General features: G+C 44.3%; 2 long non-coding RNA genes across 3 annotated transcripts; one reads left to right on the forward strand and one right to left on the reverse strand.

The window, feature by feature from the left end:
- Positions 1 to 22,040: 22,040 nt before the first annotated feature.
- On the reverse strand, positions 22,041 to 42,010 carry LOC307211998. 2 transcript variants are annotated; one of them, XR_013836704.1, is made up of 5 exons: positions 41,985 to 42,010; positions 40,090 to 40,179; positions 35,152 to 35,302; positions 24,905 to 25,015; positions 22,041 to 22,147 (listed from the first exon to the last, which is right to left on the reverse strand). It is a non-coding gene; the product is annotated as an uncharacterized lncRNA (long non-coding RNA). The 2 variants fall into 2 exon arrangements; XR_013836705.1 differs by having other exon boundaries at positions 22,041 to 22,201.
- Positions 42,011 to 45,105: 3,095 nt separating this feature from the next.
- LOC307212003 lies at positions 45,106 to 56,114 on the forward strand. Its single transcript, XR_013836714.1, has 4 exons — positions 45,106 to 45,176; positions 45,584 to 45,665; positions 53,787 to 53,913; positions 55,964 to 56,114. It is a non-coding gene; the product is annotated as an uncharacterized lncRNA (long non-coding RNA).
- The last annotated feature ends 1,809 nt before the right edge of the window (positions 56,115 to 57,923 follow it).

Genomic DNA, 57,923 nt, shown 5'->3' on the forward strand with positions numbered 1-57,923 from the left:
GTGCTTTGAGTTACAAACTCCTGCCTTCAGAAAGAAAAAGATGCCTGGATAGCTCAGTTTGTTACAGGATGGTGCTGGTAATGGCAAGGTTGCAGGTTCGATCCCCGTATGGGACAGCTGCCTATTCCTGCACTGCAGGGGGTTGGACTAGATGATCCTCAGGGTCCCTTCCAACTCTACAATTCTATGACAATCAGCTGTTTGGTTGCTTGCAAAGCACCTCACACAGTGCTTCTGAGGTTCCAAGAAAATCTGAATTGCCACAGGTTGACCATCCTTGCCTTCGCTTAATGGAATGTATTATCCTGCTTTAATGTATGTGCTATGAAGATTTATTGCAAAATTTCCAAGTTAGAGCAAATTTGAAATGTTCAGTCTTCTGAAATTCTCTCACTTGGCTTCTCAATGCTGTGATCTTCAGATGAAGGGTGATATACAAATATAATTAATTCTGCTGCTGACACAATTCAAAGTGTCGGTGCTGACCTTTAAAGCCCTAAACGGCCTCGGCTCATTATACCTGAAGGAGTGTCTCCACCCCCAGCATCCAGCCCGGACACTGAGGTCCATTTCTGAGGGCCTTCTGGCGGTTCCCTCGCTGCGAGAAGTGAGGTTACAGGGAATCCAGGCAGAAGAGGGCCTTCTCGGTAGTGGCGCCCACCCTGTGGAACGCCCTCCCATCAGATGTCAAGGAAATAAACAACTATCTGATGTTTAGAAGACATCTGAAGGCAGCCCTGTTTAGGAAAGTTTTTAATATTTGGTGTTTCATTGTATTTTTAATATTCTGTTGGGAGCCGCCCAGAGTGGCTGGGGAAACCCAGCCAAATGAGTGGTGTATAAATAATATATGATGATGATGATGCAAAGAATGACTTCACCTGAAAGGGAAAGGCACTCAGCCTGACTTGTTCCCCCATTAGGCTTGTCCAGTCTTCCATGCTCCTTCCTTTTTATCACCTGCACATCCTTTGACCCCATAGAAGTAGAAATGATGCTATCCTTGACCAAGAGGAAGTTAGATTTGGGGCTCAATGAATAAAAAAAAATATTTCTTTCTATGGCTCCTGTGTTTGTGCTACCTCTGTTAGCAACAGTAGGGGGCTGTGGGATGACTTTCTCCATAAATTCATTTTAAAAAAAATAATATTTATTAACATTTCCAATAAAAACATACAAATACAAACAGCAACAATAAAAACAAAACAAACAAACAAAAAAAAAACAACAAGTATAATTTCAAACCTTAATTTTCTCAACCTATTTTCCCCGACTTCCTCATACCTCCCCGTTTTGTATTCTAATTTCATTATCCAATCAGCAAATCCATTCCCTTGTTTCCCAAAAGTTTTTTTATTAATTCCATTCCTTTTCTTAATCAAGGTCTCTGAAAACCACATTATTTTTAAACCCCTGTCAATCTAACATTCACTAATCTTATAATATTTATTAAGGTAGTCTTTAAATTTCTTCCAATCTTCTTCCACTGTCTCCTTCTCCTGGTCCCGGATTCTGCCCGTCATCTCTGCCAGTCCCATATAGTCTGTCATTTTCATCTGCCATTCTTCCAGAGTGGGTAGCTCTGGTGTCTTCCAATACTTGGCAATAAGGATTCTTGCTGCTGTTGTGGCATACAGAAACAAAGTTCTATCCTTCTTTAACACCACATGGCTAACCATACCCAGGAGAAAGGCCTCTGGTTTCTTCAAGAAGGTATATTTAAATACCTTTTTCATTTCATTATATATCATTTCCCAGAAAGCCTTGATCCTTGGGCACGTCCACCAGAGGTGAAAGAATGAACCTTCATTTTCTTTACACTTCCAACATTTATTATCTGATAAGTGGTAAATTTTAGCAAGCTTGACTGGGGTCATGTACCACCTATAAATCATTTTCATAATATTTTCTCTCAAGGTGTTGCACGCCGTGAATTTCATACCGGTGGTCCACAACTTTTCCCAGTCAGCAAACATAATATTGTGTCCAATATCTTGCGCCCACTTAATCGTAGCTGATTTAACCGTTTCATCTTGCGTGTTCCATTTCAACAGCAAGTTATACATTTTTGACAAATTCTTAGTATTGGATTCTAACAGTTCTGTTTCCAATTTTGACTTTTCCACCTGGAAACCAATTTTCCTATCCAGCTTGTAAACCTCCATTATTTGATAATAGTGAAGCCAATCTCGCACTTTGTCTTAGATTCTCAAAACTCTGCAATTTCCACTTATTACCCTCCTGTTCTAGGATTTCACAATATTTTGGCCATTTAGAGTCCGTATTAAGTTTTTTCAATGCCTTTGCCTCCATTGGTGACAGCCACCTTGGAGTTTTATTCTCCAACAAATCTTTATATTTAATCCAGACATTATACAATGTTTTCCTGACAATATGGTTTTTAAAGCCTTATGAACCTTAAGCTTGTCATACCACAAATATGCATGCCACCCAAAAAAGTTATTAAAACCTTCCAAATCTAAGGTGTCTGTGTTCTCAAGAAGCAGCCAATCCTTCAACCAGCAGAAAGCTGCTGATTCATAGTAAAGTTTCAAGTCTGGCAGGGCAAATCCCCCCCTTTCCTTTGCATCAGTTAAAATCTTAAATTTTATTCTGGGTTTTTTGCCCTGCCAGATAAATTTAGAGATATCTCGTTGCCATCTCTTAAAACACTCCATCTTATCAACAATTTGCAATGTTTGGAACAAAAATAACATTCTAGGCAATACATTCATCTTAATAGCTGCAATTCGACCAGACAAGGAAAGCTTCAAGTTTGACCAAATTTCTAGATCTTTTTTCACTTGATTCCAACATTTCTCATAATTATCTTTAAATAGATTCATGTTTTTAGCTGTCATATTAATCCCCAAATATTTTACACTCTTAACCACAGTTAAACCTGTTTCATTCTGAAACCTCTCCTTCTCCCCTACTGTTAAGTTTTTCTCTAATACCTTAGTCTTTGATTTGTTTAATTTAAATCCTGCCACTTGACCAAACTCTTGAATTAATTCCAAAACCCTTTTGGTGCTAGATTCTGGCTCTTGTAATGTAAGTACCAAGTCATCTGCAAATGCTCTCAATTTATATTGTCTCGCTCCGACCTGTACCCCTTTAACCAGTTGGTCTTTTTTGATCATGTTCAGCAAAACCTCCAGGACCGATATAAAAAGCAATGGGGAGATTGGGCACCCCTGTCGTGTCCCTTTTTCTATCTTAAATTCCTCCGTCACCACATTATTTACAATTAATTTAGCCTTCTGTTCAGAATATATTGCACCTATACCATTTTCAATCCCTTGGCCTACCCCCATCCCCTGGAGATTCTTCTTCATAAAACTCCAAGAAATATTGTCAAAGGCTTTCTCCGTGTCCACAAATATCAACACTACTTTAGTATTTATGTTCACTTCTAGCATTTCCAAAATGTCAATTATATTCCTTACATTATCAGACAAATGTCTTCTCGGGAGAAAGCCCGCTTGATCTCTATGAATCTCCTCCATCAGAACTTTTTTCAATCTCTTAGCCAAGATGTCAGCAAAGATTTTGTAATCCACATTTAATAACGAAATTGGGCGGTAGTTCTTAAGTTGGGTCTTTTCAGTCTCTGTCTTTGGTATAAGTGTAATGTAAGTCTCTTTCCACGTTTCTGGTGCTCTTTTCCCCTCAAGAATTTCGTTGCAGACTTCCTTCAAAGGTTGTATTAACCACTCTTTCAAAGCTTTATAGTATCTGGAAGTCAGCCCATCCAGTCCCGGAGATTTGCCCAACTGCATGTTTTGAATGGCACCTTCTATTTCCTGTTCGGTTATTTTCTGATTTAAGATTATTTTACCTTCATTGGAAATTTCTTTTAGTCCATTTTTTTCAAGGAATTGGTCTATGTCCGAATCTTTCTGCGGCCCTTGTGAATATAACTGCTTAAAATATCTCTGGAAGCAGTTTCTGATCTCGGTTGGGTTATAAATGTTCTTTCCATCCACTTACAGAGTTCTTCAAAGGTTGTATTAGCCATTCTTTTAAAGTCAGTCCGTCAGGTCCCGGAGATTTGCCCAGTTTCATGTTTTGAATGGCATCTTCTATTTCTTGTTCGGTTATTTTCTGATTCAGAAGCACTTTGTCTTGACATGAAATTTCCTTCATCCCATTTTTCTTCAAAAATTGTTCTATATCAATCTCTTTTTCTGGCCCTTGTGTATATAGTTGTTTAAAATATCTCTGGAAGCAGCTTCTAATTTCAGTTGGATTGTTTATGTTCTTTCCATCCACTTCTAAATTTGTCACTGTATTTAGTTTTTGTCTCTTCTTCAATTGCCAAGCCAACAATTTCCCGCATTTATCAGCGGATTCAAACGTTTTCTGTCTCATTTGTTTAATTTTCCATTCTATTTCTTGGTTCATCAGTTCCATGTATTGCATTTGGCATAATTTAATTTCTCTCAAGATCTCCTGAGACTTTGGTTTTGATCTCAATTTCTTTTCTCCTTCTTTAATTTTTTCTAATATCTTATCCTTTTTCTCGTTTTGGCTTTTCTTCTTTATTGCATTTTGTTGTATCAAGAAACCTCTCATAACCGCTTTGCTTGCGTCCCAGATTACTCTTTTTTCCACATTAGTCCTCATGTTAATTTCAAAATAGTCTCTTAATGTTTTTTGGGCCTTTTTACAAAATTCTTTATCTCTGAATAATGAGTCATTCATCCTCCATCTGAAAGTGCCAGCTGTTGTTTGATTCATCTCCATCTTCACGGCGTTATGGTCGGAGCAAGTCTTTGGGCAGATTTCCACTTTTTTTATCTTTGATGCCAGTCCTCTAGTAACCCATATTTGGTCAATTCTAGTCCAGGTCATTTTGGCTTCAGAAAAGAAGGTTTCTTCTCTTTCAAGAGGATTTTTTAATCTCCAAATATCAACTAAGTCCATATTGTCAGTCATTTCAAAAAATGTTTTTGGTAGCCTTCCGTCTTTAGAAATTACTTGTCTTTGTGCTTTGTCCATGTTTGTAGAGACAACTCCATTCATATCTCCCATCAAAATTATATTTGAGTCCATGTAGTCCAGCAAAATCTCATGCAACTTTTTAAAAAATTCAGATTTGCCTTCATTTGGTGCGTAGATTCCTAGAATCAAAAATTTCTGGCCTTGTACTTGGATTGCCAGATATCTTCCTTGTTCATCTTTAAATATTTGTTTCGGCATCAATCTATCCTTTGCATATATAACCACTCCTCTTTTTTTCACTCTGTCAGATGATATAAATTCATGTCCTAGTTTTTTATAGATAAGTAGTTTTCTATGTGTTCTTGTCACATGTGTCTCTTGCAGGCAAATCAAGTCCAATTGTTGTTTCTGTAGAATATGAAAAACGTTCTTCCTCTTCCGAGGAATATTAAGTCCATTACAGTTCCAGCTCAATAATCGCAGGGCCATGATGGGATTATTTACTTACTCCTCCTACTGCTCCCAATTGTTGCTCTTCTTCTGTTGGTGGCTGTAGTCCAAACGATAAATTTGCCAAGTCCAATATTCCTTTTCCTGGTATTGTTGGCTCTTCTCCAAGTTCTGCTTCCTTCACTAAGTCTTCTTCGTGATCTCTCAAGAATTTGTCTTTGTCACTCAGTGTCCTTAGTCTAACTTTCTTTCCTCTGTATTTGAAAGATAGGCCTTGGGGGAATTCCCACCTAAAGAAGATTCTGTTTTTTTTCAGTAGTACAACCAGCTCTTTGTAGTCCTCTCTTGCATCTAGAATGGGCTTTGGGATATCTTTGAAGATCTTCACGAAAGAATGCTCAATTTGCAGTGTATTTTGATAGTGCAAATTTAAAATTTTGTCTCTTTCCTCCTTTGATCCCAAAGTAATCAAGCAGTCTCTTGGCTTGTTCTTTTTTTGTCTTATTCCAAGTCTAAATGCACTGACAATCTTAACCTCCTCCCCCTGCAGGCCTTCTTGCCAAAAGTCATAAAATTCTTTTGTAATAAAATCCACCAGGTTATCCTGTTCACTTTCTGGGACAAATCTTAATCTTAAATTACAATCCCTCCTTTGAAGAACTATCATAGCAAAGGATAAATCATGGTCCGCCAGTTTCTTTACAACCGGTGGTATTTTCCCCTGAACTTCAGTTGCAATCTCCCTTGCCTCCTCAGCAATCTTTCGAGTAGTAGCTGATTCCTCTAGGAGTCTCCCAATATTCTGAGCATTAGCAGTAACTTGAGTTCCCAATTCTTTTAGACTGGAAGTATTCAGATCAAGTTTTTTTGAGATCTCAGCTACTTGCTTACTTGTATCAGTCCCTTGTTTCGTTAAAAATTCCAGAGATTCATTTATTTTTCCAAGAGCTTTCGCCAAAGCATCTTCTGCAGACATAGCTTTAGGTTTTGTTTGTGAGGCCGCAGCTGCTCCTATCACTGAGGCCCTTCTTGGCTGTGTAGTGCTGTAAGTTTTGCCGGATCTGAGGTTTTTCTCCTGAGTCTGATCTATCTTTCCTTTGCCATCTGCCATGCCACTATCAGCCAGGCCAAGGTCAGTCCCACACTGCTAGATTTGTTTTTACTAGTAAATTTCCAGTGGCTCAGCTTCTAGTTGCTTAGTTGTTTCTCACAATGTAACAAAGTCTCCTCTGGGGGGGGGGGGAATTCCCAACTTGCATTCACAGTTCACAGTTCTTACAACAGATATATTGTCTCAAAGTCCCCCCCGTCTCTTTAAAGGGGAAAAAGTCCCCAGTTCCAGCACTTTTTCCCTAAATAGTTACAAATATGTAACAGTCCAGGTAAAAGTCCTCAACACTGTATCTTTCCCATTATTTCAAGGCTCTCACTTTTGATAGCTCAAAGTTCTTTTTCCCTTCTTACAGGGCAGTCCGTTCCCAGGATACAAAAGACAATGGATAAAATTTAAATCTTTCCTTTCATGCAGGTTAAATAGTTCAATAAGAGTTCTCCCTCACCGCTCCTGCCCGCTAAGTGAGGGGGTATCTTGCTTTAAGGCAATGGATTTGTTATTCAAATGCACTCCTCAAAGGTTTCAGTTTAATTTTTTTTTTTTAAATGATATTTATTAAGTTTCACAAAATATAACAAACTTCAACACAACAGACAACAGACATCAGAAATACAAACGATATCAAAAAAAACATAGAAACAAAAAAAAACATACAGAAAATTCAACATAATAGTAAAAGAAGCATTAAAAGACAACTCTGGTTCATTCTAATGGTCTTCAAAACCTTATTTTCCTTGCTTCCTCCCGCCTTCCCTTCTTGTATTCCACTTTAAAAAATTTTTTTCAGCAAGCTCATTCAAATTCGTTTTATCCTTTATCTTTCCCTTTGTACACTTCCTTATCCTAATCACTGGATCCCCATCATTTCATTTACACTGCCCTTAGCACTCATAAATTTTACAATGATTTTGTAGATAAACTTTGAACTTCTTCCAGTCTTCTTCCACCAACTCTTCTCCTTGATCTCGGATTCTGCCGGTCATTTCTGCCAGTTCCATATAGTCTATTACTTGTATCTGCCATTCTTCCAAGGTGGGTAGATCCTGTGTCTTCCAGTGTTTTGCGATGAGTATTCTTGCTGCTGCAGTAGCATACATAAAAAAGGTTCTATCCTTCTTTGGCACCAATTGGCCGACCATGCCCAGGAGAAAGGCCTCTGGTTTCTTTAGGAAAGTGTATTTAAATATCTTTTTCATTTCATTATAAATCATCTCCCAGAAAGCCTTAATCCTTGGGCACGTCCACCAAAGGTGAAAAAATGTACCTTCAACCTCTTTACATTTCCAACATTTATTATCGGGCAAATGATAGATTTTTGCAAGCTTGACTGGGGTCATGTACCACCTATACATCATTTTCATAATATTCTCTCTTAAGGCATTACATGCCGTAAATTTCAAACCGGTGGTCCACAACCGTTCCCAGTCAGCAAACATAATGTTATGACCAATATCTTGTGCCCATTTTATCATAGCAGATTTAACCGTTTCATCCTCAGTATTCCATTTCAGCAGCAAGTTATACATTCTCGACAATACCTTAACCCTGGGTTCTAATAATTCAGTTTCCAGCTTCGATTTTTCCACCTGGAAGCCAATTTTCCTGTCCATATTATAGGCCTCTCATATTTGAAAATAATGTAACCAGTCACGCACCTTATCTTTAAGTTTCTCATAACTCTGCAATTTCCATTTATCTCCCTCCTGCTCCAAAATTTCACAATATTTTGGCCATTTAGATTCCATGTTAAGTTTTTTTAAGGCCTTAGCCTCCATTGGAGAAAGCCACCTTGGGGTTTTATTCTCCAAAAGATCTTTGTATCTGATCCAAACATTAAACAGCGCTTTCCTGACAATATGGTTTTTGAACGACCTTTGTACTTTATCCTTGCCATACCACAAATATGCATGCCATCCAAAAGCATTATCATACCCTTCCAAATCAAGAATGTCTGTGTTCTCAAGAAGTAGCCATTCCTTCAGCCAGCAAAAAGCTGCCGCCTCATAATATAGTTTAAAGTCCGGCAGGGCAAACCCCCCTCTCTCCTTCACGTCAGTAAGAATTTTATATTTAATTCTGGGCTTTTTGCCCTGCCAGACAAATCTAGAAATTTCTTTTTGCCACTTCTTGAAACAATCCATCTTGTCAATTATCTGTAGTGATTGGAACAAAAACAATAGTCTTGGCAATACATTCATTTTAATTACTGCTATTCTACCCAGTAAGGATAATTTTAAATTTGTCCATATTTCAAGATCTTTTTTCACTTCAGACCAACATTTTTCATAGTTATCCTTAAATAAATTAACATTCTTTGAAGTCATATTCACCCCTAGGTACTTTGTTTTTTTCACCACTGTTAAACCTGTTTCTCTCTGAAACCTGTCCTTCTCCATTTGTGTTAGGTTCTTCTCTAAAACCATAGTTTTTGATTTGTTGAGTTTAAACCCTGCCACTTGACCAAACTCTTGTATTAATTCCAAGGCTCTTCTAGTACTAGGGATTGGCTCCTGTAATGTCAAAACTAGGTCATCTGCATAGGCTTTTAATTTATAATGTTTCACTCCGACCTGTATACCCTGAATCTGTTGGTCCCTTCTAATCATGTTCAGCAATATCTCCAGGACTGAAATAAAAAGTATGGATGTGAGGGCGATCTGGCTGCGACATCTGTCACCCCATTGATCGCCAGGGTTGATTCGGCTGATCTGGCTGGCTAGGCGGGTGTCCCCTTCCTCCCTCACCGCTCCATGTGCGTCCCTCCCGAAGCTGCGCGCTCGGTGGAAGAGGACGACCATCCCAGATAGAAGGAGTGTACCGTTCTTCGGTCAAGGGTATACGATAGCTGCGCTCCCCTGCTAGAACCTCCAAACAAGCTCAAAGGTTTCAGTTTAATAGTCTCTTTGCTTTCTTCTCACTACAATGCGGTAAGGCAGACTTCCTTTTTGTGCCTTTCCCGTGGTGGCCAATCTTTTAAACTTTCAAGCAATTTAAGTCTTTAATTCTTTACTCTTTGAAGTCCAATTTAAGCTTTTAATCCTACTCACGAGTAGATGCTTTCAGGATCAATTTGCCGGAAGAAATCAGCGCTCTCTGATAATGGCGACAGGCTTGGTTGCAGCTCTCAGCACCACGCTCCCCCCGACACCGTTCCGGAGCCTTTAAAAAGGCTCTTTCGCAGTTCAGAGGGGTCGTAAAGGTACCCGCCGAGCCTCCTTGTTTACAGGCTTCTCCACCTGTAATTTTTAAGGGTCCCCGCTTCGCCGTAGCAGCAGGACCCAAACCCGTGGAGCAGACTTCTCCCGGAGCTCCGGGAAAAGTCCTCCATTAATCGCTGGCGCTGACCGGAAGTCCTTTCTCCATAAATTCAGCTTATGGCTCATGGGCAGGTATTTTCTAGCATCTGATTTATTTCCTTCACAGCCTCCCCACTTCACCTTTTAGTGAGATGAGTGTTTCATTGCAATGGAAGTAACTGAACACATCACCAAAGGCAGCCATTTTGTGCATGCCTGCTCCTGCAGTGGCCATTTTGTGACTACCGTATTTTTCGCTCCATAAGATGCACTTTTTTCTTCCTAAAAAGTAAGGGGAAATGTCTGTGCGTCTTATGGAGCGAATGCCTGGTCCCTGGAGCCGAATTGCCCAGGGGCAAAAAGCAGATCATGCTTTTGTTGTTGTTGTTGAAACAAAGCCACTGATCATTTGCCGATCAGGAAGAGAGATAAAGAACGCTAGAGATAAAGGAGGTTGCCTGGGAGGGGGGAGGTAAAGACAGCAAACTTGCAAAGGGGGAAAACAGGAAGACTAAAGCAATAAGGACAGAAATTAGAAGAAAAGGAGGAGCAAAAAACTGCTCCAGCTAAGGAAAAGATACTAAGGCAAACAAGAGGGAAGGGAGTGTTAAAAGGAAGCAGCTGATCGGTGGGATCAGGAGAGAGATAAGGTACACTAGTGGAGGCTGACTGGGAGGGGGGAGGTAAAAGCCCATGGATCCTCAGGATTTTTACATTGGGTCACCCAAAGTTCACCATCAGATCACATAGCATGTCCATGGCTACAGCCTGCACCAAAAAAACCACACATCCACTGTTTCCTGGGGCTGCAATGGTGCAAAAATGTGATTACAAAGCACGGATCCACATGGACTTCAGGATTTTTGCATTGGGTCACCCCAAATTCACCATCAGATCACATGGCTGTGGCCACAGCATGAACCACAAAAATCATACATCCGTGATATTTTATTAAGTTTTATCAAAGAAAAAGGTTACATGAAGAAAAACACAAAATATATAAACATACAAAAAACATCAGAATACAATAAAACCAACAATTAACACATGAGAAAAGAAAAAAAGAAAAAATTAAAACACTAAAAGAAAATTTAAAAAATTAAAAAAGAAAATCCCTCTTTAATTTCTTACCATTCATAAACGTATTTTCTTGACTTCCTCGCACCCCCCTTTCTTGTATTCCAATTTAAAATTAATTAGCAAATTCCTTCTTGTTGATTTTATCCTTAATTATCTTTCTTCTCATATTGTTTGTTCCTAATTTTCATCTAATATCTATCCCTTCTTTCATATTTATATTTTACCTTTTTCACTAGAACCCATTCATTTCATTTCAATGTCATCAACATTCAGAAATTTTACAATATTTTTGTAAGTAGGTTTTAAATTTCTTCCAATCTTCTTCCAACAACTCTTCTCCCTGATCTCGTATTCTGCCTGTTGTTGTTTTGAGGTTTGGCTCAACTTGTGTTAGGACTTTTACTTTTTGAAATATGGCAACTCTGTGGTTTGGGAATGTGTAGAGTTAGATATCAGAGGACATATAAAAAGCAAGAGATCCCATTTTTAAGGCATTTGTTTTATGTATTTATTCATTTACAACAGTTCATACCTTCCTTCACTAATTGGCTTTCTTTTAAAATAAATTTATAGGTAAGTGCCCCTTCTAGCTTAGAGACTGATTTGTTTGTACCCCTTTTAACCCCTTGTTTGCAGCCCTAATTTTAAGTGGCAAATGGTGTAATTTATTTACATTGTGTTGATACGAGAACTACATGTATCTAAACGCACCTTCAATTTTCTCCATAAATGAAATATATTTTTGAAGTATGACATGCTGAATAAGTATTTTTTGCCAGTTGCTATAGCTTGCTAGCTTTTTAGAGTAAAAGTCTGCGTTATCTGGATCGAGAGGGGTCACAGTCTTAGAATTCTGCATCATAGACATCAAACTACTTGCCAGGTTCTCTGTTGTTGGCCAAATATATTTAACTGGTTGTGTCTCATTGATACTTAGTGATTCTTGTAGATATTCCAAAAACACTCGAAATTGATAAAGTCCACTAGAAAGCCCTCTCAGGCAGGTTTCCTTTTCAAATCCATCGTCGGGAGAGCATTTGTCTTCTTTACCGATCTTTGGAATGTGGATATTAAATTCAGGCTGAAAATCTGTGCGAGGCTTACAGGCACCTTCCACAGCACACAGCTCTTGGTCCCATTCAGTAGCCTTTTGTTTGAGGGAAGCAGCCAAGTTTATGACAGTAGATGTTTCTGCAGTGGCATCAACAACAGACAACATTACAAGGAGGAACACAAAAGTGGTGATGTGGAGACCGCAGCCAGGTAGGAGACACATGGTCTTTCAGAATCTGCTGTTCCTCTTCAAGGACACCTTACACAAACTACACAGAAGGAAATAGAGCCACTGTAATTAAACAAACCTAGACAGCATCTTAAAAAGCAGAGACATCACCTTGACAACAAAGGTCCGTATAGTTAAAGCTATGATTTTCCTAGTAGTGATGTATGGAAGTGGGAGCTGGACCATAAAGAAGGCTGAATGCCAAAGAATTGATGCTTTTGAATTATAGTGCTGGAGGAGACTCTTGAGAGCCCCATGTACTGCAAGAAGATCAAACCAATCCATTCTGAAGGAAATCAGCCCTGAGTGTTCACTGGAAGGACAGATCCTGAAGCTGAGACTCCAATACTTTGGCCACCTCATGAGAAGAGAAGACTCCCTGGAAAAGACCCTGATGTTGGGAAAGATGGAGGGCACAAGGAGAAGGGAACGACAGAGGACAAGATGGTTAGACAGTGTTCTCAAAGCTACCAGCATGAGTTTGACCAAACTGCGGGAGGCAGTGGAAGACAGGAGTGCCTTACGTGCTCTGGTCCATGGGGTCACGAAGAGTCGGACACGACTAAACAATAACAACAAATTAAGCAGCAGAATAAATGTCACAGTTTAATTAGAAGTTATGAAAAATAAAAAAGGTATTTGCTTAGCTCCACAAAGAAGTGACAGACAAGTGTCCAAAGGAAGCCATTCCATAAATGCCGGGAGGGGAAGCTCGGAGAAGGTCTGCACCCTAGTTAGCACCTACCTCACCTGAAATGGTGGAGGCTCTTGAAGAGTGGCCTGCAGAGAGGACTTACAGACAGGGCAGTTACTTGTTCAGATAAGGCACGAAGCCATGCAGGGTTTCAGTGCTAAGCCCAGAAAGAACCCAGATACCAGTACAATTGTTTCATCTGTGGTGAAACTTGAGAGAGCATATTCACAATCCCAAAATGAAAAAGAAAGATGCTTCAGATGGTCAAGATACGTGTCTGCAGCTGTTTACCAAAATGGTACCTCGCAGCTTCTGTTGCATCCGCTCAGGTTTTCTTTTTATATACTTCATTGTTCATTTGATTGCACTGTTCCACCATCCACCCACCAATTTTCTTTTAACTGGACACAGCTATAATTACTTCAGGGCCAGGTGCTCAGCCTGGAAGTTATTTTGGACTCACAGTTGTCCATGGAGGCGCAGGTCAATTCTGTGTCGAGGGCAGCTGTCTATCAGCTCCATCTGGTACACAGGCTGAGACCCTATATACCCGCGGACTGTCTCGCCAGGGTGGTGCATGCTCTAGTTATCTCCCGCTTGGACTACTGCAATGTGCTCTACGTGGGGCTACCTTTGAAGGTGACCCGGAAACTACAACTAATCCAGAATGTGGCAACTAGACTGGTGACTGGAAGTGGCTGCCAGGACCATATAACACTGGTCCTGAAAGACCTACATTGGCTCCCAGTACTTTTCCAAGCACAATTCAAAGTGCTGGTGCTGACCTTTAAATCCCTAAATGGCCTCGGCCCAGTATACCTGAAGAAGTGTCTCCACCCCCATCGTCCAGCCCAGACACTGAGGTCCAGCGCTGAGGGCCTTCTAGCAGTTCCCTCACTGCAAGAAGCAAAGTCACAGGGAACCAGGCAGAGGGCCTTCTCAGTAGTGGTGCCCGCTCTGCAGAATGCCCTCCCATCAGATGTCAAGAAAATAAACTATCTGACTTTTAGAAAACATCTGAAGGTACCCCTGTTTAGAGATGTTTTTAATGTTTGGTGTTTTATCATGTTTTTAATATTCTGTTGGGAGCTACCCAAAGTGGCTGGGGAAACCCAGCCAAATGGATGGGGTATTATTAATAATAATAATAATAATAATAATAATAATAATAATAATAATAATAATATTCAGTGACATTTCTTCCTTGAGAAGTTAGACTGGCTCCCTCCTTGTCCTTCTCCTGACAAGCAAGGACCTTTTTATTCCAGAAGGCCTATAGGAAATGTTTTTAAGTAAAGAGCTGGGGCTATGATGTTTTTCTTGTTTTGTGTATTTTTAATAGAAAATGATAGGTGATAGGTGTAGATGATAGATGATAGATTAGATAGATAGATGATAGATGATAGATAGATAGATAGATAGATAGATAGATAGATAGATAGATATAGATGATAGATATAGATAGATAGATAGATATAGATAGATAGATTAGATAGATAGATAGATAGATAGATAGATAGATAGATGATAGATGATAGATGATAGATAGATATAGATAGATAGATTAGATAGATAGATGATAGATAGATAGATAGATAGATAGATAGATAGATAGATGATAGATAGATGATAGATAGATGATAGATAGATAGATAGATAGATAGATAGATGATAGATAGATAGATAGATAGATAGATAGATAGATAGATAGATAGATGATAGATGATAGATGATAGATAGATAGATGGTAGATAGATGATAGAGAGATAGTTTTGCGTTCAACTGGCTGCCGAGAGGCCCAGTGGTTTAGACCACAGCGCCACCCTCTCCTCCCCCTTTTTAATAAATAAAGATGTAGTTAGCTCTTCTCCTGTGAGGCCAAAGTAACTGTGGGTGATGCAATGTCAAAGGTTGGGAGAGTGTAAAGTGTTGAGGTAACTTTCATTGCTGTTAAGGAAAATCTGTTGCACATGCTTCCCTTCCTTTGCACCTGCAGGTCTTATGATTAGTGTTTGAAGGTCACTGTGATCTGGCAGCCAGCCAAGGGTGTGGTCATTCTTGGGTATATTAATTAGAAGGCTGTGCATTGCCTTCTAGCTTTGCTCTGAAGAAGCTCTGCCAGATTTATACTGAACTCTGTGCTGCATGTCTGCTGTGAGTTGTACTTGCTTTGCATTTGAAACCTGCACTTTCTGTTGTTGTTGTTTAGTCGTTTAGTCGTGTCCGACTCTTCGTGACCCCATGGACCAGCGAACGCCAGGCACTCCTGTCCTCCACTGCCCCCCGCAGCTTGGTCAGACTCATGCTGGTAACCTCGAAAACACTATCCAACCATCTCGTCCTCTGTCGCCCCCTTCTCCTTGTGCCCTCCATCTTTCCCAACATCAGGGTCTTCTCCAGGGAGTCTTCTCTTCTCATGAGGTGGCCAAAGTACTGGAGCCTCAGCTTCACAATCTGTCCTTCCAGTGAGCACTCAGGGCTGATTTCCTTCAGAATGGAGAGGTTTGATCTTCTTGCAGTCCATGGGACTCTCAAGAGTCTCCTCCAGCACCATAATTCAAAAGCATCAATTCTTCGGCGATCAGCCTTCTTTATGGTCCAGCTCTCACTTCCATACATCACTACTGGGAAAACCATAGCTTTAACTATACGGACCTTTGTTGGCAAGGTGATGTCTCTACTTCTCAAGATGCTGTCTAGGCCTGTCATTGCCCTTCTCCCAAGAAGCAGGCGTCTTTTAATTTCGTGGCTGCTGTCACCATCTGCAGTGATCATGGAGCCCAAGAAAGTAAAATCTCTCACTGCCTCCATTTCTTCCCCTTCTATTTGCCAGGAGGTGATGGGACCAGTAGCCATGATCTTCGTTTTTTTGATGTTGAGCTTCAGACCATATTTTGCACTCTCCTCTTTCACCCTCAATAAAAGGTTCTTTAATTCCTCCTCACTTTCTGCCATCAAGGTTGTGTCATTTGCATATCTGAGGTTGTTGATATTTCTTCCGGCAATCTTAATTCCGGCTAGGGATTCATCCAGCCCAGCCTTTCGCATGATGAATTCTGCATATAAGTTAAATAAGCAGGGAGACAAAATGCAGCCTTGTCGTACTCCTTTCCCAATTTTGAACCAGTCAGTTGTTCCATATCCAGTTCTAACTGTAGCTTCTTGTCCCACATAGAGATTTCTCAGGAGACAGATGAGGTGATCAGGCACTCCCATTTCTTTAAGAACTTGCCATAGTTTGCCATGGTCGACACAGTCAAAGGCTTTTGCATAGTCAATGAAGCAGAAGTAAATGTCTTTCTGGAACTCTCTAGCTTTCTCCATAATCCAGCGCATGTTTGCAATTTGGTCTCTGGTTCCTCTGCCTCTTCTAAATCCAGCTTGCACTTCTGGGAGTTCTCGGTCCACATACTGCTTGAGCCTTCCTTGTAGAATTTTAAGCATAACCTTGCTAGCGTGAGAAATTAGTGCAATTGTGCGATAGTTGGAGCATTCTTTGGCACTGCCCTTCTTTGGGATTGGGATGTAGACTGATCTTCTCCAATCTTCTGGCCACTGCTGAGTTTTCCAAACTTGCTGGCATATTGAGTGTAGCACCTTAACAGCATCATCTTTTAAAATTTTAAATAGTTCAGCTGGAATACCATCACTTCCACTGGCCTTGTTATTTGCAGTGCTTTCTAAGGCCCATTTGACTTCACTCTCCAGGATGTCTGGCTCAAGGTCAGCAACCACACTACCTGGGGTATATGAGACATCCGTTTCTTTCTGGTATAATTCCTCTGTGTATTCTTGCCACCTCTTCTTGACGTCTTCTGCTTCTGTTAGGTCCTTTCCACTTTTGTCCTTTATTATGGAAATCTTTGTATGAAATGTTCCTTTCATATCTCCAATTTTCTTGAACAGATCTCTGGTTCTTCCCATTCTATTGCTTTCCTCTATTTCTTTGCATTGCTTGTTTAAGAAGGTCTTCTTGTCTCTCCTTGCTATTCTTTGGAAATCTGCATTCAATTTCCTGTATGTTTCACGATCTCCCTTGCATTTTGCTTGCCTTCTCTCCCCCGCTATTTGTAAGGCCTCATTGGACAGCCACTTTGCTTTCTTGCATTTCCTTTTCATTGGGATGGTTTTCGTTGCTGCCTCCTGTATAATGTTACGAGCCTCCATCCATAGTTCTTCAGGCACTCTGTCCACCAAATCTAAATCCTTAAACCTGTTCCTCACTTCCACTGTGTATTCATAAGGGATTTGACTTAGATTGTAGGAAGCCTGTACATAGTGTATATAATGAAACTGCCTTAATGCTTAGGACTTGGGAAGTTGGAGTCTGACTGAATTTCTGACTATGGAAGCTGCTTTAATTTGAGTAAATAAGGGATGGAAAATGAAGTGAGCAGAAGCAGGCAGATTTTCCGTGTTTAAAAAGATTTTTTTAAAAATTATGATAGTAATACAGGAGGGGGGGAAAGGAAGACATACAATGTGAACCAACCAGCCTTATATCACTCTACTTCCCATGCAAAGCGCTGAGACTGGAGACTGTGGGGTTTTGATTACAGAATGTTATTCTCCATGTTAAACAAAACTGTCATTCCAAAAGTCCCCATATGTTGCTGAGGGTCTATGCTGCTGTTCATTGGCTATTGCATAAGTAAAAAAGTTGTACCAGGTGAAGTGAAAAGTTCTGAGCTTTTTGCCTGTTCTTTTTTCATGTGCACATGCTGGTTGTTTGCCCATTAGTGTCATATCCAAAAGTTGTGGGAGCCAGATTTCAAATAGTGGCACATTTATATATTTATTTGGTGAAGGCAAGCTTTGCTGTTGTCATTAAGTGTGCCGTGAGGTCTCTGCGCAAGATACCATTGGCATCCTCTCTGTAATATGTCAATCATGAAAACTTAGGGTCCAGAGAAATATCTTGCTTCATAATCAAACAAGCCTCCTGAAACAGCTTTTTGTTTCCCCCAGAAAGAAAGCACCCAAGGAAAGAACCACCACATATGAATAAATAAAAGCTGGGCTTATTCCAATTCCTCCAGCAAAGTGCTGAAGTTATTTAGTTTAAGTGGGTGTGTATACACCAACAGTGTGCAACGTCTCTAGAGCGTTCTCCCAGCAGGGGCAGATTTTAGGTCTTTCAGATTTCAACAGCGCCTGTGCAAGACCAAAACTTGGCACCCACCAGCCTCTCGCCTTCCATTCTGCTCAATTCACTAGGTCATAGTTGGGGCACCCCCTAGGCTCTGCACCCAGTGTGGCAGAACCGGTCACATTGCCCTAAATCTGCCTCTGCCCCCAGGTCTCTACTGAAGCAAATTTAAAAGAGACCTTAACCCAATTCTTATCCCATTCGATATCTTTCAAAAGTTCTCCTAGGTCCTTTTCCCATGGCAGTTTAGGACAAAGATGGAAGTTGCAATCTGTGTGACAGAGGTCAAAGGGTTATAGATCAGAAAGATACGACCTTTCGGTTATATATTTAGTGGTCTGTGTTTGCCTGAGCTTAAGTCTGGACTAAAGATTCAGAGTTCCTGTGTTCTGATTCAATACATAATATCCAATCACAGAACATTTCAGGTTTTGGACTTCTGCCATTGGCCCTTAAACTCTCAGTCATGATTTGCAGCTTGGAAGTTTAGACAGCCAATCGCATTGGGAGTGGGATTGGCCCAGGCCTTCAGAAATGTATATAAGCAGTTGCTTTGTCCCTGTTGTCCAGTTCTGTTAGTTCAATAAAAGTTCTTGTTGTTATCACTGTGTCTTGCCTTGTGGGAACCCACCTACACTTCACTTTCCCCAAAGGATATATTACATGTTCAAAATAGGTTAACAGGGAACCAGGCAGAGGGCCTTCTCGGTAGTGGCGCCCACCCTGTGGAATGCCCTACCATCAGATGTCAAAGCGATAAACAACTACCTGACATTCAGAAGACATCTGAAGGCAGCCCTGTTCAGGGAAGTTTTTAATATGTGACATTTTAGTGTATTTTTTATCTTTGTTGGAAGCCGCCCAGAGTGGCTGGGGAAACCCAGCCAGATGGGCGGGGTACAAATAATAAATTATTATTATTATTATTATTATTATTATTATTATTATTATTATAATAACGTATGAGTCACCTGTAATCAGATCATTGGCATATGAAATGCAAAATTATGCAGGAAGTTACCAAGTATTCATTTTATATCCCGGCCTGTTAAGGGCCATTGGTTATTTGAGTTTCTATAGTTCTACTTGTTCCAATTTCCCAAAGGTCACAATTCTATCTAAGTTATGGAAGGAGAGATGAAAAAATAAAAGTGCTTTGGGTGTCAGACACCAAAGGGATAAGTTTCATCGCTCAGTCCTTCCAAGGTTAAAGGTCAGAAGCCCAAAAGGCATTTGAAAGGTCTTCCAAAACATGCCTGCTAATTCTTTAAAATGGTAATGGCCATTATCACCCATGTCACCTTCTTTGGAACCCAAACCCTCCAATATTTCTCCAATGAAAATAGGGCCATCCAATTCCATAATCATAATTTTACTATTTTGACCCCACACATCTTACTGGGTGCCCCAGCCACTCTGGGCAGCTTCCAGCAGGCCTAAAAACATAATAAAACATTAAACTTTTTTTTTAAAAAAAGAAAAAACCAACCTTCCCTATACAGGATTGCCTTCAGACGGCTCGGGGGTCGGATAACTCCATACCCTCCAGTAAGAATAAAGGTAAAGGTAAAGGTACCCCTGCCCGTACGGGCCAGTCTTGACGGACTCTGGGGTTGTGCGCCCATCTCACTTAAGAGGCCAGGGGCCAGCGCTGTCCGGAGACACTTCCGGGTCACGTGGCCAGCGTGACATCGCTGCTCTGGCGAGCCAGAGCCGCACACGGAAACGCCGTTTACCTTCCCGCCAGTAAGCGGTCCCTATTTATCTACTTGCACCCGGAGGTGCTTTCGAACTGCTAGGTTGGCAGGCGCTGGGACTGAGCAGCAGGAGCGCACCCCGCCGCAGGGATTCGAACCGCCGACCTTTCGATCGGCAAGTCCTAGGCGCTGAGGCTTTAACCCACAGCGCCATCCTAATATACCTTCCAACATTTATCCATTGAAAATAGGGACATCCAAATGAAAAATGGGACATTCCCAGGATCAAATCAGAAACTGGGACAGCTTCTCTAAAGCTTCCAGGGATGTCCCTGGAAAATAGGGATACTGGGAGGGCCTGGAAACCTGTATCAGCAAGAGTATATCATGTAAATAGGCTATTAAAAGTAGTCTTTTTTGTGAATAAATGTGATTATCATTGCTTTGTTTCCAGGTGCCCCTCCCCACATTTTTTTTCATTAAAGCTAAAGGTAAAGGACCCCTGACAGTTAAGTCCAGTCGCGAATGACTTTGGGGTTGCAGCGCTCATCTCGCTTTACTGGCCGAGGGAGCCAACGTATGTCAGCAGACAGTTTTTCCGGGTCATGTGGTCAGCATGACTAAGCTGCTTCTGGCGAAATCAAAGCAGTGCATGGAAACACGGTCTACCTTCCCGCCGGAGCAGTACCTATTTATCTACTTGCACTTTGATGTGCTTTCAGACTGCTAGGTTGGCAGGAGCAGGGACCGAGCAATGGGAGCTCACCCCGTCATGGGGATTCGAACCACCAACCTTCCGATCGGCAAGCCCTAGGCTCAGTGGTTTAGACCACAGCACCACCTGCATCCCAGTTTTTTTTATCATTAGGTAGACACAAATGGTGAGTACCCAGAGGCACTTTTCAGGTGAACAGTGATTCCAGAGACTTTCAAACATGGCTGTGAGATTCACGAGGCAGGATATGTATCACTTTTGATTTTAACCTGTGTCACTTACTAAGAGTTCCCATAATTTGTAAGGGAGAAGCCATGAGTGACCATTAAAGGTGGTATCATAGCACTTTATACAGATGGTGGGAATATATAAGCTGAAATAAGTCAGCAAATCCCTGCCTTAAAATTAGAAGCCACCTCCTGAGACACTCCAGAAGGATAGTGTGTCCAACAGTATGGAAAGCCACTGAGAGAACAAGGAGGAAGAGCAAGGTCAATGTGCCCATCTTTATCTCTCCCAGGATAAAGGTCATTTACTAAGGGGGCCAAGGCAATTTCAGTGCCATGACAAGGCCTGAAGCCTGACTGGAGGGACGTCATGGCAGGACAACGGGGAAGAGGATCCCAGCAAGGGGTGCAGCTGGGACTGGGACCCACTGGGGCAAACCAGGGATGGGAAAGGAGAGGTTGGCGTTGCGGAGAATAGACACAGGATGACAGTGGATGGTGAAGGGATGGGAGGCATGCAACTGGAAGTCCTGTTCTGATGGTGTCCATGAATGAGCTGGTAGTCTGCTCCTGAGCTATTCAGGGCCTTACAAGCTGACAATTAGTAGGTTTCTTCTATAAATACAGTGCATTGTCCCATGGATTATCATCTGACAACTCTGAAAATTCCTGGTAGGAAATTCATGCAGAAGGGTAGTGCTGAGCATCAATGTGATCTTGGGCAGAGTGAGCAAGAGTTACAGCTAAAATGGGGGGGGGGGGAATCTGAATTTGAAAAACAAGCTACACTTGCTATTATTGATTAAAGAGAGAGAAAGAGAGGAAGGGGGGATTACTTGATTTTTTGCTGTACGCAGGGATGTAGAGTGGCAGCTGATGGATAATAATATTGGTAAATAATGGGGGGGGGGGGGTTATCTAGAGATTAATTGAGAATATGAGCAGTGGAAAGGAGAGTGGAAAGCCAGTTTTGGGAAATTGTATTAATTAATCTAATTTGGCAAGATTTGTAATAATTAGGAAAATCAATAAAAATAATTGGCCAAAAATAAATAAATGGCAGGGCCACTCCTGTCGAAAGGCAAGACTGCCAAAGGCTGAAATTGATGTCTGAATGGTGCAGCAAGACTTAGTAATAATAATAATAATAGTAATAGTAATAGTAATAGTAATAGTAATAGTAATAATAAAACATTGGCTCCTACAAAGCAGATTGCAGAAATTCAATAAGAAACATAGTTTTCAATTGATTGTGAAGTACTAAACACTGGCAATCATTATTACAAGACATCTGCTGTGATGACAGCTTGGAGACCCAAGAGAAATCATCTAAACGTTCATATCAAACAGTGTAGAAAGGTGAGGATAGGGATAAGGCAAACAGATGGCTAAATGTTTCTTGTATTTATTCCACAGCGACATATTTGATGGTTGTGTGGACCCTTTGAAGACACAGTTGTTGATTTCCTTGCTTCTGCAGCTCTCAAGGATGTTTGCTGGAACACGGCCAGAGTTACTATTAGTAATGCTTTGGTTTTTATTTTGGATGCCTGAAAGAGTAAACAGGGAAATTTGTGACTCTAGAAAACACTAAGGAAAACCATATAAACCTACTGCTCTCAAATAACTGGTAACTTTGACCTGGCTCTGAAAAAGCTGCCACCTAATCAAACATGGCTCATTAGCCATGTATCATCAGACCATACCAATTTACTGCATATTGTCACGATTATACATAGAAAAACTAAGCACATGGTGGTGGGGGGGAGGGGTGGGGGGGGAGGGGTCCCTTCATTCAGACAGCAGATCTTGATTCAATTACCTGGGCTAACATCAAGTTTCACACCTTAAATATGAAGTAGAGCTTGTCTTGCCTAAACTTCTGAAGCCTCAGATGTCTCTCCTATCGACCATAATGGAATAATTAATAAATACTCATTGGTGGGTTTGCGGTTGTTGTTTGGGTGAATTTGATGACATGTGCCCAAACGCAGTAGCCCCTTTTTGTGAGGGGCTAGTCCAGCAAATTTCAGACAAATGGGTGGGAAAGGAGATTTGCGGCAACCTCAAGACTTTGCATGGATGTGAAATGTGCAAAACAACAACAAACCTCTGGTTACGTGAAACATATTCAATAAACACACAAGAGGTAACTGGCTGTACATTTGAAAAAATAATATATACTATTCATTGTATTGAATTGTAGATTTCAACAGAAGTAGCTCATAACGTTCAACTACTATGCTATAAGATCCACTGTCCTGTGATATCATATATGAGTTTGTACTACTGATGAAGCCCAGGATGGCGAAACAAGGCTAATATTCCAGAAATCCTTGTCTTAGACTCTGTGAAAGGATTCTGTGGAACTGCAACAACCTTTCGTGTGGATTGCTGAACTCTATGAACAGACAGGTGGAATAGACACTTTCACATATATGGACCTTATGCATAAACTGATTAGAGAATGAACTGATCCACCAGGTCTTCTACTTTTTTCGTTGAACTTTATGAGCTGTTGAAATCTACAATTCAATACAATGAATAAAAGGTAAAGGGACCCCTGACCACTAGGTCCAGTCATGGCTGACTCTGGGGTTGCAGCGCTCATCTCGCTTTATTGGCCAAGGGAGCCGGCGTACAGCTTCCGGGTCATGTGGCAAGCAGGACTAAGCTGCTTCTGGTGAACCAGAGCAGTGCACGCAAACACCGTTTACCTTCCCGCCGGAGCAGTACCTATTTATCTACTTGCACTTTGATGTGCTTTCGAACTGCTAGGTTGGCAGGAGCTGGGACCGAACAATGGGAGCTCACCCCATTGCGGGGATTCGAACCACCGTCCTTCTGATCAGCAAGTCCTAGGCTCTGTGGTTTAACCCACAGCTCCACCCGCGTCCAATCCAATGAATAGCATATGTTTTTTCAAATGTACATCCGGTTACGTCTTGTGTGTTTATTGGATGTGAAATGTAACACTGTGATTAAGTAAAAATTGCATCCATTCCTCTGTGAAATTTTACCTCTGGCCTCACACACAGCTGGGGGGAAAGCTTTAATATAGCCCTTGTTAAAGGGCTTGGTGGTCTCCATACATCTGCTCCCATATTTTAGCTCACTCTCACTGGTCTGGCACTTGAGCTCTGATGGTCCTCTGTGGCATTCAATCCCAGCAACGGTCTGATTTACACAAGAGGCAGTGACGACCGCCAGCTTGAATGGCTTTAAATGAGGCTTAGACAAATGAATGGAGGATAAAGGTATAAATGGCTACTAGTCACAGTGGCTATGTTCTGCTTCCACTTCATAGGCAGTATGCCTCTGAATGCCAGCTGCTGGGAATGGCAAATGTTCAGAGTGCTGTTGCGCTGATGTTCTGCGCCATAGGTATCTGGCTGGCCACTGTGGGAACACGATGCTGGGCCAGGAGAGCCATTGGCCTCATCCTTTAATCTTTAATCTGTGATATTTTAGTGTATTTTTGGTTTTTATGGAAGCCGCCGAGAGTGGCTGGGGAAACCCAGCCAGATGGGCGGGGTACAAATAATAAATTATTATTATTATTATTATTATTATTATTATTATTATTATTATCCTGCAGGTTCTTCTTATGACTCGCTGCTCATGTAAATAAAGAGATAACCCAACCATTGAGACCAGGTCAACAGCATTTCAAGGATATTGGTTTAATAGATGTGTAGATTGCAGCTGAAAGGGACGCAGGTGGCGCTGTGGGTTAAAGCCTCAGCGCCTAGGGCTTGCCGATCGAAAGGTCGGCGGTTCGAATCCCTGCGGCGGGGTGCGCTCCCGCTGCTCGGTCCCAGCGCCTGCCAACCTAGCAGTTCGAAAGCACCTCCGGGTGCAAGTAGATAAATAGGGACCGCTTATCAGCGGGAAGGTAAACGGCGTTTCCGTGTGCGGCTCTGACTCGCCAGAGCAGCGATGTCACGCTGGCCACGTGACCCGGAAGTGTCTCCGGACAGCGCTGGCTCCTGGCCTCTTAAGTGAGATGGGTGCACAACCCCAGAGTCTGTCAAGACTGGCCCGTACGGGCAGGGGTACCTTTACCTTTACCTTTTTAGATTGCAGCTGAACCTATTTCCTCAGCCAACCATTTACAGTGTGTCTCCTACAACCCCCTCCTGCTATGCAATTTACCCTTTGCTAAAAATACCCCACTAAAGATATGCAGTCATCTGGACAATTTTTCTTCTTCTTTCCTTTTTGCATTTTATCTGTCAAGCTTTGCAACTCACTTTCTGCAGCACAAAGACCTTTTATTGCACTTGTGAAGGGAAGAACTATCTGGAGGACATTTATTTTTAGTGCATTCACCTCCCCGCCATTTGCAGTACTCTTTTGGGTCTCTGCAGAGGAAGAAAAAAACATTAAGTGAAAAGGTGGTAGTATTTATTTATTTATTTATTTATTTATTTGATAAATTATTGATAGTTCTTCCGCTCAGAGGGACCCAGGGCTACAGACACAACACAAGAAAAATGATTGAATATATCCAAAACCTATTTAAAACATATATATCAGGTACGACCAACTTCCAAGAGACTGCAATCTACTCCCATTATTAAAAAAAAAACTGGCCGTGATCTACCCATTGGATTGACCAGAGTTGCTGTGCTTTTTGGGGGGAAAGCTTCATCAAAGTTGTTGAGCTTTTTTGGGCGGGAGGATGAGCCAATGTTGTTGAGCTTTTGGGGGGAGGGGGGAGGATGCCGCAATCAACCAGGATCAACCAGGTACATCCCAATATACAGGTACAGGCCAGATATACAGTCATACCTCGGGTTACAGCCGCTTCAGGTTGTGTTTTTTCAGGTTGCGGACCGCCGAAACCCGAAAGTACTGGAACGGGTTATTTCTGGGTTTCAGCAGTCGCCCATGTGCAGAAGCGTTAAATCACGCTTTGGGCATGTGCGTCAAATTGCAAGCCACGCGTGCGCAGACACGGGTTGCGAACGCTGCGGGTTGCGAACATGCATCCCGCACTGATCACATTCACAACCCGAGCATCCACTGTATATGATCTCACAGCTTGTCACAGAATCATAGAATTGTTGAGTTAGAAGTTACTTCAAGGGTCATCTAGTCCAACCCCCTGCAATGAAGGGAGATGGCCATCCAACCTCTGCTTCAAAAGACCTCCAATGGAGGAGAGTCCGCCACCTTCTGAGGGAGTCCATTCCACTGTTGAACAGCTCTTATCATCATAAGGTTCTTCCAGATGTTGAGTTGGAATCTCCTTTCTTGTAAGTTTAATCCATTGGATCAGGTCCTACCCTTTGGAGCAGGAAAAAGCAAGCTTGCTCCATCTTCCATGTAAAAGCCCCTAAGATATTTGAAGATGGCTATCTACTCTCATTCTCCTCTTCTCCAGCCTAAACATACTGAACTCTCTCAATAAGCTTTGGTCTCCAGACTCCAGAGTTAACCAGGGCTATTGACCATCGCTCTGATATGCCCTCTTTGATTCCTTGAAGCCCAGATAGCACTGTGGTTTCCCCCGGAGCTGAGGGCAATGAAACAATCACTGAGATGGCTAGAGTGGCAGTGGTGAAAAACTCATTCTGAATCTGACTGGACATGAGTTAATGCTCAATGTCGAGCCTACCAAGTGGTGGTAGCAATAGCAAAGAGGACCTTCTTCACCGCCTCTATTCCATCTGCAGAAAACAGCAGCAGGAGACTCTTTCAGGTGGTTCACAATTTAACAGAACCACCAGTGCTATCGGGGCCTGGTAAGGGCCCCAAGATCTCTTGCAACGATTTTGCAAAGTCTTTTTTGCAGATAAAGTCACTCAGATTCAGAAAGAGGTAGACTCCACCATGGGAGCAGGGGCAGGGCGGGAGAGTGCAAGAGTCCTGTCTAGTCAAGGTGCGTGGAATCAATTCCAATCTGTTAACCTCCGAGGATATGGACAGTGAAATATACTCAGAGTCGCAAAGTGATTTCATGCTCTTTATTCAGCTCATAGTGGTGAGGAGGAATGAATGAAAGTCCCCTCAAGGTATCTGCTTTATATACATTATTTACACAATGGGCTGCACATGATTGGCTAATTCCGGAATTCTACTGTAAGCCAATCAGGTTGTGGATTCACTTCTATCTGGAGCATGATTGGGTAGTTCCTGCCAACCAATCATACTGCTGCATTGTTCTAGGACCAATCAGACTGCTGCATTCTGAATCCTATTGTTCTAGGACCAATCAGGCTGCTGCCTTTTGGATCCTATTGTTCTAGGGCCAATCAGACTGCTGCAGTTTGGATCCTATTCAACCCAGTACATAACACCCCTCCCCTCTAAGTTCCAGTCCTGCCCGGGAGGTCGCATTCATAGTCCTCGAGGTACGCTGGTGGCCTACGTGTGCGTTGCGGCCTGGGGTGTTCCCTGGTCCGGGGTTCAGGTTCTGGCTCGTGTTCCAAGGATGCTGGCTGTGATGGGGCTGTTTGGTCTGGCGCAACCGGCTCACTCAGTCATGGTTCTGGTTCCAGTGTCCTTTCGGCCTCGCAGGTCCTCTCTGTATTTACTGATTCTGCCTCTCCTGCTGGCCCCTCGTGCTCTATGGGCCTCACTACCCCTCTGTTCCCTTGGGACTCCTCTGCCCTTTCCTCCTCCTGGTTTTCTCCTGGGAATCGTCGCCGTATCTGGTCGCAGTGGCGGCGCCAGCATTGCCCCCCATCCGTTAGCACCTCATACGACACGGGGCCAGTGACCCTGGTGACTGTGGCGGGTACCCATGCTGGGCCTGCCCCAAAATTCTTTGCGTACACTGGGTCCTGAGCCTCGAAGGTCCGGGGGTTCTTGCCTTCCCCCACCACTGCCTCATCCTGAGCTCTATCGGGGTGAAGGCGGTCCAATCTGATTGCAAGGTGCCGACCCATTAGTAGTTCAGTGGGGCTCCGGCCAGTCGTTGAGCTGGGGGTGCTGTGCTGTGCTAGAAGGAATGTGGCAAGGCGGTACTCCCAATCCCCTTGTGTCATACGGCGAAGGGTGTCCTTGGTGGTCCGCACCATGCGTTCTGCTTGGCCATTGGTGGCAGGGTAGAATGGCGCCGAACGGATGTGGCGGATGGCGTTCTGCGTTGTGAAGGTTTGGAATTCTCCTGACGTAAATGCAGTCCCGTTGTCTGAGACGAGAGTGTCAGGGAGCCCGTGGGTTGCAAACAGCCTGCGTAGTACCCGGATGGCTGCGGACGTAGAAGTGGACGGTACCAGTGCGACTTCCAGCCATTTGGTGTAGGAGTCCACCACTATGAAGAATGTTTTCCCCTGAAAGGGGCCAGCGAAGTCCACATGCAGGTGTGACCATGGTGCTCTGGCGGACTCCCAGGACTGGACTGGGGCCCTTGGGGGATCTGGGCGGGATTCTTGGCAGGCCTGGCAGTGTTTGACCCAGGCCTCTATCTCTCCGTCGATCCCTGGCCACCACACATAACTCCTGGCAAGGGCCTTCATTCTTACTACCCCTGGGTGTGTCTCGTGTAGGGCTGTGAGGACCCTTTTGCGGAGGGGCTGGGGAACAACGACCCTGCTTCCCCATAACAGGCACCCCTTGTGGGCCGACAGTCCATGTTTGCGGGTTGTGTAGCCGGCGAATTCTGGCCCGGGGCTGCTGCTGGGCCATCCCCTCCACACCCAGTCCAGGACCCGGGAGATGACCCTATCTTTCTTGGAATGGTGTGCAACTTCTTGTGCCTGAATGGGGCGGTCAGGAAGCAGCTCCAGGCTCATAACCTCTTGTGCAGGTGCTGGGTCGGGGCCTGTTTCCGGTAGTGGTAGCCTGCTGAGGGCGTCCGCATGGCCCATCGCCTTCCCCGGACGGTGAATCAGTGCATACTGGTAGCTGGCAAGGAAAATTGACCACCTGAGGACGCGAGGAGACAGCATTTGGGGGGTCTGCTTTTCAGGGGCAAACAAGCCAAGCAACGGCTTGTGGTCAGTCACCACGGTGAAGGGCCGCCCGTACAAGAAATCATGGAATTTTTTTACTCCCTTCACGATTGCCAGACCCTCCTTGTCGATTTGCGAGTAGTTCCGCTCGGTTGCGTTGAGTGTCTGGGAAAAGTATGCCACTGGTACCTCTCTTCCATCCGGGAGTTGGTGTCCCAGGACAGCGCCAATTCCATAGGGCGAGGCGTCGCATGCTAGCACCACCGGCAGCCTCTCGTCGAAGTGTGCCAAGACCGAGTTTGAGACAAGCAAGTCCTTGACTGCCTGGAATGCGGCCTCCTGGCGCTGGCCCCACACCCAAGGGGCCCGCTTGTCCAGGAGTCTGTGTAGGGGCTCCGCTACCGCCGCCTTGTGGGGAAGGAAGGAATGGTAAAAGTTCAATAGTCCCAAGAAGGCCTGAAGTTCAGTCTTGTTCTTGGGTGCTGGGGCATCACAAATGGCCCGTACCTTGTCCCCAGTTGGGTGGACCCCTTCTGCATCCACCATAAATCCCAGAAAGTCCACCTGAGGCACTCCTAGTAGACATTTTTCCCGCTTCACCTTGAGACCCGCCATCTGGAAACGGTGCAGAACGGTGCGGAGGCGGTCCTCAAACTCCTCTGGTGTGGGCCCGGCAATCAACACATCATCGAAGAAGGGGGTGACGCCAGGAATCCCTTTAAGTAGAGAGTCCATTAGATTCTGGAATATGCCTGGTGCCACGCTGATACCGAATTGCAGCCGCTTTACCCTGAATGCTCCTCTGTGTGTCACAATCGTCTGTGCCTCTGCTGTGGCCTCATCTACTGGCAGCTGTTGATATGCTTGGGCCAAGTCCAGCTTGCCAAAAATTTTCGACCCAGCCAGGGTGGCAAGAACATGGCTGACCACTGGCACTGGGTATGCATGGGCCGTAAGGGCCTTGTTTATGGTACATTTGTAGTCTGCGCAGATGCGGACCGAACCATTAGGCTTGACGGGTGTGACAATTGGGGTTTCCCAGGGGGCATTAGGCACCGGCTCCAGCACTCCTTGCTCCATAAGCCGGTCCAATTCCTCGTCTATACGGGGTTTCAGGGCGAACGGGACCCGGCGGGCCTTGAGCCTGACCGGTCGTACTGCGGGGTCAAGCTGTAGAGCAATGGGGGGCCCGTATACTGTCCCAATTTCCCATCAAAACCCCCCAGAAATTCCTTGCATATGGCGTCCACGTCCACTTGTAAGCTAGTGTGGTTCACCCCGGTGACGGCTAGCCCCAGTGGTCCAAACCATACCAATCCCAGTAAGCTAATGTAGGGGCCCTTGACCACCAGCAATTCCAGTTGCCACGTCCGCCCTCAGTATTGCACCCTGAAGGTCCCCACCCCCATTGTGGGGACCTTATGTTTCTGGAAGTCCCGGAGGGTGAATGGGGCCGGCCTGAGTTTGGGACCCCCAGTAGGACACAGTTTCCTTAAGGTCCTTGCCGAGATTATGGATAGAGTTGAACCCGTGTCAAGCTCCATGCGGCATGGGGCCCCCTCTATCTGTACGTCAACATAAATTTTCTCTATGTTGGGGTGGGGCAACTGGTATACCTGGAAGTCCGTGAGCTCAGTCGAGTTGCCTTGGTGCGTTGGGCCCCGGGACCTGGGGCTCTTGGATTGGTCATCTGATGCCTGGCATCGGGTGGGCCGAGCCCGACACACCCGGGCGATGTGTCCCGATTTTCTGCACTGCCTGCACTCTGCGTTGCGGAAACGGCAGGTCCTCCTCTCGTGACTTTCTCCGCAGCTTACGCAGTTCCCTCCTACTCGTCGAGGCAGCTGTGGTATGTGGGCTGCTTGAGTGCGCTGCTGTACTCGGTGCACCTCCTCCCTGTTGGATCCTGAGTCGTCGGTGAGGTCTTCATGGTGGACCCTCGGTTGGGATGGCTGGCTCGGCCGTGCCTCTTGCGTCGACCTCTCGGCAGCTTCCGTTGCCAGGGCCTCCTCCAGAGTGACCTGGAACGTTAGGTCCTTCTTAGCGTAGAGGCATCGTTGCAGCTTCTCATCCCTCAGGCCACTGACGAGGCGGTCACGAAGCATGTTCTCCAGTTCTGAGAAGTTGCAGAACCGGGCGGCTTGGCGGAGAGAGGTCACAAACCCAGTTATGGTTTCCCCAGGGGCTTGCCGCTTTGCATAGAAGGCATTTCGACGAGCCACCACTGAGGGCTGCGGCGAAAAGTGCCCCTTCAGCTGTTCCATTATTGTTTTGTATGGAACAGTAGCGACGTCTTCAGGCGCAAGGAGAGCCCGAGCGATTTCAAACGTCTCCTCTCCGCAGACGCTGAAGAATATTGCCCTCTTCTTGGCGTCTTCTTCATCGGTGACCCCTTTGGCTTCTAGGAGGAAGGTGAAACGGGAGGCGTATGCTTCCCAGTCTCCAGATGCTGGGTTGAACGGCGAGAAGCTGCTGTTGGTTGCCATTCTGAGTTCCTTGTGTCCCGGAGCTGAAGCCTGGATACACGGTGCGAGGCAGCGATGCGGCAGGTGGCGGTGCTGCGGTGCTGTGTGTGGCAGTCAGCTCAGCGGGATCCCACCTTCGTCGCCAGTGAAATATACTCAGAGTCGCAAAGTGATTTCATGCTCTTTATTCAGCTCATAGTGGTGAGGAGGAATGAATGAAAGTCCCCTCAAGGTATCTGCTTTATATACATTATTTACACAATGGGCTGCACATGATTGGCTAATTCCGGAATTCTACTGTAAGCCAATCAGGTTGTGGATTCACTTCTATCTGGAGCATGATTGGGTAGTTCCTGCCAACCAATCATACTGCTGCATTGTTCTAGGACCAATCAGACTGCTGCATTCTGAATCCTATTGTTCTAGGACCAATCAGGCTGCTGCCTTTTGGATCCTATTGTTCTAGGGCCAATCAGACTGCTGCAGTTTGGATCCTATTCAACCCAGTACATAACAGACAGGCTGCTTGGATGAATGAAACTGACCACCTGTCTCCTTGATCTTTGCCCATCCTGGCTCATAAAAGTGAACCAAGAAGGGCTGGGCGATGGGCTCTGCACGGTGGTGAATGCTTCTCTCTGTGAGGGAGCCTTCCCAGATCCAGCCAATTTCGCCAACTATCACCCAATCTCAAATCTTCCATTCTTGGGTCAGGTGATTGAGCAGGTGGTCGCTGAACAACTCCAGGCATGCCTGGAGGATGCGGACCATTTGGATCCCTTCCGATTAGGATTCAGGCATCAACATGGAACTGAAACCTGGTCACCCTGGTCAATGATCTCCAGCGGGATAGGGACAAAGGTGAAATCTATTTCCTAGTTCTGCTGGATCTCTCAGCAGCCTTTGATACCATTGACCATGACATCCTTCTGGACCATTTAGAGGAGCTGGGAGCACTGTTATACAATAGTTCCACTCCTTCCTCCTGGGCCGTGTCCAGAAAGTGGTGTGGGGAGGATAAGTATTCAGACCCCTGGGCTCTCACTTGTGGGGTGCCTCAGGGTTCCGTCCTCTCCCCCATGCTTTTTAACATCTATATGAAACCGCTGGGAGAGATCAGCAGGGGGTTTTGGCTGGTTGTATGCTGAGGAAACCCAGCTCTACCTCTCTTTTAAATAAGAACCAGTGAAGGTGGTGAAAGTCCTGTGTGAGTGTCTGGAGGCAGTTGGAGGATTGATGGCAGCTAACAGATTGAGGTTGAATCCTGGCAAGACAGAAGTATTGTTTGGGGGGGACAGGGGGTGGGCAAGTGTAGAGGACTCCCTAGTCCTGAATGGGGCAACTGTACCCCTGACTCACAGCTGTCCATGGAGATGCAGGTCAATTCTGTCTCCAGGGCACCTGTCTATCAGCTCTATTTGGTACGCAGGCTGAGACCCTACCTGACCACAGACTGTTTCGCTAGAATGGTGTATGCTCTAGTTATCTCCTGCTTGGACTACTGCAATGCGCTCCATATGGGGCTACCTTTGAAGGTGACCCAGAAACTACAGCTAATCCAGAATGCGGCAGCTAGACTGGTGACTGGGAGTGGCTGCTGAGACCATATAACACCGGTCCTGAAAGACCTACATTGGCTCCCAGTACTTTTCCAAGCACAATTCAAAGTGCTGGTGCTGACCTTTAAATCCCTAAATGGCCTTGGCCCAGTATACCTGAAGGTATACTCCACCCCCATCATTCAGCCTGGACACTGAGATCCAGCTCCGAGGGCCTTCTGGCGGCTCCCTCGCTGTGAGAAGCCAAATTACAGGGAACCAGGCAGAGGGCCTTCTCAGTAGTGGCACCTGCCCTATGGTATGCCCTCCCATCAGATGTCAAGGAAATAAACAACTATCTGACTTTTAGAAGACATCTGAAGGCAGCCCTGTTTAGGGAATGTTTTTAATGTTTGGTGCTCTATTGTTCTTTTAATTCTGATGGGAATTGCCCAGAGTGGCTGGGGAAGCCCAGCCGAGGGTGGGGTATAAATAAATTATTATTATTATTATTATTATTATTACTACTACTACTACTACTACCACCACTACCACTACTACTTATGAATCCGCTATATAGCAAAACTCAGGTCTAGGGGGATGAAGGAGTACAAAAACAGAAAGGGAAGGGCACATCTCAGAAACATTGCCACCCTATTAGCCTGAAGGACGATTGGCCCTTCAATCAGAAGATATGACATTCCATGGGGGAATCAGTGCAACCATTCTCCCCTCTCCATTGCAGTGAGAGACTAATGGAGAAGGCTGTATGCACAGTTAAGACCTTTCACTTTGAGTGGGCCTCACTATTGTGCATAGCACTGTGGCTCAACATGTTCCCTACCGAAGAAACCTCTGTGCCCCTGTTTTGACGACCTTTATGTGCTTAGTCCCTCAACCTTCCTGGTACCACCCTTTGCACCCAGCTTAGCTTCTACCTTGCCTCACCTCAGCACAAGACATGACAATTATATAGCAGGAGCCCATCTTGCTAGAGTAATTGGGTTCCCTCTTCTGAAAGTTTTAAGGAAGCCTTTCCCGACCCAGTTTGCTCCAGATGTTTTGAACTACAATTCCCACCATCTCTGGCTATCGGCCATGCTGTCTGGGGCTTATAGAACTTCTAGTCCAAAGCATCTGAAACTCATCAGGCTGGGGAGCACTGGGCTCAGGAATTTGTTGAGTTGCTAGGTCTTAGAAATTTCTCCATCCCAACACACTTGGATCTTCCTGATCAAAGCTCCCTACTCCCTTTTCATTCCCTTTAAAATCACAACAGAACCAGCACCTTTGTAATATCCTGAACTTCTGTAAATCCATGTGTTTCTTAAGTGATTTCTGAATTCAGGAAAGCCAGCCCAAGCATGTCACCATGCTGCAGGGATACATTATTCACGCTCCTTTCCTTCATTGACATGTATTCTCCTACGATCCTGCCAGCACACGTTAATACACACGTTTAATTTTAATTGGACTGTGTTGACCACAGCAAACTATGACAAGTTCTTAAAGAAATGGGAGTGCCTGATCATCTCATCTGTCTCCTGAGAAATCTCTATGTGGGGCAAGAAGCTACAGTTAGAACTGGATATGGAACAACTGATTGGTTCAAAATTGGGAAAGGAGTACGGCAAGGCTGTATATTGTCCCCCTGCTTATTTAACTTATATGCAGAATTCATCATGCGAAAGGCTGGGCTGGATGAATCCCAAGCTGGAATTAAGATCGCCGGAAGAAATATCAACAACCTCAGATATGCAGATGAAACAACCTTAATGGCAGAAAGTGAGGAGGGATTAATGAGGGTGAAAGAGGAGAGCGCAAAATATGGTCTGAAACTCAACATTAAAAAAAACCCCGAAGATCATGGCCACTGGGGCCATCACCTCCTGGCAAATAGAAGGGGAAGAAATGGAGGCAGTGAGAGATTTTACTTTCTTGGGTTCCATGATCACTGCAGATGGTGACAGCAGTCACGAAAATAAAAAGACGCCTGTTTCTTGGGAGAAAAGCAATGACAAACCTAGAAAGCATCTTAAAAAGCAGAGACATCACCTGGCCGACAAAGGTCCATATAGTTAAAGCTATGGTTTTCCTCGTAGTGATGTATGGAAGTGAGAGCTGGACCATAAAGAAGGCTGATCGCTGAAGAATTGATGCTTTTGAATTCTGGTGCTGGAGGAGACTCTTGAGAGTCCCATGGACTGCAAGAAGATCAAACGTATCCATTCTGAAGGAAATCAGCCCTGAGTGCTCATTGGAAGGACAGATCCTGAAGCTGAGGCTCCAATACTTTGGCCACCTCATGAGAAGAGAAAACTCCATGGAAAAGACCCTGATGTTGGGAAAGATTGAGGGTACAAGGAGAAAGGGACGACAGAGGACGAGATGGTGGGACAGTGTTCTCGAAGCTACCAGCATGAGTTTGACCAAACTGCGGGAGGCAGTGGAAGACAGGAGTGCCTGGCGTGCTCTGGTCCATGGGGTCACGAAGAGTCAGACATGACTAAATGGCTAAACAACAACAAATTTTTGATTTCACCTCCATAATACTCTCCACTCTGCCACGTAACCTGCAATATTATGGATTTACCTTTTACAGCATATGCCTCTGCTTCCATTCTGACAGTGTCCATAGAAAACAAACTGTTCTTCACAGCTAGTTCTTGCGAAGCATCGGCCACCCTTTTTTAAACATTCTTTGTAATTGATGTGTGTAGGCTTTACATAACTGTACACGAAACCTGTTCAAGAAACATAATATATCAGAATCAAATAACTGGACACTTTCTCATTCAATTCCTCTTGAATCTCCTACAACGGCTACTGTTTATTTTTATTATTTTTTTACCTTTTTTAAACAAGGTTGGACATTTGAGGAAATCTGAGAGGAGCAAATAATACCTCAAAAAAGCTGATGAATTTTCTAAGACTTGTTTCTGAACTGGAGGTCTGCATTAAAATATAAACATGAGGCTTATAGTTCAGCTACTCCTTGTTTTTATTTAGGGTAGGTTGAAAGTTGCCTATTAAAATGCTCCCTGCTTGCCAGGGTTGGGGGAGGTGAGGGAACTGAGCACCCTTCTTCTTTTCTTTTGTAGAGCCAGTGGCAAAGCTGTATGCTCCGCTACCGGTGGCGGAGAGCAGGCAGGGGAATGGCATGCACCCTGGGGGGCATGGGGTGTGATCTGGGGGTGTGGTGCGCCCCCTGCGGGTGTGTGGCGCCCAGCGTGTGTACGTGTGCATGGCGCGTGTCCGGAGGGGCCACCGCGATGGTACCCTACCTGAATAGTGGTCCCGGGGGTGGTCCGCTCCCTCTGCAGCCCTATTCCTCTGCCAGTGTTTAGAGCAATGTCAGATTCCCATCCCTTTATAAGAGGGGCTTACTGTTGAAGACACCTGCATAGGATTTTATTCACTGCAGATGGTGACAGCAGTCACGAAATTAAAAGACGCCTGCTTCTTGGGAGAAAAGCAATGACAAACCTAGACAGCATCTTAAAAAGCAGAGACATCACCTTGCTGACAAAGGCCCATATAGTTAAAGCTATGGTTTTCCCAGTAGTGATGTATGGAAGTGAGAGCTGGACCATAAAGAAGGCTAATCGCCTAAGAATTGATGCTTTTGAATTATGGTGCTGGAGGAGACTCTTGAGAGTCCCATGGACTGCAAGAAGATCAAACCTATCCATTCTGAAGGAAATCAGCCCTGAGCGCTCACTGGAAGGACAGATCCTGAAGCTGAGACTCCAATACTTTGGCCGCCTCATGAGAAGAGAAGACTCTCTGGAAAAGACCCTGATGCTGGGAAAGATTGAGGGCACAAGGAGAAGGGGACGACAGTGGACAAGATGGTTGGATAGTGTTCTCGAAGCTACCAGCATAAGTCTGACCAAACTGCGGGAGGCAGTGGGAGACAGGAGTGCCTGGCATGCTCTGGTCCATGGGGTCACGAAGAGTCGGACACAACTAAACAACTAAACAACAGGATTTTATGTTAAATTCAAATTAACTAGGCATTAATTTGTTAATTTTTTTGAGAATCAATAAAAATTAATTGGGGGGAGGATTTCAATTGTGTGCAACCTACATACCTATCCCCCCCCCCCCACAGAGCTACCGTTACCAGAGTTTCTTGGAAAGAGGAACTGACTGCTAAGCCGCTCTGGGAGTGCCACTCCCACCCTTGAGCGCAAGTGGATTTGCCACATCTCAACTCCTCTGGGAAGAAGACTCAAAATGGTTTAGCCCTGCGGAGGAGTTGGGGAAGGGTCAGGTGAGCTGACAGGCCAATCAGGATGGGGAAGAAGCCAGGCTTTATAAGATGGCTTCGCCCCAAACACTTTACTCTTCTCTTTGTGATTCCTTCCCTTCCTTTGTGGCATGGACTTTGCTACTTGCATGTTTGGGGGATGAGTAGGATTTTTTCGGGGGGGGGGGGTGAGCCCTAAGGAGCCCCTCCTCTTTTTCACCTACTCCCTACTGCTGGGAGTCCCATTTTTGAAGTGGTGTTTTTAATTTGCTTGTTTGGCTTTCAGTATCGGCAGGAAAGTCAAGTGGGGTGTATATTAGGGCAGTTCATAAAAAACGTTTTGAAAATGCCTGCTCCAAAGGTCTTATCTTACTAAACTAGGGATTATGTAGCTATATCTGAAATTTTATGCATATCAGTTAATATCTTGACCCTGCTCCACTGAATTGAAATTTCAGCCTTCAAAACATAGGAAAACGGCCAAGTAGACAGCTATTTTCATGGAGGAGGGTCAAGATATTAACTGATATACATGAAATTTCAGTTATAGCTATATAATCCCTAGTGTGGTAAGAGAAGACCTTTGGAGCAGACATTTTCCAAAAAAAAGTTTTTTATGAACCTCTCTAGTATATATAAAGGTAAAGGTACCCCTCACCATTAGGTCCAGTAGCGGACGACTCTGGGGTTGCATGCTCATCTCGCATTACTGGCTGAGGGAGCCGCTGACAGTTTTTCCAGGTCATGTGGCCAGCATGACTAAGCCGCTTCTGGAAAAACCAGAGCGGCACACGGAAACACCATTTACCTTCCGGCCGGAGCGGTACCTATTTACTTGCACTTTGAAGTGCTTTCAAACTGCTAGGTGGGCAGGAGCTGGGACTGAGCAATTGGAGATCACCCCATCGTGGGGATTTGAACCACCGACCTTCTGATAGGCAAGCCCTAGGCCAAGGTTTAGACCACAGTGCCACCCACGTCCCTTCTAGTATATATACCTGTGGCATAACTGGATTTAGGGAACTCTTTGTCATCCAACACTGTCTGGGTTTTAGGTCCTAAGTGGATTTTGTGGGATCGTTTCAAGGTGAAGGGTATCCAGCATGATATACAGAAGATGACACCTCCCAAGAAAAAATGAATCCTGAAATCAATTTCTTTTTTCTTTCCCCCCCTTTTTTGTACTCCTATGTACTGCTATAGACTTGGCAAGCACACTGGGGTGAATGCCAACCTAGTGTGGCCACAGTGTGCTTATCAGTTTCACATACTCGAAGTTCCCATACCAATGAGGAAGAACTTGTTTGGATCTTTTCTTGCAGGACCACAAGTGGAACCTGTAAACATGCAAAGAAGTAGGGAGGGACCCAATCTCACCTTAAAGAACTTCTCTGCATCAGCTATATTTTGATTTTGCTAATTATGTCGATATTGGTTGTTTGCAAATCCTCCGTGTTGTCATATTTGAATAAATATAACCTTTTTCATCAGTTATGGTTTCTTGGGGCTTCTCTGAGGCTGTACTGCAATGGTAGCTCTGTGAGGGGAATAGGGGATCTCCTAGCAACTCTCCACTCATTTGACGTAATGCAGCTCCCAGAATGCTTTGGGGGAAGTCAGGACCTTAAAGTAGTATCGTGTTTCTTTTAATATATGCTGTGAATGAGACCTAACTTGCATGATTTTTTTCTTCAGGGGAGGCAGGTGTCATGTGGCAGCCTCTTTAAATTATGTGAATGGTAGTTCATGAGAGCATAGATCAGACAAAGTCTGGTTCAGCATTCTGTTTTCAGTAGTGGCAGATAGTTGATTGTTGCAAGGTTCACTCTACGTGGGGCTGCCCTTGAAACTGACCCAGAAACTCCAGCAGGTGCAGAATGCTGCAGCGAGACTCCTTACGGGATCCCCACCACAGGATCACATTCACCCAGTGCTATACCAGCTGCACTGGCTCCCGGTGGAATACAGAATTAGGTTTAAGGTGCTGGTTTTAACCTTTAAAGCCCTATATGGCCTAGAACCCTCGTACCTGTGGGACCACCTCTTCTGGTAAGCCCCACAGAAGACCTTATGGTCTGCTAACAACAACACTTTGAAGATCCCGGGCCCCAGGGAAATTAGACTGGCCTCGACTAGAGCCAGGGCCTTTTGGGCCATGGCCCCGGCCTGGTGGAACACTCTCCCACAAGAAACCAGGACCCTATGGGATTTGACATCTTTCTGTAGGGCCTGCGAGACAGAGCTGTTCCACCAGGCCTTTGGGCAGGATGCATTTTGACTTACTTTCCATTGTATAAAACAAGCCTGAAGGAGAGCCCCAACCCACTCACAGGTCCTTGTATGATCAGTGGAAACAATTGGTCCTGGCAAGTATTAACCGCTCTCAATTCCAACCTGATAATTGCCACCTGTCCAGATTTTAACTTGTCTGAATTAATTTTAAGATGTATTTTAATTAATTGATGTCTGTTTTTATGTATATTGTGTTGTTTTTATGATGTTAGCCCCTCTGAGCCCAGCCTCGGCTGGGGAGGGCGGGATACAAATGAAAATTTATTATTATTACAGTGGTACCTTGGGTTACGAACTTAATTCATTCTGGAGGTCCACTGTTCTTAACCTGAGGTGCCACTTTAGCTAATGGGGCCTCCTGCTGCCGCCGCACCGCCAGTACACAATTTCTGTTCTCATCCTGAACTAAAGTTCTTAACCCGAGGTACTATTTCTGCATTAGCGGAGTCTGTAACCTGAAGCATCTGTAACCTGAAGCGTCTGTAACCCGAGGTACCACTGTATTATTACAGCAACAGGTGGAGCATGAAGGCAAAACGAACAGCTAAGGTGCAGAACTTTACATTGAGGTAGATAGTCTCAAAATCCTAAGGCCAGCACCGGACAACAAAACTAGTAAGAACAAGTTTTAGGAGGAGCCCAACACTGTGTGCTGGAAAGAAGAATAGCTCCATATAAGATGCAAGGAGGCACACAGCAAAAAAAAGCATGGGTTGAATAACTGTTTCTAAGGTCTTTGCTTGGAGGAAGAGACAGTGAGCTGCTAGGATGACGGAAAGTAGCAGAAGTGTTTGGCTATATGATGGAATGGTCCAGTGTGTGTCTCATAATGGATATCCTCTCATCTCATAGACTCTCTTGGAATCTGTCTTTGAATGCATTACTGAATTAACAGTCTAAGTGGGAATTAGTTTAAGCCTCCATACTAAACTTCCCAAGGGAGTTTTCTCCCACATCATTCTGCTGACATCTTTAAACAGATCTTACTTGACTCTCTCAGGGTTCCCAAGCAGAGAAGAACAAAAAGAAAGCCGTGAGCTTTTTCCATGGCAAAAGTTGTCCGATATCTTGAAGTCACTGAAAGAGAGAAAGGGTACCAAGAGTTGTATTCAACACATCGCTTTTCTGCTTGCCCGGCCAAATAATCTCCCTTCTTCTAGCTCCATGTGCTGTTCTGGAGGTTCTTCCCAACCCTCCCAAGAAGGGGTGAGGAGTGGTGGGGAAGACCCATAGCTCTAGCAGGAATCCTTCTGCTAGCGTGTTGAGTTAATTGAATATGGTTCCAAGACATGTAAATTACAAACTAGTACAGATCCAAACAATTCACACCTGTCATGCCAAATACTTGAGAGCAAGTTCCGTTGAACTCCATGGAAATTGCATATGATGTTTGGGGGGGGGGTGTTTAGTATATCAAAGTTAGATCTGAAGAGGCACAACCTTTCCATCAAAACAATGGAAATTTCTTTTTAGAAGTTTGCCAATGTAAGCAGCCCAGTGTTGACTTAGAGCAATTCTCTCATTATCTACACTGGATAAAATTTCCAATGTGTGCAGTGAGCCTTACACCCAAATAAATTGGAAGAGGATTGCAATCTCAAACAATTTTCTAAACTCTATTATATATATTTTTGGTTCATTCATTCATAAACTTTATTGCGCTAGCCAAAGGCCATGGCATTGTTCACAGGGGGAACAAAAGGAAAAACAGCAATAGCAGTTACTCATTGTTACTTGGAAAGGGACATTAATTTGTTTTGATCCATATTTTTAAATGAACTGTCCAAATTAATATACTCCAGCCTAATATGTATCAGATTGACATTTATTTCAATATGTACATTTATTTAACTGCTTATTTTACATAGAGAGAAAGCTTAGCTTGTTTTAACTCTAGTTTCAATAATTTTAACTACTTAGAGGGGGTTTTATGATTAAGTGATGTACAAACTATGTTGGTTACATACATACATACATACATACATACATACATACATACATACATGATTTGTATTTTGCTCAATAAATGAATCAAAATGCATATTTTATGATAACATCTGTTTAGAAATGTGTGCATTGAGATAAATCTACACATACTTTTGTCATAAAATATTGAGGGTTGTATTCAGCTAAATCCTACTCAAAGTAGACTCGTTTATGTTAACAAACCTAAGTTAGTCATGCCCATTTGAAGGAAAGTTTTGTTTCTGCACATCACCCTAGAATGTTCAGTTCACCATGAGTTCATGAAAACATTGCATTCTGACTTGTTCTTAGTCTGACCTGTTCTTAGTGCTTGGTTGACCACATCTATGGATGAATGCTGTGTATTAATCACTGAGTAATTGTTTAAGTCTTGCCATATTAATCACTAGTTATAATTTAATAAGGAAGCTTTCATGCCTGTCCAATTCTGTGTTCCATTTCCCATCCTTTAATCTATTGATGATTAATGTCTATAGGTAACCTTTGTTTTGTATTTGTGTTAACCAATCAGCAACAAGCACATATGTGGCAATGCTGTGATCCTTTGCCTTGTACTTGTATTAACCAATCAGCAACGAGCACATATGTGGCAATGCTGTAATATTCAATAAAAGGGACTCCCCAAGACATGCTCGAGAGATGCCTCCCACATGGCGCTCACCACTCGTCTGTCGTTTATTTCAACCCAACACCCATTGACTACAATGGGTCTACTCCTGAGTAGGACTAGCATTGAATACCACCCACACAACTGTGCCTGTTACAATGCATTTACGTACAGGTCCTCATACAGATCATTTGTATTCTGATCTGTAATTCTTTACAATACAAGGTCCGAATATACCATCAAAAGTCCAAGCTGCTGACAAAGCCTGAAGAGACTTGATTTAACTTACTTCCTTACAAAGAAGCAGTGAAAGCTCACCTTCGAATCTGGAATAACTTCTTATGTTGGCTTTTTTATTATTCATTTGGTTATGCTCCTTTGAACACAGATATGATTGTACCAATTTGCAATATTTCCTGGAACATTTGGTTCTGCCTCTGACTTCTGGAGAGCCTTAATATAGCTCTGTAAATTAATGATTGATTCATCCTATGAAAGGCTGGGATCAATGGGTCAATATTTGCAGGGAAACGAAAATGCTTATTTACAGAGCTATCGTACTACTAACCTTACAGTATGCATGTGAAACATGGACCACTTATAAAAGCCATCTCCGACTCCTCGAAAGATTCCATCAACGGTGTCTCCGAAAATTTCTACACATCACTTGGGAAGACAGGCGAACTAATAGCAGGGTACTAGAAGTAGCAAATATCACCAGTGTTGAAGCAATTATTCTTCAACGTAAACTTCATTGGACTGGTCATGTTGTTTGAATGCCTGGTTATCATCTTCCAAACCAACTACTCTACTCCGAACTTAAAAATGGAAAGTGTAATGCTGGTGGTAAACAAAAGAGAATCAAAGACTCTCTCAAGGCAAATCTTTAAAAATGTAGAATAAACACCAACAATTGGGAAACACTGGCCTGCGAGTGCTCCAATTGGAGAACAGCCTTTACCAAAGGTGTCATGGGCTTTGAAGACACTCGAACTCAGGACACAAGGGAGAAACATGCTAAGAGGAAGGCACGCTTGGCAGATCCACACCATGATCAACTCCCACCCGGAAACCAATGTCCCTACTGTGGAAGGATGTGTGGATCCAGAATTGGCCTCCACAGTCATTTACGGACTCTTTGTTAAAACTGTGCTTATGGAAGACAATCTTACTCGGCCATGAGTGATGTGGCTGGGTTTCCCCAGCCTTCTGGTGGTTCCTTCACTGCGAGAAGTGAAGCTATGGGGAACCAGGCAGAGAGCCTTCTTGGTAGAGGTGCCCACCCTATGGAACGCCCCTCCATCAGATGTCAAGGAAATAAACAACTATCTGACTTTTAGAAAATACCTGAAAGCAGCCCTGTTTAGGGAAGCTTTTAATGTTTGATGTTTTATCACTTATTGTTGTTGTTGTTGTTATATTTTGCAAGACTGCAAAAAGCTAGGTGACATCACTTTAGAGGATGCATAGATGACACATTGACATCTCTCTTCTAAATGGCCTCCAACTTCTTAGCATGCTATAGTTATATCATTTTAAAATGAATTTTTCAATTTTCGATGCATGCCTTATCCGCAGAACACAAAAGCACCCGTGAAATAACAACAGTTAAAATCAGGCCTTCTTCATGGCTGAAGCCTGACCAGGAGATCAAGCTGGACAGCAGCTGGACAAAACTGAGGCAGAGCACTGTGAAGGTACTCTGTGTTATGAAAGACTGCACTGTGATACAAGGACACGTGAGCCCTGCATTCTAACAATCCTGGTGCAGTTAGCATGACAACCAGAACTGTTTGTGTGTTGCTGCTTAATAAGACACAGTGGGCAAAAGAGAGGAAATTCTGTACAGTACATTAAACTGACAACTGAAAATCCATGCCAAGCATGCTATCTATCACAGATCTCCATTTGGTGCAAAACACTGCTGGTGCAAAAAGGCTGTTGAGTGGGACAGACTAAACAGCTAAGAAGATTGTAGTTAAGTGCTATAAAAATTGTTTAAATATACAGTGGTACCTCGGGTTAAGAACTTAATTCGTTCCGGAGGTCTGCTCTTAACGTGAAAGTGTTCTTAACCTGAGGTACCACTTTAGCTAATGAGGCCTCCTGCTGCTGCCGTGCTACTGGAGCACGATTTCTGTTCTCATCCTGGAGCAAAGTTCTAAACCTAGGTACTATATCTGGGTTAGTGGAGTCTGTAACCTGAAGCGTATGTAACCCGAGGTACCACTGTATAAGAGAGGGGTTGCAACTGTCTGATCGTAAGAGCCACAAGAATGACACTATGGTTTCAATGTACGTACAGTGGTTCTTCCTGCCTAAGTGGAGAACCTCCCTATTGTAAATCATTTTGTTAGCTGGAGCCCCGTTCTTCAATCTGTTAATTTCTTCAGCTCATATTGAATTAGACAATCTCATGAAGGTATATGGATGTCAGTAGCTACTAATCACGATGGCTATATTCTGCCTCCATGATCAGAGTCAGTATACACCTGGAAACCACAAGGGGGATAATGCTGCTGTGCTAAAGTCTGAGTTGTGGGCTTCCCATGGGCATCTGGTTGTCCACTGTGAAAACAGGATGTTGGACTAGTATTTTCTAGTAAGGGAGATTCACAATAAGGCAGGAAACAAGTATTAAGGACACATATAAACCTTCTGTAGAAGCTTTATAGTACCTGACATGTGTAGGTGGGGACAAGACCATTCACCTTTCGCAGTGGGCAGTGTCGTAGCTGGGCATCTATGCCCTCACAGTAATCTGGCTTGGGTGATCCACTGATCCTTACTTGCCGCTTGTGGTGGCCTGGTCTGGGTTTTCTTTGTCCTATATAATCAGTTACTCTGCTCTCTGATGCCTGTTGCTTCTTCCCTTTTTATTTCCCTGTGCCATTGGGTTGTACTGTTTCTAAGCTAGGGCCATGCCATGACCCCAATGGGGACCTCTCAAGGTGCCCCTATTTGATGTAAGTAACCCTTCTGGTATTTTACCCTTAGTTCGACTCCCTGCGGATGGGCGGGAGTCAATATATAGCCTGGTTTCACCCAATGCCTAAGCCAAACTACTCACCAATAAAGTTGTGGCCTGTTTTAGCCCATAATCCTAAATACTCGTGTCTGTGTGCTTTTAATCAACAGGGCATGGGGGCTTGGCACGCAAGTGGTAGCAATTGTTTCATTTTCCCTCTCACTCTTGGTACCTTGTGTACACAGGACAAAATCAGGGGTGTTCCTTTATTTGAATAAACTGAACATTGAGCAGAAGAGCAGGAAGGACATGGGTACAAGCTGGTCCAGGAACATGGATAAACATTACCTCTCCATCCCTCCACAAAGTTAAATCCCCAATTTATTAACCTAAATTGATCAATCTGTCCTGAAAGGGTAGGATGTGTCTAATTGGATATGTGAATATAAGTGAAGACAAAGAATATAAGCAAGCCATCTGGGCTGGAAGGTGACATAGTGTTGAAACATCTTGGTAAGTACCTGTAGAATCATATTTTATCTTTAACCATCTTTTTCTCCATGTCCTTGTTAGTTTGGAACTGATAGATGTTCTTAACAACTCCATCAATGTTGTAAGGATAAGAGTCCTTTAATGGTGTAATTCTAGAATTCTGATGGAAGTTAACTATATATGAACATCTGCCAGGGATTAAGATACATTTATGTATGGATTTATTGATTTAAGGTTGTGAAGCAACTGCAGGTATTCCTGGAAAAGACTTATTATCTATATCCACTACAATGGTCAGGGCTGATAGGAGTTGCAATCCAGCCACAGGCTTGCTATCCTGGTCTATAACTTAGCTCAAAGCCCAGCATGCTTACAATCAGCCAGGTTGTATTAACCCCTTCATGCCATTGCTGTCTCTTTTCTCATAGTGATACCAGAGTCAGCACTTTGCCATGAAGATTTTTTCTGCCTTCTCCTTGATGCTGTTTATAGCACTCATGGTTGCTCCAGGTAGGCCATGTGGAAACTTAATGGAAACAAATTAAAATAATGTTTGTGGGAGAGTAAAGATGTCATGGGACGCGGGTGGCACTGTGGGTTAAACCACTTGCCGATCAGAAGGTCAGTGGTTCGAATCCCCGCAACGGGGTGAGCTCCCATTGTTCGGTCCCTGCTCCTGCCAACCTAGCAGTTCGAAAGCACATCAAAGTGCAAGTAGATAAATAGGTGCCGCTCCGCCAGGAAGGTAAACGGCGTTTCCGTGCGCTGCTCTGGTTTTCCAGAAGCAGCTTAGTCATGCTGGCCACATGACCCGGAAGCTGTACGCTGGCTCCCTCAGCCAATAAAGCGAGATGAGCGCTGCAACCCCAGAGTCGGTCACCACTGGACCTAATGGTCAGGGGGTCCCTTTACTTTATGCTGAATAAACTGCTTGTAAATATGCTCATCACAGCCTCTCCCTGCCACTTCTGTTGTGTAGAGTTTACTCTGCTGATTAGAGCGTGCTCCAGCTTCTAAAGCTGGGGTCACTGACACTGAACCAAGGACTGGAGATTGCCTGGCACATCGGCTGGTGGGCTGGCGCCAAATTGCCCCCGTTTCCTTGGCTGCATCCCAACACTTCCATACTATGTGCTTTTGTTTTTGGGCTCTTTGTTCTGTCTCCTGGACAGACAGGATGTTTGTGTGAGCTTCTGCTCACAATGTTGTTATTTTCTTTACTATGATTTGCATTAATTTGGTTTGATTTGATGTACAGCAATAAAATCAGTGATACTACATACTTCCACAGCCAAGCTTTCGTTTACTCTGCTGTTCGCGTGCGCATATGAGCAGATATGAGTCGTTGAGAGAAGGACTGTTGCCGAACTCTTCTGTTACCGGAGAGAGAGGCTCCAATAGAGCCCCTCAGTTTGCCACACATAATAAGGAAGGGCCATAGCTCAGTGTCAGAGCATTAGGGTGTGGATTTCTAATGAACAAACTTCTCTCTTTAAGGTTCAATGTCCCAGGTTCAATATGACCATTGCATAATGGCAGCCCAAGATATTTGGAATAACTTTTAAACTGATGTTACAGGAATTTATAATACAGTGGTACCTCGGGTCAAATATTCAATTCGTTCTGGAGGTCCGTTCTTAACCTGAAACTGTTCTTAACCTGAAGCACCACTTTAGCTAATGGAGTCTCCCACTGCCACTGCGTGATTTCTGTTCTCATCCTGAAGTAAAGTTCTTAACCCACAGTACTATTTCTGGGCTAGCGGAGTCTGTAACCTGAATCATCTGTAACCTGAAGTGTATTTAACCTGAGGTACCACTGTCTATGTCTATGTACAGGGGTGGCCCATACTGTTTCACCACCTGAGGCGAAAAGGGAAGATGGCTTCCCGTGCTGTCCGTCCCCACCAAAGCCTAGGTAACCTGGGTTGTGCAGTTGTGGCTTCCATAAGCCAGTGAGATCTCAAGGGGCTCCCATGAGATCTCTATGGAAACCAGAAGCCTCCTCAGCCATTTGTGCTCGCTTCTCCATTGGCACAGGAGGCAACTGTGGAGGTGCCCACAGATGGGCCCCTTGAATTATGCCACCTACATCAGCCTGCCTCATGGAGAAGAAGAGAAGAAGAAGAGTTTGGATTTGATATCCCGCCTTTCACTCCCTTTAAGGAGTCTCAAAGCGGCTAACATTCTCCTTTCCCTTCCTCCCCCACAACAAACACTCTGTGAGGTGAGTAGGGCTGAGAGACTTCAGAGAAGTGTGACTAGCCCAAGGTCACCCAGCAGCTGCATGTGGAGGAGCGGAGACGCGAACCCGGTTCCCCAGATTATGAGACTACCGTTCTTAACCACTACACCACCCTGGAGGGGACCAGGAGTAGTACATGCTTCCAGCCCCATTTTTTTTCTTTTGTCATTTATGTCCAAATGCTTTTAATTTCAATGCATGTCTTACCTGCAGAAAACAGAAGCATCTCAGAAAACAGAAGGGCAACCATGAAAAGCCAGCGCAAACGCATTGCTGAAGCTTTACTCAGATCTCAAGTTGAGCAGCAAGAGCAGACTACTGAGGCAGAATACTCTGGTGATCGTTCTGTGCCTCCTGGACCACTTAATAGCCACCTATTTGTAGGGTTTTATGATATACTGACACGTAAGCTCTGTGCATTGGTAATCCGGATGTGATGCATGTGATGACAGGAACTATTCATCAAGGATACAAAAGAGGAACACAAAGTGAAATTCATGACATTAACCGTGAAATATTTTCAGAGTTCAAGGATTCAATGGCATCTATTATTTTAACAGTTGCTGTTTCCTGCTTTCAGTATTGTGGCCCATGGTTGTTGCTCCTCAAGGAAACATGGAGTACCAAAGCAAGGAAATACTGAACAGTGTGCATTAACTTAAGGAAGTTTTCTGGAGTCGGTGCATTGTAAATTTGATTTTATAACCCTTTGGATGACAGCTGAGTGGAACACTAAGAGCGCTATTGCTACTCTGCTGGCGGCCACCCAGAGTGGCCGGGGAACTAGAGCCAGAAGAGCAAGATATATATGATAACATTATTATTATTATTATTATTATTATTATTATTATTATTATTATTATCATCTGAGAAAACTGTTGTGATTGTTGTTGTTGTTTAGTTGTTTAGTCATGTCCAACTTTTCATGACCCCATGGACCAGAGCACGCCAGGCATTCCTGTCTTCCACTGCCTCCCGCAGTTTGGTCAAACTCATGCTGGTAGCTTCCAGAACACTATCCAACCATCTCGTCCTCTGTCGTCCCCTTCTCCTTGTGCCCTCCATCTTTCCCAACATCATGGTCTTTTCCAGGGAGTTTTCTCTTCTCATGAGGTGGCCAAAGTATTGGAATCTCAGCTTCAGGATCTGTCCTTCCAGTGAGCACTCAGGGCTGATTTCACAGGACCAAATGCCTTGAATGCAAAAGTGCTCAGTTTGCATAGGAGACTGTAGGAAAGATGTTGTTTTGGTGCTTTGAAAGCATCCACAATATGGTTGAATACAACTGGGGGAGATTTCATAACAAGAAGAAACTACATTGCATTTAGTTAAATCATTATTTCCTTGCTTTGGTTCACTGTGTCTCCTTGAGGGATAGTAGGCATGGACTGCAGTGCTTGAAGCAGGAAACAACATATAGGCAGAAACTTTTAAAACAATAGATGCTATTGAACTCCAGAACCCTGAATAAATATAATGGATAATGCCATGGACTTTACTGTCTGCTCCTTTTTTACATTATGGCTTCCCAATGAATAAAATACAGAATATATGGCGATTAACTCTTTTTTTCTCCTTGATTAAGTTTATGTCATCACAAGCAGTACATTTGAATCATCCATTCATAGGGCTTAGATGTCAGTACATTAGAAAACCCCATCAATAGATCAGCATTCAGCCTTCCATAAGACACAGAACATTAATCAAAGTATTCTGCCTCAGTAGTGAACTTCTGCACCCAGGGCATGTGGGCCTGTATATGACAGCAGCCTCCCTAATTATTCCACTCAGTTGCCAAGCAAAGGCTCTGAAATGGAATTTACAGCCCACAGAATGCTGAATGTTAATGCACTGATCAGCAGTTCCCTGATTTGGTACTGTATACTGTGTCTCCTTGAGCAGTAGTAGACATGGACCACATCACTTATATAATCCAAAGTTGAGCAGCAAGAGCAGATTAGTGAAACAGAATGCTCTGGTGAGAGTTCTGTGTCTTCTGAATGCCCAACTATTTATAGGGATTCGTGATTGTACCAAAGCAAGGAAATACCGAACACAGCGCATTAACCTGATGAAATCTTCGGGATTCAGTGGGCTGTCTGGAGGAGGTCAACGGCTTTAGAGGAGCCAGCCACTGAAGTGGAGCCATGCGGTATGTTCATTAAGGTTTGAACTTGAGAAAAGACTTCATTCGGTGCAAAACAAAATGCTCTGGTGGGAATTCTGTGTCTTCTGAATGCGCAACTATTTATAGGGATTCGTGAAATACTGACACGTAAGCCCTCTGCATGGATGAACTGGCATGAAAGACATGATGACAAAATCTATTCACCAAGAGGAACCCAAAAAAGTTAATTACCATATATGTTGCACATTATTCTTCAGAAAGCCATAATATTCAAAGATCAGATAGTAAAATTCATGTCGTTGAGCATGATGTGCACTCATAGCTCAGTGGTTCTATAGCACTTATTGTTTTGAAAGTTTCTGTCTATATATTATTTCCTGCTTTGGGTATTGTGGTCCATGACTGCAACCACTCACGAAGACACATTGTACCAAAGCAAGGAAATACTGAACAGTGCATTAACCTGATGAAATCTTCGGGATTCAGTGGGCTGTCTGGAGGAGGTCAACGGCTTTGGAGGAGCCAGCCAATGAAGTTGAGCCATGCGGTATGGTCATTAAGGTTTGAACTTGAGAAAAGACTTCATTCGGTGCAAAAGACGGTGTGCGCGGGGAAAGCCTATGGTTTCTTTATAGAAAGTTTTCTTCTCTACATTTATGATTTGCCAACCCTCCCTTTGAATATTACTTTAAAATTATATTTCTACAGGTGAGGAGGGAAGAATTTGGATTACTGATATGGAATGTGACATTAAACAGAACTGTGTGTGTAAAAAACAGAAAAAGGGAGGGAAGCTCTATATTGCCAGAGGTTTACGGTGGAAACTTAGAGCTGACTCTTCCCCATCCTTTATATTATTCATGGAGTGAACTGAATAATGCTGAAAGGACTTTGAATTTCATTTAATTGGAAGTATAATACAGTGGTACCTCGGGACACGAACGGGATCCGTTCCGGAGCCCTGTTCGCATCCTGAACACAACATAAGATACGACAGAGCATCTGCCCATGCTCGGGTTGCATTTCACCACTTCTGCGCAGGCACATCTTGCCACTTCCGCACGTGCGCGAGTGATGTCATTTTGAGCATCTGTTCATGCGCGAGCGCGAAACCCGGAAGTTTGGGGCGCTTTATTCACTTTTGTATGGTTTAAGGTATCCAAATGTTTCTTGTACCTATGTAGAAAATATAATCCACTCAACAGAAGGTGCAGCCACACCTACTAAAGCCCCTCCCCGCAGTGCGGTTAAGTCCAGTGAGAGTCGACTATGGGGTTTTGGCGCTCAGCTTGCTTTCAGGCTAAGGGAGCCTTTGTTTGTCCACAGGGAGCTTTCTGGGTCATGTGGCCAGCATGACTAAACGGCTTCTGGTGCAACAGGGCACCATGAAGCGTGCCAGAGTGCACAGAAATGCTATTTACCTTCCCACCGCAGTGGCACCTATTTATCTATTTGCATTGGTGTACTTTTAAACTGCAGAAGCTGGGACAGAGCAATGGGAGCTCACCCCGTTGCATGGATTCAAACTGCCGACCTTCTGATTGGCAAGTCCAAGAAACTCAGTGGTTTAGACCACAGCGCTACCTGCTCCCTTGCTGAATGGGGGCCTAAATAGCTGGATTAGATGCAAAGTCCCCCTTTGATTAATCCAATCTTCATTTTTAGGCATGAATGTGGATATGCATAGCTGTATTGTGCCTTTGAAATGGGGGCACCTGCCATTATAAAGTTTGGTTATAAATTGTGTCATGAAGAATAATGCATTCTCCTCCCACCTACTTTTAACCCAAAGAGAAACGTGATCTATTGTTTAGATGACTGCAATGCTTTTATTGAGCAAAGAGCACTAAAGCAAAAAAAAGTCCGATTATCTTCTCATTCTTTTGCTGGCAAGAAGTTCAGCAGGTCAGGAGACGATTCTTTTAGCAGAACTGAGGCATCGATTAGATCCGCTCCAATCAGTTATTTCCTGGTGAGAGAAGGAATATGATAATCTGGGTTAGTGTCCACAAACACAATTTGACAATTCAATTGTCCTGCCATTGTTCCAAAGCTCTGTACACTTGGTGATAGACATATCATCCCAGTTCATCTCCACACGTCTATTAACAAAATCCTTTACTGCAAACTTCAGGTCTCTGCTATTCCACCTGCCCATCAGTATTCACCAAGTTGCTCAGTTGCCCACATTCAATTCCATCCATGAGTTCATGGACATGTTGAACCTGCACAATCATGTCTGATGTGGTTACATCCAAGGCTACCTAATTTGGCCTTCACATGTCACCCCCCAGGTCCAAACTTTAGAGAAGCAATGCAAAATCTAAAAAGGAAGCATTGTGCTCCAGTGATGTAAACATGGTATTCATACAGCCTTGGGGTGGGGGCTTAATTGAGTTACACAGTTCGGAACATAATGCTCCTTCTGTATGGGCACTTGGGACAGAAGCTTTGCAGAGATAATGGTAATACAGTAGACATTCATTTCCATGAGCATCACATACTTATGGGTGATCAAACAGGTTTTGCGGGGGGCTTCTGGAGCACCACAAAAGCCTGTTGCACCTAAGAGGAGCTCTACTGGATGAGGCCGATGGCCCATCAAGTCCAGCATCCTGTTCTCACAGTGGCCAACCAGATGCCTGGGGGAAGTTCACACATGCAAGATTTGAGCACAAGAACAATCTCCTCTCCTGTGGTTTTCAGCAACTGCTGTTCAGAAGCATTGCTGCCTCAAAGTGTCATGGTGTCATGTTGTGACAGAGGCCTTGGACCCGTCTAAGGCTCAGCTTCGAGGCTTCCACCAAGGCCCAGCATGGACACAGGCGTACCCCGGAAGCACGTCTGTGGCCAGAGTGTGCTCCAACGTTTGCCCCGTGGCAGAGGCCCAGTCACCACTGTGGTGCTGGAGAGCCAGAAGGAAGGCAGTGGCTGGCAGCAGCGGCCGGCAGCTGGGAACCCACAGGGAACATTTGGTGGGTGCTTGGGCCCCCAAGGGCCCCTGGAAATGGCTCCAGTGTTCCAACTTATACATTGCTTTCTGGGTTGCTCCAGGTAGGCCATGTGGAAACTTAATGGAAACAAATTAAAATAATGTTTGTGGAAGAGTAAAGATGTCATGGGACACGGGTGGCGCTGTGGGTTAAACCACAGAGCCTAGGACTTGCCAATCAGAAGGTCGGCAGTTCGAATCCCTGCGGCGGGGTGAACTCCCGTTGCTCGGTCCCTGCTCCTGCCAACCTAGCAGTTCGAAAGCACGTCCAAGTGCAAGTAGATAAATAGGGACCGCTCCAGCGGGAAGGTAAATGGCGTTTCCGTGCGCTGCTCTGGTTCGTCAGAAGCAACTTAGTCATGTTGGCCACATGACCTGGGAGCTGTACACCGGCTCCCTTGGCCAGTAAAGCGAGATGAGCGCCGCAACCCCAGAGTCGGTCACGACTGGACCTAATGGTCAGGCGTCCCTTTACCTTTACCTTTAAAGATGTCATAGATCCTGTGCTGTTGATATGATTTACAGGCTGCTGGATATTTCTGAGCATTCTCCATGGTGTGCAAAGGAACAGACAATAACCCCATGTGATAGGGAGTAGAGTCAATAAAATATTTGTTTTGTTTAATATTGGTGTCCATCACACTGTGCTCTACAGCAGGTGTGGGGAACCAAAAGTTGCTGAGCTGTGGCTCTCATCACCCCTCACCATTGATTGTGCTTTCTGGAGCTGAGGGGAGTCATATTGGACTATAAATTAAATCCAATACAGGTAGCCAGAAACATAAAGAACTTGTACAGAGAAGCCCAGTGGAGGACAACATTTACTTTTCCACCCTTTATTCCCCAGGCAGGCTAGGGGAGAAGAGAATGAAATCCTCTGCCAGTTTGCTAGAGAAATGATGGACTAGGGAAATGATGGAAGAGGAAACAAGCTTTTTTCTTGCTCTGGAGGGTCGGACTTGAACCAGCAGCTTCAAGTTACAAGAAAGGAGCTTCCCACTAAACATCGTGAAGAACTGTTTGACAGTTCAACAGACCCCCTCGGGAAAGTTGGGGACTCTCCTTCCTTGGAGGTTTCTAAGCAGAGGTTGGATGGCTATCTGTCAGGGATGCTTCAGCTGAGATTCCTGCATTGTAGGGGGTTAGACTAGATGACCCTTGGGATCCTTTCCAACTCTACAATTCTATGATTCTATAACTAGTTCCTGTTTGAAGTGCCTCTTTCTTTTTCAGACTGATCAGTTATTGTCCTCTTCTGGTTGTGCAGGATTCACCAGGTATCTTCATGGTGACACAGAGTGTATGGTCGCTCGGGGGATATGCAGACATTTGCCTTGTCAGCCCTATGGCAAAAAGATCGGCCACTGTTTACTGGACACTTACTGCTGCAAAGAGTATGTAATGAAATAAGGAAGTTTGTCCCTTGACTTGAATGCTTTGCTAAGGCTGCTTGCAAACTGGTTAAACAGAAAGAAGATGGCTCTGAAACACTTAAACTAGATTCAGCAATGATGTTTTTCACTTGAAACAAGGGTAGGGAATTCTTGGGATCAAATGCACACCCACCCACCCTATTATTTGCCCCTGCTTCATCCCTTTTTAGGGACGTGGGTGGTGCTGTGGGTTAGACCACAGAGCCTAGGGCTTGCCAATCAGGAGGTCAGTGGTTCAAATCCCCGCGATGGGGTGAGCTCCCGTTGTTCGGTCCCTGCTCCTGCCAACCTAGCAGTTCGAAAGCATGTCAAAGTGCAAGTAGATAAATAGGTACCACTCTAGCGGGAAGGTAAATGGCATTTCCATGCGCTGCTCTGGTTCGCCAGAAGCGGCTTAGTTATGCTGGCCACATGACCCGGAAGCTCCCTCTGCCAATAAAGTGAGATGAGCGCCGCAACCCCAGTCGGCCATGACTGGACCTAATGGTCAGGGGTCCCTTTACCTTTACCATCCCTTTTCTGTTTACCATGTATAGTGTGAAAACTTCGCCCTTGGGGAAAAAAATACTGGGTGATCAGAATAATCACCAGACCCTTCACTACCTATGTGAAGTTTACATAAAGATATTTCCCTCTAGCTGCCTTCAATCTCCGGAGGCGGAGAGCACTATGCAAATGTTAGCCCTTTCTTTTTTTGCAGGGAAGTGATCTTTCGCTCCCTCATTTCTCCAAAATGGTGTATCTGTGTGTGTGGGGGGGGGGTGATGATCATCTAGAGCTGGCCTGACCATTAGGTCAGGGCTGGGGAAGCTTCCTCAGTCCAAAACCAACCTTCCCATCTGAGCAACCATCCTAGGGAGACAAACCAGTATTGGGTGATGCCAAAGGCAAAAGTGGGCAGAACAGTGAATGCATTTTTTACTTTCTCTCACTACCTACACACGATCACACCACCCCATTTCTGTTCCCCATCCCAACAACCAAGACACTTTGAGGACATGCTGCAGCCACACAAAAACACTGGCGATCCGAATCTTTATAAGCCAACAGTGGTGGTCAAATATGTTCACACAGGAGCCAGTGTGGTGTAGTGGTTAAGAACAGTGAACTCGTAATCTGGTGAACCGGGTTCGCGTCCCTGCTGCTCCACATGCAGTGGAGTGACCTTGGGCTAGTCACACTTCTCTGAAGTCTCTCAGCCTCGCTCACCTCACAGAGTGTTTGTTGTGGGGGAGGAAGGGAAAGGAGAATGTTAGCTGCTTTGAGACTCCTTAGGGTAGTGATAAAGAGGGATATCAAATCCAAACTCTTCTTCTTCTTCTACCCTATAGTATTGTCAGGAACTGGGCAGAGGAGGAATGGTGGAGACTGCCTCCCCAGCCTGACCCTTCCAGGGGGGAGGAAGAGGAAGATAGTATAGATTTACAACAGGGGTTTGAGGGAGGTCGCCACTCCGAGGAAGGTGAGGGGGAAAGTTGGGAAATCATGGGACCGCCAGAGCAACACCTGGCTGACACGTTGTCACTAGAAAGCATTCCAGACCCTCCATTTCCCAGAACCTGGCAAGCCTTAAAAGTAGGAGAGCAAAAAGCTCAAAGGCAGAGGGCATGTAGCAGCACCCATAGGAGAGATGATGAGAGTGATGAATGAGGAAGTGGGAGAGACGGGGTGGAGATTCACTTGGGACAATGGCATTATGCAAGAGGCAGGGTTCTATAGCCTCTCTGTAAAGATTGAAATAAAAAAGGAGAGTAAGAAACTTTTCCTTGTCTTTATAATTTCCTGGGCAACCAGCCAGAAGCCACAGACAGCCTCCTGACAGGTGTATTCTCACCACAGTCATTGCTTCAGGTACAAAGAGAGAGCTGAACTCCTTTCACAGTAGTCATTACCTTGGACTCAAACAAGGAAATAAATGTTAAAGGAATACAGTCATCTCTACCTCCAGACCATTCCTACCATAGTTCCCTGGGTTTTGTTGAGCTCGCTAATGTCTGTTTCCATCTGTCAGTTACAGATAAAAGGACCACTGTGATTCCCTGAAGCTCTGGCCACTTTCTTCTGAGACAAGAATAAGAATGAGACTCATCACTAAGCCCTTACAGACTCTTCCTCTCCCTTGTGATCACTGTTAGTTTCCTCCATTGCTGCAGCATTTTCCACCATCCCTGTTACTAAAGATGTAAATAAATAAATAAATATGAGCCGGTTTCATGTAGTGGTTCGAGAATTGGACTGGGACCTGGGTGACAAGGATTGATGGCCTCTCTTGGCCATCAAACTCACTGGGTGATCTTGGGCCTGTCACTGTCTCTCATCCTAACTGACCTCACAGGGTATTTGTGGAGATTAACCAAGGAGGAGAAGGCAAAGTCTCTAATTTTCTGCCAAAAATGGTTTCTGAGGGGACGAAACCTGCCAACAATAGGTGCAGGGATACTCCCACATGGGGATACTTTACTTCTCCCAATGTATATATGGGGGGGGGGGGCAGTTGCAGGTGCAAAGCTGGGATTTAATACTTGAAAGGTAGGCTTGCCCATTTAATGGAAATTGTGGGAGGAAGTGGGAAGTTGGTTACCCAGTTTGTAGCTCAGGGAAGATGTATGGAAGCTGGGCAGAGAGAGATTTCCATGCCAGGGATCATTAGGAAAGGGTCTGAAAAGAAAGCCGCCAATATCATAATGCTGGCATACAAATCTATAGTGAGACCACAATTGGAATACAGTGTACAGTTCTTCACCTCAAAAAGGGTATTGTAGAGATGGGAAATGTTTGGAAAATGGCAACCAGAATGATCAAGGGGTGGAGCTGTTACATATAATTTAGTATTAAAGGTAAAGGTAAAGGTACCCCTGACCATTAGGTCCAGTCATGACCGACTCTGGGGTTGCAGTGCTCATCTCACTCTATGGGCCGAGGGAGCTGGTGTACAGCTTCCGGATCATGTGGCCAGCATGACTAAGCCACTTCTGGCGAACCAGAGCAGCGCACGGAAACGCCGTTTACCTTCCCACCAGAGCGTACCTATTTATCTACTTGCACTTTGATGTGCTTTTGAACTGCTAGGTTAGCAGGAGCAGGGACCGAGCAACGGAAGCTCACCCCGTCGTGGGGATTCAAACCACCGACCTTCTGATCAGCAAGTCCTAGGCTCTGTGGTTAACCCACAGCGCCATAGAGAATGCTGGCATGTATTGCTGAAAGGGTTTAACTGGAAGATTCCCTTGAAGCTAAAGAAGATCAAGAAGAGCTTTCTGAGCACCTAGATGTGTTGATAAATTAACTGTTATTGTTCTCTGCTAGCTAACATGTGGGGTTTAATCTTAGATTAGGTGATTATGGTATTCATTTGCAAATCATCATTTGGGTCTTTAGTTCCCAGCCAGTAAGATGTGATAATGAAGCTTTCCAGGGAACTGCATAGCCCTCAGCAGGATGTAGGCTATTGCAGGCTGGAATAGGAGAAAGAAAGAGTTTTGATTTCTGGAACAAGAACAGTAATTCCTTATACAATGTTGAGCCAGTGCTGGACATGCACTAGGTCTTATAGAACTGTTTGGATGTATCAATTAGTGTTGTTTGTTCTGTTCTGAAAAAGACTTCTGCAACTAAAGCTTTGAATTAAACTTATGGGTCTGGACAATGTTTTATTCCAAAAGCAGTCAGTTTTTATGCATCCAACTGCTTCAAGCTGCACAATATTAATATATGCAATAGGAGCAAGTCCCTCATGAGGAAATGTTGCAACATCTGAGGCTTTTTTGTTTAGAGAAAAGAGGAATTAGAGAGGTCTTGATGACAGAGGTTTATAAAATAGTTCAAGTTGTGGAAAAGAGTTTTTCTCCCTCATAATACCAAAAGTCATGGATGTCCAATGAAGCTGAACATTGGAAGATTCAGGACATACACAACAAAGTACTTCCTCACACAGCTCCATAGGAGTCAACTTCTAGAAGAAGAAGAAGAAG

Source organism: Podarcis cretensis (genome assembly GCF_951804945.1).
Source record: "Podarcis cretensis genome assembly, chromosome: 3".
Lineage (NCBI taxonomy): Eukaryota > Metazoa > Chordata > Lepidosauria > Squamata > Lacertidae > Podarcis > Podarcis cretensis.